At 42.6% G+C, this 63,041-nt stretch overlaps 1 pseudogene; it reads left to right on the top strand.

Moving 5' to 3' along the window:
- The first annotated feature begins 18,872 nt into the window (after window positions 1-18,872).
- LOC136499562 (7-deoxyloganetin glucosyltransferase-like) lies at window positions 18,873-53,877 on the top strand (annotated as a pseudogene).
- The last annotated feature ends 9,164 nt before the right edge of the window (window positions 53,878-63,041 follow it).

Genomic DNA, 63,041 nt, shown 5'->3' with positions numbered 1-63,041 from the left:
TTTTTTATTGAAATATGCAACAAACATTAAAAAAAGTTGTTCCTTTTCAAACATGTAGAGGAAAAACTTAATGTTCAAAACCAAGTGTACATAGAATACAAAAACTAGAGGTGTTTACTTCCTCTATCCTACATATAAGGCATAACCACTTTTACTCAAAGTCCCATAATACAAGGCATGCTCTCTCTAGACGCATGTATATCGATGCAGTAGTACTAGTGTTGAGAAAAAGAATTAAATATTTTTCTTTGTCTTTGAACTAGAAGTAGTTACACCATATATATATACATAATATATTAGGACAGAGGGGGGATTTAAGAATTCATGGGACTAGGCATTTACTTTGTATATCGTGCTTAGAAACAAATAACAGGATTTTTAAATATCTTCCAGCTGTTTTTTGTTTCTATTATCTTCCACTTTTGTATGGTGGAGATGTTTGTTAAGATTCGTGCTCAGTCAAGGCCTTGTTTAGATTAGGGTTAGGAATCAGTATTTGGTACTGTAGCACTTTCGTTTGTATTTGACAATTATTGTCCAATCATGGTCTAACTAGGCTCAAAAGATTCATCTCGTAATTTACAATCAAACTGTGTAATTAGTTATTTTTTTATCTATATTTAATACTCCATGCATGTGTCCAAAGATTTGATGTGATGGAGAGAGAGTGAAAAAACTTGCAATCTAAACAAGTTTTTTCACTCTCTCTCCATCACATCAAATCTTTGGACACATGCATGGAGTATTAAATGTAGATAAAAAAAATAACTAATTACACAGTTTGATTGTAAATTACGAGACGAATCTTTTAAGCCTAGTTAGGCCATGATTGGACAATAATTGTCAAATACAAACGGAAATGCTACAGTGTCAAATACTGATTCTTAACCCCAATCTAAACAAGGCCAAGGCCCAAGTAACATTTCCCCTTTGCTTTCTGTGCTGTGGGCCATTCTCTGTGTTTTTTTTGTAAAATTATCCCGTTGCTTTTGTATTAAAAATATTTTCCCGCTGCCTCGTTTCAATTTGGGACTGACTGTTCTCCGTGTTGTTGACGGTGGGCGTGGCCTTGCCGGCGGCGGCGGCGGCTTTGTCCGCAGTGGCGGCGACAGCGTGCAGCTGGCTGTCGCAGCTACCCGGTCCTCCCTGCTCCGCGCGCCTCGACGCACTGCTCTCGAGCTCTCCCTCCCGTGCCTCAGTTGTTCGTACTCCGCCCTAGTCTGTCGCTGTCTTTGTGTCATGCTGCGGTCACCCTCATCGCCGCCCCTCGTCCGCCCGCAGGTGAGTCTTCTTCTCTCCCTCCCTCCCCCTATCGCATCTGTCTCCCCAAACATCAGTGGGCATGGTGGGCGTCGATTGCGCGGCACCAACGGCTGTCTAGAGGCAAGCGAAAGGAGGAGGTGGGCACGGATCGGGCTGTTTAGTTTCCGCCGCCGAGGATGCCGCATAGGAATCCCAGCAGGGGGTCAAGCAGTGGAACTGGTGGTACCTGCGATAGAAGCAGGGGCTCACGGTCAGGTTCCTGTCACCACCAAGGTGATCCCCTTCCCTCTGACGCCGGTCTGGATGAAGTTTGGCAGACGCTGCTGCTGATGTTCTTTTGGATTTTTTGGCAAGTGTAGTCGTGTAGTGCCAGTTTATTGTTCGAGGTTCAGTGTTTTAGTTTACCCTGATTTGTTTGTCCCTGATGTTGATGATTGCTATCTGTGCTGAAAATCTGTCTTCTTCAGGGCAATCTAGGAGGCATCCTTCATAGTGGTTGGAGTGTTTTTGTTATTTTCCAAAAGGCTTGTTGCTGGAGACGCCTTCATTTTCCTCAGGTCTGTTGTGTTTCCTGCCTGCCCAGCATGAAAGCAATTGCCGATCTGTGGTTCAATTTTAGTTTTTTTTTTCAGTATTTGTTTTGTTCAAGTTCGCTTTGTTGTATTTTAGGTGAAATTGGGGTTTGTTGTTTGTGATTCGATTTGTTGTTGTATGTGTTAATTTTCAGATGCTGATTAGTGTCGATGGGCATTGTGATTGTGTGGATTGTGCTTCAGAAAGAATCTCCTAGTCGGTTGTTGCACTAGGTTTTGAGTTTTAGGTTTAGTGTGTTTTTGCTAGTAGCAGTCTATGGTTCATTTTTAGTATTTCTTTTTTTTTCTTTCATTTCAGTTTTTGAGCACTAGTTTTTTTTTGTAATGTAGTAATGTGATTCATCCCTTCAATGTTCATTGTTTCAGATTTCAGTTTTTTAGTTTTTCTATTTTCAGCCTAGAATATTTAATTTATTGTTTTCATGTTTTTTTTGGCTAGTAGCAGTCCGTAGTTCAGTTTTAGTATTTCTTTTTTTCTTCAGTTTCAGTCACTAAGCACTAGTTTTTTTGTAATGTAGTAATGTGATTCACGTAGCCCCATCTCACGCCTCCGTCAGCTTGTAGTGAGCGTGAGCTACTGCTAGCATCCATTCAGTCTTCATCTGTGTTTCCTTTGAATTTTTTGTCTCCACTATTTTGCTCAGTCTACAGTAATTTTCTTGCTGTCCAATCCTTCTTCCTACTGCAGTTGAAAGTTACAGGTTTCACTGGCCGTGACACACCAGCAGCAATTCACAATGGCAACTTATTGTTTGCTAGGAGATTACTTTACGAAGTTTTTTTTCTAAGAGATTACTTATTGTTTCTTTGCTTAACTACTATAATGGCAACTTAACTACTAAGAACTGAAATAGGTTCTTGGTAATGTATACAGTGAACACCCTGAATGGAATGTACCTATACTGTTGTGTTGTTTGCTTTTTTTGTTAATTATGATCAGAGGAAATCTATAGACAAGCTGACATATATTGCTGTGCTTAATCTGCTAGCAGTTTTGCAGGTAGTAAATGCTGAAGAAGTGTTGTCACTTATAAAAGCGATAATTTGTCGGCTGTCACTTAACTGAACCAAATGATGTGCCGGTTCTGGACTAGAACTAAGCTTATATTGCCAACCCAATGTACCAGTGGAGTGTTGAAATCCAGACTTTATGTGTCCTCTGCCAGCCAAGTGTTTCATGTGTCATGGTTGATTGTTTATGAATAGTGGTATGATCAACTATAGATCCCAGTTTAACCGACAGTTGGATCGAGTTCCATGGAATCTTTATAATCAATAGCATAGGTGAAATAAAATAAAGTTTGATAAATTAGTTTTACTGAACCTGCTTCACCATAGGACCTGTCTGGATTGGAGTTATTTCGCTAGGAAGTTTTAGATCTAGTTAATCTGAACTAATTACTAAAATTTTCAATGAATAATACCCTTATCCAAACATCCCCTTACTTATTTCCTTATATTGTTCTGAAGACTGCAGAATACATGCTCATAGCTTTGGCATATTGTATTTGTTCTACACCTATTGTCTGGTTAGTGAAATCTGACGGACTCATTGCATTTAATATGGTTTTCACCCACCTTATAATTCATAAGAAAGTTGTTAAATGAATTTTCATGTAAGCTAAATTTTGTTGTTGGTTTCTGCTTTCTATATTGGAAATTGTTCAATTGACCCAAAGCTTTCGCCTTTGGGTCATGAAGAATTTGCCCCTCTAGTTGTTCTCCTATTTTCTGCTCAACTGTTTAGATTAAACCTTCAACTGTATTTAGTGGCACTGATTGACCATCCATAATCTCTAGGTTGTTGAGAGTGGTGGCAAGAACATAGAGATTGCAGTGATGACACACAAGGATACGGACTCGAAGAGGCTGAGATCGACGAGTATGTTGCAGAGATTGAAGCAGAGAAGGCCACTGCCGAGGCTGCAAAGAAGGGTGCGTCAAAGGAGAACTGATTAAGCACAAGTTTAGATCATGCTCTTGTTCCACAGCATGTATTACAAGCACTTCTTTTGCTGTTTGGATACATGCTGACATATGTCTTATCTGCTAGCAACGCTTAATCTGCTAGCAGTTTTGCAACTAGTAAATGCAAACCATATATTGCTGTGCTGTACCTATACTGTCACACACACACTTTCCTATAATTCGTGATTTAGAAAGGGATAATATTTTAATGTTAATGTGAAATCACCCATAGAGCACTGTGCTGTGCCTATATTGCCTCACTTTCCTCCTCACTGAGATAGTTGTCATCAGTTATCTTCATTTTTTAATTGATCTATCTGTGTACTATTTTCTGCAGACGCATTCTTGAAGTTTGAAGATGATAAAGAGAATTTGCTTGTGCAGTATGAACTGCAGAGTTAGTAGTAGATAGCTAGTTTTCTTCAGTTTTGTTTTATGAGTTTGCTGCTCTGACATGCTGCCTTTTAATAGGGAAGGAGAAGGCTAGGCCCCGTTCGGCTTACCTAGAAAACGGCCTGTTCGGCTTGTTTTTTCAGCCGGAACAGTGTTTTTCTCTCACAACAATTCAGCCAGAACAGTGTCTTTCAGCCAGTTTCAGCCAAGTTTCAGCAAGCCGAACGGGGTATCTGAACTTGAGAAAACATTTTCAGAGAAGATAGCACTCTGATTATGTGTGCATAGCAAACTCATTATGTGTTATAATTTCTGTTCGCCTTGAATTATCCTGCATATTTCCTGATTATGTTTTCCAAATTTTGATACGAGCTGCTGCGAGATGGCTGGTGGTGGTGGAGCTGCTGTGCAGCCACAAGTACCGCAAAACCATAGAAATCCTTTTTCTGATCAGAGCTGTTGTTTTTTGAATAATACTAACTGCATGTGCAAATATTTTCTACAATAGAACTCGTTGATTAAAACATAATGTCAAAGATATTGGTTTTCTTGTTATTTCTTTGACCTGTGACTGCTTTGGCAAATTGAATGCTTGTTAGAGGTTTCAGTGAATCTACATATCTGTATATATGGCTGAGCTGGGATTTTTTGTTTACCTTGCTTTGATGATTTTTTCCTGGCTTTTGTAATGTTGATGCCTGTGTTTGGATCCCTGTTCTTGGTGACCCAATTGGATCCAGTGAACCTGCATATCTTGATGCTAGTGTTTTGAAAATTGTAATGTTGTTGGGGTGGACTGGTTTTGATGGGTTACCTGCGTTGCATGTTGCTCTTTTGCTTCTGATCTGGGTGTTAATTTCAAGTTTGGTCTTGCTTTTGCTTTGGTCCTCATCGGCTTTCTCTGTCTTCTACGATGCCGCCGCCGCGGCCATCGACGTGCGTTGCGGCGAATGTGTGGGCGCTGGTTTTCTTTCTTGTCCGTCAAGTAGATGCATGTACCTGTGTTGTTGTTTGTCTCCTGGTTATGTGCTGTCATTCGGTTGTTTTTTCTTTTTCCTGTCAATTATTTTGTGGAAGATAACAGCTGTAAAAATCTTCCAGAAGATAACAACCATAAATATCTTCCAGAAGCTTAGTCCTGTGATGTACATGTGCTGTTTTCTGTTTTTTTGGTTGTGGTGTATCATGTTACGTGGCAATTGCTCATTTGTTGAAAATGTGGAAGACAACAATCAACAAAATCTTCCAGGAGATGTGTAGTCAGGTACACCAGAAAAAACACAGGCACAAGCCTACCAGGTTTCTCTGCTCTGTTTCTCCACCCACCCACCCCCAGAAAAAACACTGGCTCGTGGCTGGCTCGACTCGGCTCAGCTTGGCTCGTTATGATAACGAGCCGAGCCGAGCCAAGATTTTAGCTCGTTAGCTATAACGAGCCAACTCGAGCCAGCTCGCGAGCTAAACGAGCCAAGCTTCCAGGAAAAAAGTATCATTTAAGGTTGTTAGATGCATGAATACTATAGTATTTTATTATACTTGTATATATATTAGCACATATTAATTTTTTATTCGATTTAAGGTTGTTAGATGTATTTCTTTTATATTATTATTATTCTCAAACTTTAGATAAATACAAATGTTATATTTTGTGTATTTTTTTATACCTGGCTCGCGAGTTTAACGAGCCAGCTTGAGCTTTTAACGAGCCGAGCCGAGCTGGCTTTCTGGCTCGTTAGGATAACGAGCCGAGCCGAGCTAGCTCGTTATTTTAACGAGCCAGAACGAGCCGAGCCGAAACGAGCCGAGCCGGCTCGTTATGCAGCCTTAGGCACCCCCATTGGACACTCCCATCGCACCACGCTTCCCGCTACATCGCGCTTCTCGCTACCAATTCCACCACCAAATGCCAAGGACGACGTTTCTTTCCTCCAGCATCCTGTTCTTCTTCTTCCTCTCCCTTTTCTTCCCTCTTCTACTTTCTCCTCCCACTTTGCTAACTCTACGGAGCTACAGCGTGTAGGGGGGCTTAAGCCCCTACGCTGGATCGGCCCCTACCCAATGCAGAACCTGGCAAAGCGCAAAGCGTGCACGAGGGTGAAGCTAGGATAAACAATCGCTGGGATCAGTAACTTATGTTGCCACAATATATATAATATCATGCATAGCATCAAATTAATAAAATAACAATGATATATTCTGCCAAAATGAGCTTCCACACCGGTAGTTACCTTCTACATTTCCCTCTATGGCCACGATCTTTTATCTTGTGAAAGCGAGAACTATCAGATCATCGATTAGAATTGTGGCTAGAAATCCTTGTTCTACAAAGCATATGATACAATTATTCGTAAATCCATCTTTAGTGTGATTTCTCAATATTGTCTTCATAAATTTTATTGCTAGAAAGCAACTCTCCATAGATGCAATGGTGATAGGAAGGACTAGTACTAGCTTAAGAATCCAATAGAGACCAAAGGAAAAGCAAAAATGTTTTTTTTAACGACCATCATTCTAGCAAGCTCAGAAATAGTGTTCAAGTTGGCAAATCTTTCATCAGCCGCTATATTATCACTGTAAATGTTAAGCTTATGATCAAGAACCTTTGGTTTATGTTGAATCGAAATCGTCAGGGTATGACTTAGCCAGTTCTATTAAACCCTCAAATATGAAGACCTCGAAAAAATTCTTGGGACCAAAGGCACGATACAAGTAAGCAATTGCGAATTTACCTCATTGAAATGATCACTAAACTTTGTAAGCTGCAAATTAACAACTGGGTTCAAGCAATCATATCTATTATGCTGATAATTGGCGCAATTGCTTTTTTTTCTTGGATTATGGCAATCAATATAGTCCTCGTATGTTTCCAACTTAGGAATGACATGTTCTTCTCAAAAGGAGTATACAATCTGCAACAGAGAATCCTAAACATTGGCCCCGTTCGCTTCGCTGAAAAAACAAGGCGAAATACTGTTCCGGTTGATTTATTGTGAGAGAACACTATTCCGGCTGAAAAAACAAGCTGAAAAAGACGGAGAAGCAAACAGGGCGAATCCCTAATTTTCTAAAATTTCTATTTGGTTAAGTTCACCTCTAACATGGCCTCCAGGATATCTTTATCTTTCCTCTTCAAGGACAATGACAAATAATTTGCATGTCCTAAGAGCAGCTCTAATGTTGATGGAAATCGAACCATGGAAGGAGAAAATCGAACCCTGAACACTAGAGGAAGCGAACCGTAGCTGTCAGACGCAAAATCGGACCTCATAGACGCGCCGAACCGAGGGAGTTAAATATTGTTTCTTGCGCGGACGTTGCCTCTACCATACGCATGCACCTGGTAGCGTGAGTGGACGGAGAGATAAATTCTCTGTGTACATGGGCCCCATAAGCCGCTGCCGAACCATATCAGCCAGTTAATAGTATTTTTCTCTTACAACAAACCATTATCAGCCGAGATTATTAGCTCAGAAACCAACCAACGAACAGACCGTTCAACCGAACCATATGGTTGGCTTCAACACTAGAGGTGCCCTAAACAACATTAAGGGTAAGTGGAACAGAAAGTCAAAATCTCCTTGTCATAGTCTAGAAGACCAAGAGCTTGGCATCTCTTTGCATCATTTATAGACATTCTTTCTGAAGATACTGGAGCACATTAATAGCTTCAGAAAACAAATTGCTTAGGCTCTTAAGAGCCAGAGGGTTGGAATTCTGCAAATGTTTGTTACACCAGGACAGGACAGACTGTTAACTAGCGTTTGCCCCACCTGATTTTGCAATGTCTGCTAGAGCTGCGGGCTGGGCCGCTGGCGGCCTGGTCCGGCAAGCTAAAGGAAAAAAAAAAGCAAAAAATATTCCATTGCCGGGATTTGAACCCAGGTATCCTAATTGGCTACAGAGCTTAAAGAAGACTAAAGCTTTTTTTTTTTAACAACTCCATTGTCGACTCTGAGGGTTTTTTTTTATTATTATTTTAGCAGAAAAAAGACTAGTATTTAAAAGAGTATTGTTCCAAACTAAAATTTTAAGAACTAGTTCTTTTAGTCACACCAATTAGATCATGGTGCAACCCGCAGCTGCAATCACGCTACGCATTGGCGTGGCTAAATTCGTCGATAGTATTTTTGACGTGTGCTACTGATATAGAGATTGAGTTACGCCATCTAATTTAGCATGACGTGAGTCATGGCATACTGGTTGACGTGGCTCATATTCTATATCATCTTTTGGTGATCCAAAAACAGAGAACATATAGAGTGTCCGGCCTAAAAAATGTTGTAGTTTTTTACATAGATGTGAAAATCAAAGACGACCCATTTTGCTTAGATTTGGTATCATAACTTTTGTAGTTTTGGAAATAAAATTCTTACCTAAATGCTATATTTGAGTTTTGTTAAGCTATTTTTTCTTGTCATTTCAAAACAAAGGACCTAGGGATCGACCTAAAAAAATTGTAGATGCTAAAAACCAAGCACCATCGATTTTTCTTGGATCTGGCATGTATCGTAGCTTTTTTTTTTAGTTTTAAAATTAAAATTCTTTCCAGAATGCTATATTTGAATTTTTGGGTAAGTTGTTTAACCCCAAAATGGTTTTAAAAATACGAGAAAAAATTATCTAACTTCTTGATTTGGACAGTAGTATTTTTGTCATGTAATTTCTTTACATACTTGCTCAAGTGAAATATAAAATTCCTTTAAAAGCACTTGCTCAAAATTAGGTTTTAATGTGAAATCAGATTTAAAAAACTTCAAAACAAGCTCAAATTTTTCATGACTACTAAAGATAATGCACATGTATGGTATATGATGCATCTAACAAATGAAATATAGAACAAATGATCATTTAAGCAGTGTTGAGAGTGTTTTAAATTAAATTATTTAAATAACCATTATAAATGATCATATATAAGTAAGTTATAGTATAATATAGAATGATCATTTCCAGGACTTGGGCTGTAGCCCCAAGACCAGGCTCTGAGCTCCCTACAGCGGTCAGACTCAAAACGCTTTGGACCCGTATGTGTATGTGCCCTTTTTCAAGTTGGTGTGGGTTTGGTGCTCTGATTTGCAAAGCAAATACACAACTGGCGCATTATTATTAATATAATAATAAAAATATATAATTTTTTTGTATGAATACACATCCCTATGAACACAAACACACATTACCCTTATGAACACCTTGAAAGGCTGAGACTAAGGTGGTAAATCTCTATGTGCCTGCTCACTCCTAGTATGTGTATGTGCCCTTTTTCAAGTTGGTGTGGGTTTGGTGCTCTGATTTGCAAAGCAAATACAAAACTGGCGCATGATTATTAATATAATAATAAAAATATAGATTTTTTTTGGGTATGAATACACATCACACAAACACACATTACCCTTAGAACACCTTGAAAGACTGAGACTAAGGTGGTAAATCTCTACGTGTCTGCTCACTCCTAGCTAATCTGCCGTCACACTAACTTTGGGGATTTATTTTCATTCTTTGCGTGAACCAACAATGGTAAGGATTGCCCTTACCACAATTTTTTTTACAAAATACCATTACTAGAATTTAATTATTTTCCTAAATCACACTGTCGAAAAACTAAACCAGAAATTACGAGTAGATCCTATCAAATCAAGGATTTGAACCGAATATGCAAATTCCACCACAAGGAACGTAATCAGGTTACGCTTAACATTTTGGCCGCCCCATCTACGGATGATTAACTTTTTGGACAAGGTACATTACAAACTTCTATAAACTCCACAATATCATGTAAAATATTTTATAGTTAAAAAGGTTGGACATCACACCATAGATTTGTGTAGATATTTTTACAAAAGCATAAATTAACATACGACTGAGAACAGATGAAGCACATGATACATGCATTTGAAATATGCGTGTATATCCATAGCAACATATGCAACATCCAGATGAAACACTTGCAGCATATGTATGAAATACCTCAAACACTTGAAACATGCGCTTGAATCATGCATGTTATGCAACATCCAGATGAAACACTTGAAATATACGTCTGGAAAAAAACTCAAACACTTGAAACATAAGCTTGCAACATGTGTATAATATCATTGCAACATATGCAACATCATAGGATCTACTTTTGCAACATCCAGATGAAACACTTGAAATATGGGTCTGAAACGACTAAAACACTTGAAACACAGTGTCGTCGGCCTACCTGGTGGGAAACTATGGTAGCCAGCAAGTTCACTGTCCCTCCTTCCCCAGCCTCCATGACCCCAAAGCCCCTCCTCCTCCTTGCTATCGTACGAGGGTGAGTACCGCGCGACGATCACGAGCCTCACCGGCGGCGCTCGCACCCATGGCCCTGGCTAGGAACCACACCAACGAGGAGGTGCCCAGGGCGTGGAAGGCGGTGCCGGGTCAGAAAGACACACGGGACACTATCGACGCGAGGGAGAAGCATGCGGCGACGCCGACCATGGCCGGTGATGGTTAGGCGTGGGAACGGCGGCAGGCCTTATCTGCTTCGAAAGGAATGAGTCAATGGGGAGTGGGGGAGATATTTTTTAGAGAGAGAGAGAGAGAGCAGGTGTTGTATGGCCGGTAGCGCGCAGGCCTAGAAAGCGCAGTGTCCGAACGGATGAACTTCCTGAGGAGAGCTACCGTAGCTCAATTGGTATGGCCGCTCGAGGTAACGTGAACATTGAGGACTCGAGTTCTGATTTTTTACCACTTATCACTCCCGATTGCCCACTACCAGATCCAAATCCGACAGTAATGGGGGTTCCGACCCAAGAGTAATTGCCTGTTCTAGTGTAATGAGATTTGTCCAAGAAACATTCAACTTGTTATTTGTGCAGCTCTTTAGCATTAGAGCTTCATTGTGCATTTTGAGGTTTATGACAGCAAGCCCTCCTTCCTCTCTTGGGATACATAACATTTCCTAAATAGTTTTTGGTGGTTTCCATGCATTTAGTATTTAGCAATCCTTTATTATTGATGATGCTGGGAGGGTGAAGGTGCTCATATAGAAAGTGGGAAGTGAAGAGCAAACTTCTTTTGTTAAAGTGGAAAGTCAATAGAAGACTACATTCGTTAATTTTATTGGGTATATTATGGGTTTGGCCCGTATAATATTTAATAAATCAAATAAAACTCTATGGTCCGTAACATTAAGCGTTGTATGGTTTAATATCATATGGGATTTTGACTGAACATTGACTCAGCTTATTTGGTTAGAAATTATCCATCTTAATTGAGAAGCTGAGAAAAGGACACAGGAGTGCCACACGCGCGCGCGCGCCGCCGCTGGCCGGGCTGGGTCGTGGGCGTGGGCGTGGCTGTGGCCATGGCAGGCAGGGGGCGAGTGAGCGGACGGGCAGGCGTGGCTAGATTTTGCCACTTAATCCACATAATTACGGGAGTTTCTCTCTTTTATGGTGGAGGCGAGATGATTGCACCAGTTACCGTCTCTTCGTGTCTCCATCTCCTGAGTTCATCCGCTGGCTTTCTCCCTCCCCGCCATAGGCATAAAAGGAAAAGTCCTCCATCAGTCCAATCCTTCCTTCGCTTTCGAGAGACCACATCTCAGCCGCCCTTTGCCTTTCCCCATCCCGTACCTCTGCGCGCACGGAGCAACGGGAGAGCAGTTGCCTTCGGAACCCTTGTGTGCCTGTGAACCTTGCACATGGTATGCGGTGATTAGGTTTTTGGGGAGCGATTCCACAACTGCTCGTCCATGTCAATGTCTTCTTCCTGGAGATCGCTCATGGAACAGCAAGGTGTCTTCTTCCTGGTGACCATTCGTGGGACTGCACTACGAACACCTTCCTGCATCGACTGTGGTCCACAACTTCAAGCAACGCATTATGTCTGGTGCGAATGGAGGCTCCAATGCCCTCGGCATGGGACCCTCCGCTGGGTACACTCTTAACTCTATGATTACCGTACTTTGCGTACTTACTGTATCTATTAGTATGTCATACTTGCATGCTGTAGCGTTTGTTAGTGATATATACATACACATATATGTCGTCACGAAGCTGTTGATGTTTTATTTCTGGATTAAATTGACTATGAAAATGCCTAATTATCTAATAATCCAAAAACCTAATGTTAGGCAATTTTCTGTCAGTGGTTTTGCTGCTGCTTTGAAGCTGAGTAACTTTGATGGTAAGAATTTCATGATATGGCGACCCAAGATGGTGTTGTGGTTGACTGCTGTGAACTGCTATCATGCCACATAGGGGAAGCCTGAACAATTTACTCCTGAGGAGGAGCAAAAGTTCTTAGCTGTCGATAACCTGTTTTAAGGCGCCGTGATTAGTGCACTTCATAGTAAGTATGAGAAAAACTACATATCTTGCACATCAGGCAATGAATTATGGGATGCTCTTGAGGCAAAGCTTGGAGTTTCTGATGCTGGTAGTGAGCTGTACCTTATGGAGCAGCTGTATGACTACAAAATGGTTAAAATTTTAACCATTCTGTAGTGGAATAGGCTCATGAGATACAGGCGCTAGCAAAGGAACTAGAATATTTTCATGTTTGTTGCCCGATAAGTTTGTGGCCAGCGGTATAATCGCTAAGCTGCCACCTTCTTGGAGGGATTTTGCTACTTCTCTAAAACACAAGAGATAAGAGTTTAGCGTGGCTGAGCTTATTGGATCTCTTGATGTTGAGGAGAGGGTGAGAGCAAAAGACAACCGTAGAAAAGAAGTTGAGTCTTCCGCTGCCAATATGGTGCAGAAAAAAAACTCATTTGTATCCTGTAATAAAAAGAATAAGAACATGCAAGAGAACAATAATACAAAGCCTAAGAAAACTACTGGGTTTAAGAAGAAAAACAACAAGAAAGGTGAAGGTTGCTTTGTTTGCGGGAGTGATGAGCATTGGGCAAGTGCGTGCCTAGACCACAAATATAAGCAAGAAAATAAATCAGTAAACGTTGTGATTAACGAGACTGGAGGAGGAACATCTGGGTATGGTAATTCTTTACCTTTTGTTCTTTCAGTTTGTCTTTCACCTGAGTGGTGGATGGATAGCGGTGCTAATATTCATGTGTGTGCTGATGTTTCTTTGTTTACTTCCTATCAGGCCGGCGGGACTGGAACCTTGTTGATGAAAAACGGTTCGCATGCGCGTGTTCTTGATGTTGGTATGGTCGTTCTAAAGTTTACTTTGGGAAAGATGGTGCTATTAAAGAACGTGCAGCATGTCCCCTCCATCAAGAAGAATCTTGTTAGCAGTTCTCAAATGTGTCGCGATGGCTTTAAAATTGTGCTTGTGTCTAATAAGTGTGTTGTGTCGAGACATGGAACATTTGTTGGAAACTGTTATGATTATGGAGGCTTGTTCCGCTTATCTTTGCTTGATGGTGTGTGTAATAAAGTAGTGAACAATGTTAATGTTTTGGATGAGTCGAATATTTGGCATTCACGACTTTGTCACATTAATTTTGGCTGTCTCACGCGGCTTGCAAATATGAATTTAATCCTGAAATTTAACTTAGTCAAAGATTCTAAGTGCCAGGTGTGTGTGCAATCGAAGCAACCGCACAAGCCTCATAAGATTGCTGAGGCGAGGAACTTGGCACCATTAGAACTCATTCATTCTAATTTATGAGAAATGAATGGCGAATTGACTAAAGGCGGTAAACAATACTTCATGACATTTATAGATGATTGTACTAGATTTTGCTACGTGTATTTGTTGAAAACTAAAGATGAAGCGTTGCATTATTTTAAAGTCTATAAAGCTGAGGTAGAAAATCAACTTGAGAAGAAAATCAAACGTTTGCGGTCCGATCATGGGGGAGAATATTTCTCAAATGAATTTTCTGAGTTTTGCGTGGTGCATGGAATTATTCATGAGAGGATGCCACCACACTCTCCATAGTCCAATAGGATTGCAGAGAGAAAGAACCGCACTCTAACTGATTTGGTTAATGTCATGTTAGAGACTGCGGGACTATCTAAGGAATGGTGGGGTGAGGCTATATTGATAGCGTGTCATGTCCTGAATAGGGTGCCCACAAAGAACAAAGAAATTACACCATTTGAGGAATAGGAGAAGAAGAGATTAAATCTCTCTTACCTACGAACTTAGGGTTGTTTGGCAAAGGTGAATGTGCCAATAAACAAAAAGCGAAAGCTTGGACCAAAGACTGTTGATTGTGTTTTTCTTGGTTATGCTATTCACAGCATGGGTTATAGATTTTTAATTATAAATTCTAGTATTCCTGAGATAGCTGTTGATACAATCATGGAATCTAGAGACACTATATTTTTTTAGAATGAATTTCCCATAAAAAATGCAACTAGCACGACTGGTCATGAATTTATAATTTCTCATAAGCATGCAAATTTTACTCTGATAGAACAAATTGAGGAACCCTATATGCAAAATCCTGAGGAGGATGACACTATAGTCACTAGAAAAAGTAAGAGATAGAGGACTGCATAGTCTTTTGGTGATGACTATATTATGTACCTTGTGGATGACACACCAACGACCATTGAAGAGGCATATTCCTCTCCTGATGCTGACTTATGGAAGGAAGCAATATGGAGTGAGATGGATTCTATTATGTCTAATGGAACTTGGAAAATAGTTGATTGTCCTTATGGGTGCAAGCCTATAGGGTGCAAATGGGTGTTCAAGAAAAAACTTAGGCCTGATGGTACTATTGAGAGGTATAAGGCAAGACTTGTGGCCAAGGGTTATACTCAAAAGGAAGGTGATGATTTCTTTGATACTTATTCACTGGTTGCCCATTTGACTATAATTCGAGTTTTGTTTTCCCTAGTAGCCTCTTATGGTCTTATCAGTGTTCGCCTAAACGGTCTAAACGGCTGATTAAACGGCCACTAAACGGTAAATGGTGGTAAACTATTTTGTTTAGGGGGTAAACGGAAATTAAACGGTTAAACGGTCAAAAAATGGTCTAAACGGAACGGACATAAACAATATTAAACGGGCTAAACAGCTATTTAAACGGCTGTTTAGGCGAACATGAGGTAAATCTAGTTTAGTTTTGTATAGATAAATTTGTATACTTAAGTTTATTATATTTATAAATGTGTACACTTGATATGTTACATGCATAAATATCTATATTTGGTTCTTTTCACATGCATAAATATATATACATACCAAAATAATTAATTTTTACTCGGATAAATATGTATAAATGCTAGAATACTTGATTTTTTACATGCACATATATAATTATATGTATTTTTTTAAAAGTACAAAACTGTTTAGACCGTTTAACTTCGTTTAAACATCGTGTAAATAGTCTAAACGCTAAACGAAGGACGACCGTGTAAAGACTGTTTACCGGTTACGAAAACATTGGGTCTTATCGTTCATCAAATGGACGTTAAGACAGTTTTCCTAAATAGAGAGTTAGAGGAGGAGATCTATATGGATCAGCCAGATGGGTTTATAGCAAATGGTCAAGAAGGCAAGGTATGTAAATTATTAAAGTCATTATATGGCCTAAAACAAGCTCCTAAGCAGTGGCATGAGAAGTTCGACAGAACTCTAACATCTGCTGGCTTTGTTGTGAATAAAGATAACAAATGTGTGTACTATTAGTATGGTGGGGGTGAAGGAGTTATTTTGTGCTTATATGTTGATGACATACTGATCTTTGGATCCATCCTCAAAGTGATTGAGGAGGTGAAGAAATTTTTATCTAATAATTTTGAAATGAAAGATTTAGGAGAGGCTGATGTTATTCTTAATATCAAGCTTCTAAGAGAAGGTGATGGTGGGGTAACTCTGTTACAATCCCACTATGTGGAAAAGGTGCTGAGTCGCTTTGGGTTTAGTGACTGTGAACCTGCTCCTACACCTTATGACCCTAGTGTGCTATTAAGAAAAAATCGGAGAATAGCAAGGGATCAATTGAGATATTCCTAGATCATTAGTTCGCTCATGTATCTTGCTAATGCAACAAGGCCTGACATCTTATTTGTTATGTGCAAGCTAAGCCGGTCTATGTCAAACCTAGGAGATGATCACTAGCATGCTCTTGAGAGAGTGATGCGCTATCTAAAAGGCACTATGAGCTATGGTATTCGTTATACCAGACACCCGAAGGTGCTGGAAGGCTATTGTGATGCCAACTGGATCTCTGATGCTGATGAGCTTTATGCCATAAGTGGATATGTGTTTTCGCTTGGAGGTGGTACTGTTTTCTAGAAGTCTTGCAAGCAGACTATCTTAATGAAGTTTATAATGGAAGCAAAACTCACAGCATTAGACACCGCTGGCTCTGAGGCTGAGTGGCTTTGTGATCTCCTTATGGATTTACCGGTTGTTGAAAAACCCATACCGGCTATTTCTATGAACTGCGATAACCAGATTGTGATTACGAAGGTTAACAGTTCTAAAGATGACATGAAGTCCACAAGGCATGTTAAGAGACGACTAAAATCTATCAGAAAATTAAGAAACTCTAGAGTAATAGCATTGGACTATGTTCACACGTCTAACAATCTAGCAGATCAATTCACTAAGGGTTTGTCACGCAATGTGATAGAAAGTGCATCGAGAAAGATGGGTTTGAGACCCACATGAATTTACTATAGTGGTAACCTGTTCTATGTGATCGGAGATCCCGTGAAGTAGGATGGTGAAACAAGCTAGTAGTAAATTGTGAGGAAAGATCCTTAGTAAGACTTATTTCTAATGGATATCTTTCCTTTCTATAAGGCAGGTTGGTTTTTATCTTAATGTGTTCCAAGTGGCTTGCTAAAGTGAAGATGTTGTCCTACAGAACATCTTTTGAGGAACACACCTATATGAGTCAGATTGCTGGTCATAGTCTTTGAGATTTGCGTGATCTCTAAATACTCATGAAAGGCACTGGAGTATGACTTATATGCTTCAAATAGAGGGGATGCCTTTTGCAGCCTAGTATCAGCTAAGGACTTTAGTGACATTCACCTCATAAAAAACTGTCAATTCAAGGCTTAGTCTATTATTCAGTTGTGACTGAGTGAAACTATTGCTCTAGATGGATGTTAAACTTAACAGTCTCCATCAAAACACTGGTATATAAAAGAAATATGATTCTGAGACTACTTTGTTATAAACCCTAGAGTTTAGTGAGGATTGTTGGGTATATTATGGGCTTGGCCCGTATAATATTTAATAAATCAAATAAAACTCTATGGTCCATAACATTAAGCGTTGTATGGTTTAATACCGTACATGATTTTGATTGAACGTTGACTCGGCTTATTTGGTTGGAAATTATCCATCTTAATGAAGAAGCTGAGAAAAGGACATAGTTTTGCCACACGCGCGCGTGCGCCACCGCCACCGGCCAGGCCGGGTCGAGCCGTGGGCATGGCAGGCAGGCGGTGAGCGAGCGGACGAGCGGGCGTGGCCAGATTTTGCTACTTAATCCACATAATTACAGGAGTTTCTCTCTTTTATGGTGGAGGCGAGATGATTGCGCCAGTTACCATCTCTTCGTGTCTCCGTCTCCTGAGTTCGTCCACTGACTTTCTCCCTCCCCGCCACAGGCATAAAAGGAAAAGTCCTCTATCAATCCAATCCTCCCTTCGCTTCCGAGAGACCACATCTTAGCCATCCTTTGGCTTTCCCCGTCCCGTACCTCTGCGTGCACGGAGCAACGGGAGAGCAGGTGCCTCTAGAACCCTCATCCGCCTGTGAACCTTGCACAGGGTGTGCAGCGATTAGGTTTTTGGGAAGCGATTCCTTGACTGCTCATCCACGTCGATGTCTTCTTCCTAGAGATCGCCCATGGAACAACAAGGTGTTTTCTTCCTGGTGACCATTCGTGGGACTGCACTGCGAACACCTTCCTGCATCAACTGTGGTCCACGACTTCGAGCAACGCACTATGTCTGGTGCGAATGGAGCCTCCGATGCCCTCGGCATGTGACCCTCCGCTGGGTACACTCTGTTAGAAATGATAGGCAATATAAACGCTGAAGAACAGTAGATCAAACATAGGGGACACGAGATTTTAATGTGGAAAACCCTTCCAAGGAAGAAGGAAAAAAAACCACAAGCACCAGCCAGCAAATCTTCACTATATCGGGTGAGGTTACAAACGTCGGGGATTTACAACCTTTCTTATCCCAAGACGACGGCTTATAGGAGGTATATTTACAACTTTTCTTATCCCAAGCCTCTCGGCGACGGGCCTCACTTCACTCCGGCAGAAGTTAGCCTTTATCTTGTACATAACTGAATATGGATCACAACTCAACACACTCTTAACTCTTTGATTACCGTACTTTGCATACTTACTGTATCGATCAATATGTCATACCTGCATGCTGTAGCGTTTGTTAGTGATATACATATACACATATATGTCATCACGAACATGCTGATGTTTTATTTCTAGATTAAATTAACCATGAAAATACCTAATTATCTAACAAATTTTGTGCGTCCTGCGGCCGGCGAAAAAGACGCGACGTTAGTTGAAACTTTTTTTCCTTATAGTATCGGCGTCGCTTGATTCGCAGGGACCTTGCCGTCCATTTCAATTCATCCTATGATTAATAAAAGCGACTAACACGCACGGTGGCACAGGGCAAGCAGCCAAGCACAGATCGAAGCCAAGCCAAGTTGCCAGTCACCAAGAGCTTGCAAGCCATAGCAGCAACACAAACCGCGATGCCGCAGCCGCAGCCGCATGTCGTGGTGGTGCCCTACCCAGGCTCCGGCAACATCAACCCAGCGCTGCAGCTGGCCTAGGTACTACGCCACCACAGCATCTTCGTCACCTTCGTCGTCACCGAGCACAACCACCGGCGTGTCCAGCAGGCCGCAGACACCGAGGGCGCTGTGAGCGGCCGCGAGGGGTTTTGTATCGAGACCATCCTGGACGGGCTGGAGGACACTGACCGTGACCAGCAGGACTACGACCTCGGCCTGTCCAAGGCCACCACCCACCGGTGCGCGGTGCCACTGAGGGAGCTCGTCGCGCGGCTCTGCGGTGACGGTGGCGGCGGCGCAACCAGTGCCGGCCCTAAGGGTAGGCCACGAGGTGCAACGGCCGAGGGCCCAAGCGGAGGAGAAGCCCAAGCCTAGGTATACAAACCCTCAGGTCCTATAGTCTATTAGACATTAGCAAACTAATAAGAAGAGAGACATAGAACTGGCTAGGCGGTCCAAAAAAACAACATTGACATTTCTTTCCTACTTTTCTTTTCTCACGGCCCTCGGGTAGAGAGGAGGCGAGGAGTCACGCTGCACACAACACACTCTGATCGTGAGTTCGGGACGTGCGCCTTACACGCGCGGAGCTCGTGAGCCGCGCCGCCGCGAAGAGCTAGACTGCCGGAGATATGGACACGGCGCACGAGAACGGCGACCAGGCAGGGGTCCACGACGACGACATCTTGATTCTTTTCTTCTTATGAATTGCGATCACCGATTAGTTGTTTAGGTCCAAGGTATTTTTTTTCCTTTTTATTTTTAATTCAAATTAATTATTTGTATAGTATTCCAGACTTCTAGTACTTTGTACCCATATAGTCATATTTTTCTTCTAATTTACATGTTAGAATTTTATAATGGTACTTAAGAAACATTTGTCATGGGTGAGAAAAAAAACGAATATATTATTTTTTTAATCTACATTATTCCTCGATAATTATCATACATCTACAAATATATTCCTTAATCTATATTGTTCCTCGATAATTATCAGACATGTTAAATTAAAAATATGTTATTGAATTTGCTTTCGTTTTACAAGTAAAATTAACGCCTATATATTATAAGATTTTATACATGATTAAGTGGGGCCGTTACGACAAGATCGCCGGAGGGCCCTTATAATCTTAGGACCGGCACTGGGCGCAACACCCGACGTGCCTCACGTCATGTGTGTGCTGCCCACGGCGCTCATGAGCTTCACGCTGGAGGTGGCCCGGGAGCTCGGCGTCCCCAGAATGGTGCTCTGGACCAGCAGCGCGGCGGCACTCATGGTCCACATGAGGCTCTGGGAGCTCTGGGAAAGAGGCTACCTATCACTCAAAGGTACTGACAACTGGATTCGGGTTTTTTGCCGAGTGCTTGAGGCACTCGGCAAGGGCCAAATTGCACTCGGCAAAGCCTTTGTCGAGTGCGGCACTCGGTAAAGAAGACACGACAAAAAATTGATCGACAAAGCCCTCTTTGCCGAGTGTCTTTTATCGGGCACTCGGCAAAAGGCTTTGCCGAGAGCCCCGGGGGCACTCGGTAAAGAAAAGCGACCGTCACGGTGCTGGCCCCGTTGCGGTCGCTTTGCCGAGTGCCAACCCTGTAGGCACTCGGCAAAGTTTTTTTTATTTTTTTTTAAAAATTATTTGCCGAGTGCCCTCTATCCGGCCCTCGACAAAGATGTTTTATTTTTTTTTAAAAATTCTTTGCCGAGTGCCCCCTGGCCGGCGCTCGGCAAAGTTTGAATTTTTTTAAAAAATTTTCTTTGCCGAGTGCCCTCTGACCGGCACTCGGCAAAGTTTGATTTTTTTTTTAAAAAAAATCTTTGCCGAGTGCCATGGTAATGGCACTCGGCAAAGCTAGAAAAATGGTTTTCCAAGCACCCATTTTTCCAGCTTTGCCAAGTGCTGTGACCATGGCACTCAGCAACGGGGTCCTTTGCCGAGTGCAACACTCGGCAAAGTGTCCCAAAACGGTAATTTTTAATTTTTTTTACATTCCATCATGACAAATAAATTCATACAAACATATATCACATATATATATATCTCATCCATCACATATATATCTCATTCATCACATATATATCTCATCCATCCACACATCCATCCGCACATATCACATCCATCACAATATATATCACATATATAATAATAAGTGCTCAAATCTATCTAAATAAATCCACAAGTCCATCACAAGCCATCAAAGTCCATAAGTGCATCACAAGTATATCACAAGTCCATCACCAAGTGAACAACAAATGAAAAAAATACAACGTGCACTCATCTCGGCCACTATGACTGTGGTGAAGGCCTAGCTCCATCATTCGAGGTGCATGAGGTGGATTATTCGAACCACCATCAGATGAAGACTACACAAAGGAGAAAAGATTACATATGAGACAAGATTATTTGGATAGCTAATCTAGGAAGGTAGAGGCCATACAAGCAAAGCACAAGCGAAAGTAAAAAACTTTCATACTCATAGGAGTAGTTGCAGCTACAGGACGTGGACGTAGAGGTGGAACCAACAGCCCAGCTGGCAGAGAGAAGCCCACACGTGACACATGTAGAGATGTCCTGGTTTGTAAATATCGTAATTGACAACTTGCATTAGGTTCGTAATTTCATAATCTACATGTTCATACTACTATTAAGTAGGTTTTCAACTTTTAAATTTCGAGGTTAGATTTAATCCATTATTTTAGTAAAGGAAATTTTGTTTATTCCATATCTTTTGCGTTTTAGATCCATTTTAGCCCATTCAAGTTGCGTTAGATTCATAGCGATGAGATCTACGCGTTAATAACAATATTTATCGTGTCACTAATACTGGAATTTTATGGTTTAAATCACATATTGAATAATAGTTATGCAACTGGATTTTATAAACAAAATATGATTTGTTTCACTTTAGTTTTATAATTTAAATCTAAATTTGACTTAATTCAATTTATAGTATCTATAAAATATCTTATATATGTTTTTATATAATTAAAACACATGAAGCTAATAGTTTTATAAGTAGATCTCTCGGTAGTTGTATCTTTTCAACCGTAGCTCTGATTAGTGTGCTTCTCATGACCGAGTGTTCATAGCGATGTGTAGAATCGTGTTTCAAACTCTTTCACTTATTTTTCTATGATTGGTGTACTGTTCTAATTTAGATCTATTGTTTGCTTCATGTATGATTGTACGGATGTTTGTATGATGCTTTATGAAAGTTCAGTTGGTGAGATATACGTGGTGATCAAGAAGAAGAGGAAGAAGAACATTGAAGATTAAAGCTTACCGAAGGATCGGTGTTTAAGGCAAGTATAGCATGAGATCTTCCTTGTTGTCCTATACACCATTAATCACTTAATTCATACTGCATGTGTCTACCTTGGCAACCCTAGTAATTTTCCTAGCTATTTGATATCCTAGATTCCTTGATACCTTTGGGGTATTGCATTGGGTAGTATGATGCTAGTGCTCAACTACAACCATGATCTTATAACTTGACTAATGTAATATGCAATAAACATTAAAAGATGCTTTTTAGCAACATGGAACAAGGGGGCTAGAGCATTGGGCTGTTTTTATGGAGCTCTAGATTACTCTCTCTAAGGACTTATCTATAAGTGATCATCCGGGACTTATAGTACAGCTATGAGGGCAGCATGGCTCTGGCTTTAGCTCAGTATGAAGAACTTTTCTAGCTTGTTAGAGGTTACCTTTATGGCACAAGAGGGGTGTGTTCCGGGTTGGATATAGTGCGACCTCTGTCCATCAGTGTATAGGATGCGCGTCATTATGCTTGTCGGAAGGGGAGCCCTACATTCGCAGGCCGCAGAAACCTAGCGGCCCTAACTTGTTAGACGAACCTTTGAAAGGCTTCATAGTGAACCCTGCCGACCTTCCTTGGTAGTGGGTCAAGAGGCTGATCACCTCGAGCGAAAGGGTAAATCACCACTCACAGTGAAAGTGTACAACCTCTACAGAGTGTAAAACTAGTATATCAGCCGTGCTCACGGTCATGAGCAGCCTTGGAATCCTTACAAAATAGATGATAGACACTAATGATATGGATGATGAAGATTGTCACTAATGGTTAATTGTTTATGCTATTCATTATTCATGTTTACCTGATCATGTGTTTATGGGCTTGAGATAAACTTGTTGCTACTCCTATGCTAAAATCATGACTCATTAAAAGCTAATCACAGTTAAACCAGTGTCAACCTTTTGAGCCTCATAAACCCCATGTTATATTTGTTGAGTACGACATGTACTTATGCTTACTTTATTTTCAATTATTTGGATAAAAATCCCGGATGGGTACTGTCGACGAAATATGGTTGACAGTCCACCGAGGGGGGTGTCCGTGGTGGTAGATTATCGGTAGACGGTGCGTGTAATCAGGAACCAGATGGTTACAAAGGCACAAGACACAAGATTTATATAGGTTCAGGCCGCCAGTGTGGCGTAAAACCCTACGTCCTGTGCTCTGTTATTTGTATTGATCTGGGGTGAGATCTGTTGTCCTCCCTGAGGGGGACCCCTGCCTCTCCTTATATAGTCTAGAGGAGGAGGGTTACAAGTAAAGTATCCTATTTGGTACTATTATAATATCTAATACAACTTGTAATCTTGCTGTGCACGCCTCGATCTTACGGGCCGGGTCACCTCGGATGGTGCGGCCCATGTACCATCTTGTGGTACCCGAGGGTATATCCCCCACAGGTACCAGATTACTAGAGTACGGAGGAATTAGGCTTGTGATCAACCAGTCAGTTGTCCCTATGGATTTGGAGTCTTTGCCTAAAGATTAGAGTTATCTTTACGCTCTCTATACTCTGAGGTTATAATCTTTATACTATTACGCTATGTATTTAAGCATTGTTTTTGATATTACCTTTATTTGTAGGTATATGTGAGATTTGACTTCCTGGGCTCACATATGGTGTGTATCTGGTTTTATTCTTAAAACCGGGTGTTACAAAGTGGTATCAGAGCAATGCTGACTGTAGGACGCAAGCTTAGATAGAACTGGATGTTTTAGCATTCTTTTATCTTTGCTTACTTCTTGTTTTCCCTCCAACCTTGTTATTTTCTAAAAGGTTATGCTCACTTCAGCCTCTATTCTGTTATGAAAACCTTGCCTCTATTCTGAACCTTCTCTCTTCATCCATATAGATGGGTCATAATGAGGAGACCACCGGTATCAAAGGTTAGGGGGATCAAGCTACGTTGTCCTTAACTGCCTTCGACAAGAAGAAATAGGAGCAAGGAAGTAAAGTAAAGAGAAACTACATCCAAGGAAGATTGAATAATGTGGATATGACTACTACTCATGGAGCTAAGGAGGTTGTGTAGGTTTCATTCTAGTAAACTCAGCTCCTGCCACAGTGATGTTTGATCCCAGAGCTTCACATTCGTTTATCTCAAGACAATATGCAGAAGACCATAAGATAACTATGCTTTCGATAAGGAAACCGATGATGATTAACTCTCTAGGAGGTGAAGTGAAGGCAGACCACATATGCCCGAAAGTTAGTCTTGACATAAAGGGGGTGAACTTCATGGCAAACATTATCATTTTGGAGTCAATGAAAATTGATGTTATCTTAGGACAGGGATGGTTGTCTGCCTGTAAAGGAGTGATTAAGCGCGCCCAACGTTTGGTTCTTCTAACAACACCATCAGGAGAAAGAATTGAGTATGAAGGTATTCAGCTTGTACCTGAGGACAATGTGGATAAGAAGAGGAAGGTAGTCTCGCCAGAGCTAGAATTGGGAAGCAATCAATATTCGAGTTCTACTACATTGTCACATCCAGCTTCAATCCCTAGTCAGATAAACTCCGACTCTAAAGAGTCAGAAGTTTCTTAAGCTAAGATTACTCCACTCTTTCCACCGGAGGTATGCATAGATGGGTGGACGATCACCTATAACGAGTTTCAACCCCGAAAGATCAAACGAGCTAAAAAGCGGTCAAATCTAACAAAGATGAATCTTCGGAGTCAGCAAGTTGGTAACACACCTAGCAATAATTCTATGGAATTTTATACCGCAAAAGATACAGCTAAGATCATGTGTTATCGTTGCCAACAAGAAGGATGTTATGCTAAATTTGGCCAATGGAATAATCAATAATTACACCATGGAAGTAGCCAGAGTCAGATCACTACCGGACTACCACCAGCAAGTGATAAGTGACAGGCAACACGAAGGAAGCCATGATGAAATTGATGAAGTGGATGATGTGTCACTCTCACTCCCATGCAAGAGATGCTACCCTAGATGCTCATGTAACCACACCGTGTTTAAGGAATAGGAGTTGGTGCCCTTTATGTAATAAAAACGACAGTATCACAAGTTGAGTCAATGATTGAATTGTGCATCTTTATTGTTTGTTGAATTGTCATTATCCTTACGATTGTTTAGAATCTTTGTAATGATTGCAATGATCTTGTTGGGTGTTCCCACAATTTTATTTAGCTTATAGGCCTAAGGTATAAGGATCAGTGTAATAAATAGTTGGGTTATGGTATTCTTCTGTTTCCTCTATCCTGTCTTTTCGGAGTAGTCTGCACTCTTCAGCTTATATCTCTAATCTTAGATGACTAAAAATCATGAGAAAATTCTGGACAATAGTAGACATCAGTATCTTTCTCTGAGCACAAGAATCATCCTGATAGCTATTTTGGTTATGAAGATACGAAAATCACAAGCCGATGCATCTGTGCTGTTTGGAACCTGGAACAGTTTCTCTTGTGCACTGTTTTTGACCAAGTTAACTGCAAAATTTAGAAAAGTGTTCTATAAGGAACTTGTGGATAATTTGATAAGCTTTCCAACGATATAAGCTACAACTTCATTGGATTAACAGAATGAGAGTTACAGCCATTTTACGACGCTGCTGTTTTTTTTTGCTCGCGAGGAATTTCAGATTTCTTGTTCTTGCCCATATACGAGAGTATCATTGGGATGTCAGAACTTCTTGATACTAGTTAGCTCATACGGAAGGAAGATGCAAGCTACCTTTTTTGTGTCTCCTAGTTTATCTTTTCTTAAGGGGGTAGCCAAGTTGAAGAATTTGCAAGGTGAAGTATCCTACGTTCTAGTTTGCGTAGCGGAAGCGTGGTGGTACCCAAAGATGTGTGAGAAGGAAAAGTAGAGGCTTGTTAATTAAGTCAATTAAAGAAGTGTGAGTTGAACTACCTAACATGTTATCTGGAGTTATCCATTTTGAAGCATGGAAGTTCTATCTTTTTGGAAGTAAAAGTGACATATAGGAGGATCACAAGAATCTACAGGACATTTTCACTAAGTTGGTCTTGAGCTTGTGATAATCTCGTTGGAATGAGATTGATTATGCCTTAGAAAAGTGCTATCACTTGGAGAAGCAAAAGTCATGGCCGATGCCCTTAGCAATAGAGAGTTGTGCTAAGAAGGTTCGGGTGACACCAAGGACTAAGGATTGTATTCCAAGTTTGAGCAACTTGAACGGAATCATTAATGTTTTGAAGATTGGTAGTAGAATTTTCCTCTGACCAAGAGATTCGTCAGGCTTCATTGGAGAAGGTGGATATTTTAAGGAAGAGAATTGGTACTAAAGGAAAGGTGGCCTAGTAATTAGAGATATCTGGAAATTTCTCAAGGTACCTATCATAATCTTGGAGTTAGTTAGGCAAATTACTTCGAGTAAGGTCAACATGTATGCAAAGTAAAGTGGGATCCTTATCAAGACGATGGAACTACACGATGAAGTAAAGAAGAATTCAAAGACAAAGTATCCCTATCTCCTAGTCGATGTCTTCCGAATCTCGGGGACAAGATTCATCTGAAGGGGGTAGAATTGTAACACCCTAAAATTTGTCTCTTTTGAAAATAGAGCTAAAATGATTAAATTTGTAATTTTGTGTTCGTTAAAACATAGGAAATAAAAATTTTCAAGAAATTAAAATTTAATATAAGGTTTAGAACATGGATGTGCATACATGCCGGTGCATTTGATTTAATTGATTGAGTGGTTTTGGTTAAAATTCAAATTGGTTTAAATTGCTTTTGAAAATGAATTTGGAAATGGCTTTGAAATAAAAGAAAAGAAAAATAAAAAGAAATTGGAATATAAAAGAGTTTAAAAAGGCTGTGTAATTTATTTAAAACTTAACAAAAGTCCTTATCCTATTTTTGAATCGAAAGTATATATTTGAAATAATGTTTGAATTAGATTTGATTCATATCTGAAATTGGTTTTGAAATAGAAAAGAAAATTTGAAGGTGGAAAATCCTTTCCCTCTCTCATTTTGGCCCGAGCAGCCGCGTAGTCCAGCTCCAAGCCAGCCGGCCTTCCTCTGTTCCCGAGCCCAGCACCCCAGCCCTCTCCCTGTTTCCCTCTTCCCCTCACCGCGTGGGCCGAGGTTGGCGTGCATGCCCACTGCTCCTCCTCTTCCGTTTTTTTTCCGTGGCCCGTTTTCTTCCACCGGCCCGTTTTCTTCCTTCCATGCCAGCCCAGCGTCCCGGCCAGCAAGACCCGCAACGCGCACTCCTCCACCCTCTCCCGCTGACAGGTCTGGCCCACTGGTCAGTCACGTCTCCCACCTCCAGCTCGCACCCGAGACGGACTCCGTGTCGTAGTCCGTGTCTGCCCCGTCTCCCTCCATTTTGCGTGCGCCCCAAGCCACACCAGCCCTTAAATATCGGATGCCTGTGCCTGCCGCTACCTACCCCATGCCCTATCTCGCTCTACCCTTGCCCCGAGCCAGCCTTGCACCGTCGACAGATCTCGCCGAGGAGCCAGTCACCCGCCGCCGCAGTCCTTTGCCGTCGTTGCTTTCCCGACGCTCTTGTACTCCTACCGAGTTCCGTGTCGAGGGTATGAAGCTTCCTACGCTTTCCCCTCTATCTCTACTACACGCTGTTGTTCACCAGACGTTGCCGAAAGCCTGAATGTGGTCACCGTCCGCCCTGTCTGGCCTCGTGCCTTCACCAAGCCATACCCATCGACGATAACCTTCTAGGTGTGTTCTCCATCTCCTTCTCCTTCTCCCCGTGTTCCTAGTTCGTTCTCCTGTGGCCCGTAGGCTCCTCCCCAGGAACGCCACCATGCCAGCCATGGCGCTGCCACGGACACCTCGTTGGAGGCCCTGTTCCGGCCACTTCCTCTTCTTGTTTCGATTGTGGCCGTCCAGATCTAGATCAAGGGCTAGGAATAGAACTTACCCTTTCACGTGGCTGTTTTACTAAAGAGTCCCCGCCCTTTTCAATAATTGAACCGGCAGTCCAAAATGTTTTCCCGGAGTCCGTTTTCTTTTTTGGAAAGCGTATTTTGTTTCGGTTAAGTCTAAAATATGTTTTCAACTATTTATAGTTTTGCCACTCAACTTGTTTTAGCCATAACTTCTCCGTTTTAACTCCGATTTGATCCGTTCAACTTGCGTTAGGTTCGTAATGTCATAATCTACATGTTCATACAACTGTTAAGTAGGTTTTCAACTTTTAAATTTCGAGGATAGATTTAATCCATTATTTTAGTAAAGGAAATTTTGTTTATTTCATATCTTTTGCGTTTTAGATCTGTTTTAGCCCATTCAAGTTGTGTTGGATTTATAGCAACGAGATCTACGTGTTAGTAACAATGTTTATCATGTCACTAATACTAGAATTTCATGGTTTAAATCACATCTTGAATAACAATTATGCAACTGGATTTTATAAACAAAATATGATTTGTTTCACTTTAGTTTTATAATTTAAATCTAAATTTGACTTAATTCAATTTATAGTATCTATAAAATATCTTATATATGTTTTTATATAATTAAAACACATGAAGCTAATAGTTTTATAAGTAGATCTCTCGGTAGTTGTATCTTTTCAACCGTAGCTCTGATTAGTGTGCTTCTCACGACCGAGTGTTCATAGCGATGTGTAGAATCGTGTTTCAAACTCTTTCACTTATTTTTCTATGATTGGTGTACTGTTCTAATTTAGATCTATTGTTTGCTTCATGTATGATTGTACGGATGTTTGTATGATGCTTTATGAAAGTTCAGTTGGTGAGATATACGTGGTGATCAAGAAGAAGAGAAAGAAGAACATTGAAGATTAAAGCTTACCGAAGGATCGGTGTTTAAGGCAAGTATAGCATGAGATCTTCCTTGTTGTCCTATACACCATTAATCACTTAATTCATACTGCATGTGTCTACCTTGGCAACCCTAGTAATTTTCTTAGCTATTTGATATCCTGGATTCCTTGATACCTTTGGGGTATTGCATTAGGTAGTATGATGCTAGTGCTCAACTACAACCATGATATTGTAACTTGACTAATGTAATATGCAATAAACATTAAAAGATGTTTTTAGCAACATGAAACAAGGGGCCTAGAGCATTGGGCTATTTTTATGGTGCTCTAGATTCCTCTCTCTAAGGACTTATCTGTAAGTGATCATCCAGGACTTACAGTACAGCTGTGAGGGCTACATGGCTCTGGCTTTAGCTCAGTATGGGGACCTTTTCTAGCTTGTTAGAGGTTACCTTTATGGCACAAGAGGGGTGTGTTCCGGGTTGGATATAGTGCGGCCTCTGTCCGTCAGTGTATAGGTTGCGCATCATTGTGCCTGTCGGAAGGGGAGCCATACATTCGTTGGCCACAGAAACCTAGCGGCCCTAACTTGTTAGACGAACCTTTGAAAGGCTTCATAGTGAACCCTGCCGACCTTCCTTGGTAGTGGGTCAAGAGGCTGATCACCTCGGGCGAAAGGGTAAATCACGACTCACAGTGAGAGTGTACAACCTCTGCAGAGTGTAAAACTGGTATATCAGCCGTGCTCACGGTCACGAGCGGCCTTGGAACCCTTACGGAATAGATGATGGACACTAATGATATGGATGACGAAGATGCTCACTAATGGTTAATTATTTATGCTATTCATTATTCATGTTTACCTGATCATGTATTTATGGGCTTGAGATAAACTTGTTGCTACTCCTATGCTAAAATCATGACTCATTAAAAGCTAATCGTAGTTAAACCAGTGTCAGCCTTTTGAGCCTTATGAACCCCATGTTATATTTGTTGAGTACGACATGTACTTACGCTTGCTTTATTTTCAATTATTTGGATAAAAATCCCGGATGGGTACCAGATTGCTAGAGTATGGAGGAATTAGGCTTGTGATCAACCAGTCAGTTGTCCCTGTGGATTTAGAGTCTTCACCTAAAGATCAGAGTTGTCTTTACACTATCTATACTCTGAGGTTATAATCTTTATACTATTATGCTATGTATTTAAGCATTGTCTTTTGATATTACCTTTATTTGTAGCTATATGTGAGATTTGACTTCCTAGGCTCACATATGGTGTGTATCTGGTTTTATTCTTAAAACTGGGTGTTACAAGTGTCGCGATTTTGCCAAGAGCCTAGCACTCGGCAAATAAGTCCTTTGCCGAGTGCCCTTTTTTGCCGAGTGCCCGGCACTCGGCAAAGAACTCTTTGTCGAGTGCAATTCTTTGCCGAGTTCGGCACTCGGCAAAGAAGGTCTTTGCCGAGTGCCCGATTTTTGACACTTGACAAAGGCCCTGTTTCCAGTAGTGACTCTCGATGCCCCTTGTATATACAAGTAAATAAGTTAAATGTTACCATTGTCTAATCTTTGCCTAAACATCTTCTAATGATCTAATCTAATCTATTAGGCTTGAAATGAAAATTAGAAGGTGAGGGAAAAATTTCGCTGGGACATTACGAATTTAGTTTACATTTTTGAATTTTTGCACACTAACGCAATGGCATAAACCTAGTTTGGCAAATTTATGATTGAGGCCTCGTTTATGTTCAAACTCAAACTTCAAATAAAATAAAATTCCTGTTCATGCATTTTGCTATTGTTGTGCTAGATCTTGACGTGGAACGTAACCTAATACATAACTAGTTACAAAACATACTAACTAAAGCACTCCCTCCATCCCAAAATTCTTATCCCAAGTCCGATCCCGATCTTTCCACACTTGCAAAAATCGATCGATACATCATTGGGTGGCGACATCCAATCCACGTTGGTGGGACTTCTCTTAACATTCCTTCCTTTCTCGGGCTAAGAAAGCTAAGAAAGAATTAAGTTGCCACCCCTATCTATTGCTGCTGCCCCTATAAGCCAATCGCCGCCTCCATCGCCCTAGGAAACAGGTAAAACCAATCTTTGTCGCTCTTCTCTTTGCCTTAGCCTCTATCGGTGGTGGCCTGGCTAGCTGTGGGCAGCGTGCATGATCTAGGTGCAAGAAGATCTGAGTTACTGCCAATAAACCTTCATGTGGGACCATTTTTTTACTTTTTTAAAGAAGATTTTGAAATTAATTGGAGAACCCAACCAATGTCCAACGAACTTTTTTTAAGACTTGAAAACTCTATAATCTACCAATTCTTTTTTCTTAAATTATAGGAGATGTCGTTTGTGCAACTGCAAGATGATATATAACTATTCTTCGTTGACAAATATATATATATATATATATATATATATATAAGAACTACTGTTCTACAGCTGGCCATAGAATAACTTATTCTGTGGCCACTTTGAGTTATGATAGTTACTATGCTAATTTACAAGACTACAATAACTCCTTACTAAGTGATTTACTATAACATTATGGTAAATATCACCGTGAGTTGTAGTAACACGAGTATCGTAAATGCATATTCATGTTATAGTAAATTGGTACAAACATTATCGTAAATCAAGGTGACTATAGAATAAGTTATTCTATGGCTAGCTACAGAATATTCCGTGGATCAAGTTGTTTTTTGTATTGTGTTAATTATATATTAGCCAGTTGCGTTTACTTCACATTTTTCATTGCAAGTAGCTTCGCATAAAGTGTGAATCCTGGCTGGAGTACAGCCGGCCGCACCAGTTTTCAAATTCTGCGAATCTCAACGCATAGTAATGCTCCGAGGTCCGAGCTTTAGACAGAGGGAGTAGATCCCAAGATTATTTGCTTGTAGAGGCCATTATTGGTTGATCCGTTAGCTCCGTCTCTGAACTTCTACTCGCCTAGAAAAAATGATCATTTCTACGCTCATCTAAACTTTTGATATGTATTTATTTACCATTTATTTTATAAGTATTTAAACTTTATATAGGCATATATATAAAAATAATAATTTATATATATTCAGGTTATGACATATGATGCATGCTTATGTTCAAGTAAAACGCATGGTCAAATATACATTTTATTTACCATACAATATGCATGTCAGAAGAACATGCCACGTACCGCTGCTATAGCATAGGTTAACATAGATAGATAGGCAAAAACAATTTTTGAGAGGTGGATGTGTCAAGACCGCCATTGGCAAAATGCCTGTGTAAATCCAGATTTACGTAGACAGATGTACATGCCTACATCTGCAAATAAAATAGGAAAAAAAGAAAACAGCCTCGAGGCCCACAGAGCCCTCCCTAAGCTTTAAGATCACTGCAATGCGGAGACTTGTTGACGCTCCTGTTGCCTTCCAGTTGTACGTGCCACTCTCATTTCCGAGTCTGCTGCCAACAACTTCAATCCTTCTTAAGACAGCGAGACCGAATCAAATCCATGAATTTCATCCAAAGGGAAAGAGAGACATAGAGAGATCCAACGGATTGAACTCAGCATTTGTCACTGAATCCGAGCACCGCCCCTGCCCGATCCGCTCGATTTGAGGCCCGGCGATTGTTGCGACGGATCCGTTCTGCCGTCTGTATGGAGGGTGTAAGGACCGTGATGTGTCGAGAAGGTGGTGAATCAGGTAACTTAAAATCTATTTCTAATTATGGTCTCTAATTTTTATCTTAGAAAAACTCTATACAAATAAATAAACTATTTAAAAGTGTAACTACAATTTTGCTAGTGTGTTGCTATCTCTATCGCAAAAGAGTTATGCAACCAAGGTTCTAATCCTATCAACTAGCCTATCATTAAGCTAGAAAAGTAAAGCACACAACCAATATTACAATATAGATCCGGAAGCTAAAGAGTAAGTAGAGATATGCAAACTCCTGTCGACGGCTTCGGTATTTTTATCGAGGTATCGAAAAGCTCTCAAGCTTCCCCTAGTCCTTATTGTAGCCTCTCGCAAGGGTCAAGCTCCTGGTCGGGTAACTCCGTGGATAGCCTCGGGCCTTCCCCACACACAAGTGGGTCTCCGCTGTGTCTTTCGGCAAGCCTCTCCCAGACCGCTCCTTGCCGTCTTCACTATCAAGCTTTGGGCTGAAACTCCGTGGGCCTTATTCCTTCCGGTACATGGTGGCGGCCACACCACAAACGCGGTTGGTGTGGTCTCATAAGATTACAAGCCCATCTGATGTAAAACAATGGTGCGCGAAAGTACCGAGTGGTAAGAGGTGTGCAAACCTCACTAAACACTGGGCCTAACACCTAAAGGAAGCGCAAAGCGGTGGTCTAACTAACCTAAGCACTTCGCAAAACACCTACGCTAATCACCGAATATTTCACTAAGCACTATACATATGGAAATCATTAAAATGGAGTATCACCTCGCTTGGTATTTTTCCCAGCCTCTCCACGTCACAAATGTACGGTTTAGGGTCCCTTTTATAGCCCCAAGGGATGGAGTAGCCTCTCATGTACCGCTCCCAGGAACCGTCGGACCGTAAAGTATATGGTCCGACGCTACCATGTAGGCAGGGTCCAACCCTCACATTTCTGGTGCCTGATGAACAATGAATGCTTATAGTCCGATGCCCTCCTTCTTCGTGGTCCGACGCCCTGACACTGCTGCCTGTACTGCTGCTTCAACCGTCGACTGTACATGTGCTGGTCCGATGCCTAGGCGATGATAGGGTCGGACGCCCAGCATTTCTCTTTTTCACCCCATTTCTTCGACATCTCGTGTCCGGGCTTATTTCCAACTTGCGTCTTGGATCTTCTAGGTCGTCAACACCTCTTCTAATGTGCTACTCTCGGTGTTGATCAAAGTCTTCTTGCTCCAAACAAATCCAAGTTCGCTACACAACCTATTGGACTAAAAAAAACATTTACAAACACATTAGTCCAATTTGATCTTGTTAATCATCAAACAAACTAAATGGGCCGATAGTCCTTTTCCTTATAGAGGGCATGGACTGTGCATCACCGCGGAAAGGGAGATGAGGGCCCGCACGCCGCCAATAGGAGGACGCGGGATGACTGCCAGGGAGGTACATAGGGTCAGACGAAAAACTTGCGGCTTGCTAGCTCACTCGGCTCGGCTCGGATTGTTTACTTTTCTAATAAGCCAATCTAGTTTTTTCTAAAAAAAAAATGAGCCAGTCTAGTGTTTTACCTCGTTAAGTTAATGAGTTAGCTCGAGCCAGCTCACAGTCCAACTCACGAGTCAAATGAGCTAAGTACTTCATAGTCCAACAAGCTAAACTATTGGAGGCTTGATTTTCAAAATTGACGATCGGTGCCGTAGATGTTATTGTTTTTCCTCTAAATTTGGTGGAATTTAGAAAAAAACTGAGTAAAAATAACTTAAACTTGTGAATGGATCACAATTATTATTCAAAAAACAGTAGCTGGGAACCAAAAGTTAACATATGTATATGTGTGGATTTGCTCGCTTTTATCTCATCTTTGCAGATGACAGCTGCTTAACGAACGGCTACCTAGAGACAACGATCGTCGACTGGATCCCCGGCATGCTGCCGATCAGCCTCGGCGACATCTCCAGCTTCGTCCGCACCACTGACCCGGACGATTTCGGCCTGTGGTTCAACGACACCGAGGCCAACAACTGCACCAAGGTCGGCACGCTCATCATCAACACGTTCGACACCCTTGAGCTGGACGTCCTCGCTGCACTCCGTACGGAGTACCCGTGCATCTACACCGACGGGCCGCTGGGCGCCCTTCTCCGCCACCGGCACCACGAAGATGAAGCCGCCGGCGGCTTGCTTGACCTCAACCTGTGGAAGCACGACACCGAGTGCTTGGCCTGGCTGGACGCGCACACAACTACAATAAGTATTTGTAGGGGCGGCTGGCGATGGTTTGTAGAGGCAGCTCGGCCAGCCGCCCCTACCATACAATCTCTATAAATCATGCATTTGTAGGGACGGTTACTAGACTGCCCCTACAAATTGATTTATAGAGACGGCCGGTGTTATCAGCCGGCCCTATAAATCGATTTGTAGGGGCGGCCGTAGTACCAGCCGCCCCTATAATACATGTTTGTAGGGGCGGTTCAGTCTAGAACCGCCCCTACAGTACATTTTCCATAAAAAAATTCAAATTTATAATTTAAATTCGACCGGAACATATATATATATATATATATATATATATATATATATATATATATAATTCAAATATGACTACAAGCACAAGAGCATTATATAAACTACCATTACAAGTCCAATTTACAAGAATATATACAATCCATCATTAATAGATATAATTCACAAGTCAAATTCGTTCCATAAGTCCAAACCGTCCCACAAGGTAAGACCAATGTCAAATTCTATACAAATTATTATCTACGGCCTAGAGCTAGCCTTTCAGTCTCATGAAGATGTTGGTACTGAGGATTTCTACCTAAGTCAGAATCTCGGTCATGGTAGGTGCCTTTGACGTGTACAATCTGGTCCAATATGAAGTTGTAAAGGTCGTAGATGAGCTATAAGAGTTGGTCATCCTTGTATGGGTCTCTTTTCATTTCTTTCTCTTCTTTCCACTACAAGAGAACAAGTTTCGGTTTAGTATTTCATATCATGTGTGAAGTTTTTATACTACGGGTAAAGATGTTCAAACTTACCCTTAAGGGGTGTCTCCTATAGGCACCGGTGTTACTCATCATAGAACATACATAGTATCCATAATGTACACTCATAGGTTTCTGCTTGGGGCACTGTGTGTTTGCATATGAAAATGTTAAGTAATGCTTTTGACAGCCATGTAATGGAGTACTAAAGTAAGTTACACTTACCACACATAGTGTTTTTATAGCTAGCCTTTCCTTCCTTACTGGATCATGCCTTCCGTGATGTTGATTGACATAGAACCTAAATGCCCTGCTCGAATTATTTTAGCAAATACAACTTATTAGTATCCAAAAGTGAACGCTACAAGTATATATACAAACATATAAGCTAATGAGGATTGTCGATATGTATACATCTCGAGAATCGATATGAAGTCTTTGTATGTCACCAGGTCCCTATCTATTGAATCAAAGACCCATGCCATGCCCCCCCGACATCGATGCCTATACAAATCCAGTGGTTGCTGTATGGATTTAATCATAGAACTAGATAAGCTCTTTTGCATCGAATAAAATATATCAAACAAAGCTTTAAGTATAGAGTTTAACTTACTCGAAGTTGTATGGTAGCCATATAGTAGAGTGCTGTTGGAGATTTTTAAAAGCCAGGGCAATGTATGCCGAAACTTTAAGGGACACTTGTCTTAGTTTCTTCGCACGGATGTCCTCTTTCTCCCGTAGGGTCTTTCCAGCAGCTAGCTCTTTGGCATCCAGTTTGCACTGTCTAGGGTAATTAAAATTTGTTTGTGCTATAGCTTGAGGGTCTATATACCTGGCTTTCACACTTGGCATTTGTTTTACAATGTGCACTTGCATTCTACAAATCACGGTGTGGGTTAGTTACAACAAAATCCAAAGATTACATTCATATCATATTGGAAGGACAAGGACTTACAGGCACCACATACGAATTAGATTCATTTCCATTGCTCTGAGGTGAAAGCATGTCTGCATATCATTGAAGTCAAATATAATTTTCCCGGCTGGGCTTCCAAATGTGCCGGTGGGGAAGCATGCTTGTACGAGGTCTATACTCGTTAGGAGAACACGCAAGTACCAATCTTGGAACCTTCTCATTCCAAGTGGTAGGCGCTGAATGTCCCGGTTTGATAGAAAGGGCTTGCCTCTTTCATATGTTTTTGGGCAATCCTTTGACCATTTGATGGCATCAACATTTGGATATTGCTTTGCTGTTTGGTGGAGTTTGCTAGTGACAGCCTCCTCAGAAGCTTGTGATGGGACTTTTTTAACTTGGTTCTCAGGCTTGAACTGGTCATGGGCATACCACTTGTGCACTGACGAGACGTCTTTCATCAGAACATAAATTGGCCTTATGGTGATTGGATGCTTCTTTCAAAGTTCCCATTTAGGCATGTCCTCATCTTCTTGTGCATCACCTTCTTCAGGAGGCACTCGTTGTTCATGTATCAGCTGCGCTTGTTGAGAAGACTGTGGCATCTCATCATGCACTTGCTCGGTATGAGCTGGAGAAGGATGTGGCTTATTAGGCACATGCTCGCTAGGAGGCGGGGAAGAATGTGGCATCTCAGGAATGTGGTGGCCATGAGACGGTGAAAATATCTCCTTGTCCTCAACAACTCGCTCCAAATTTGAGAGAGGGGGAGGCGACAAAGAAGCAGTCAATATAATATCCCGTTTGTGCCAGAGGGTGAACTGCCCCATTACGTCTCCGAGTAACACCAGCCTCTCGGGAGTTGCGTAGTCTATCCTCCACTACATGAACTCAAGCTTCATGGTATGCACCTCGACCCTAGTGTAGTATGGTGGTATCTTATTATTCTGGTGTAAGCCACCGGGAGGATGTGCCACACCCATTGCCACCTCCATCACAATGTTTTGTCGGCCGCTGAGAAACACCAAGGTGCAACTAGTTGGTTCCCGGATGTGATCGACAGGGGTTGTGGCTGTAGTGGAACCTTGGCCGCTAGGAACTTCCGGAGTGCTGCCAACTAATGCCAGTTCTCCTGGCAGCGCCATTACTGTCCGTGGCTCCGTAGACAGTCCTTGCTCCTCCAGCGCCTTCGCAACTAGAGACTTCACTTGGAGCTCAAGATTAGCCTCCCAATCTCTGCCATGTTTCTTGTACATGTGCCTGTCCTCTTCAAATCTGTGCTTCTAAGTCATCTTTTTCCCTAGCCCCCTGGTGCGGCCTGTGTGCTCATTGTTTCCCAAGCCAAGGCTAAGCTTGTCCCTCTCTCTAGAAGGATTGAATGGGCCTTTCTCCTTGTCTTCAGCATATTTCAGTATCCTTGATACTGCCTCTTGGTCCTCCGGCTTATTAAACTTAAGATTACCACCAGATGATTCTGTACTCCTCATATATATCCAATTCCTTGAGCGTACCTTCAAATTCTTCACATCGATATTCCCAGAAGCTATGGCCTCTTCGTCCATCTTCCTAAACTGCTCTTCCTTGGCATAGTAGCCACCGGGGCCTAGAAGATGATGGTGTTTGTTCCTCTTCGCGGGTGTTATGGGCACTGAGCTCCAATGCCTCAGGTGAAGCCTTCTGAGCCATGAGCTCTTCCCATTGACTAGGTGTTATGTTGCCAAACTTGTTGAAGGGAGTTAACCCCTTTTGGATATACTTCTTGTTGAGCTTCGACCTCCAACGTCGGAATGACTTTCCCATGATCTTGAAAGCATTTTTTTTACCAATTCGTGCTTACCCTCTAGAAATCTAAAATTGAGCTTCAGCTACTTATCCCATAGTTCATCCTTTTTCTTCTCTGATACCTCTTTCTAGTTAGGGATTGCTAGGTTCAATTTATCTCTTACTAGGGCTCCGATCGCATTACGGAATCATCCTCTGAATTCTTTTGGCTCAAGGATCTCCCCTGCCAGTCTGACCTCTGTTATCACATATCATGCCTTATCTGGATATTGGTTTGCTTTTCTATCCCCTTGTTTCCTCTTTGGCTTGGTAGTCGTGTTTGTGGTTGTGTCTAGAGGTTGTGGAGCAAAGGCCTCAATGTCCGTCTCAGTGGCTATTGCCTCTGCTCTCCTTTCCTCTACTCCGTCTTGTTCGGCGAGATGTTGCGGATGTCGACGTTGTCTTTTCTGAGTTTTAGGAGAGACCTATATATACGATAGGTCAAAGTGTTAGCAGAGATAACACAGCTAAAGCTTTAGCAAAATTTACAAGCTAAGGCTTTATCCCTACCTCCTTGTTTGGGTCAAAATCCTTATCCAAATGTTCCTCCGTTGACCTCCTTCTGGCTTCACGTGAGAAAGGATCCTTGGGACTTACATATCCCTCTTCTAAGTCCTCCTCCTCATCATCATCCTTTTCTTCTTCGCCTTCAGCAGCCTCTCCTCCTCTTCCTTCTGCTCCCCCTTCCTCCTCGTCACACTGCTCCTGAGTAAGCATCACTTCTAGATCCTTTTCTAACTCGTTATCAAACTGCTCCTGAGTAAGCTGGTCCTCTAGTGCTTGCTCCTCATAGGTTGGCTACTCATCTTGCTTGGGGCATCGGGCTACACTGTCTAGTGTCCGCGACATTATTTCGCGCTTTGTTCTAATAGATGCAAGAAAGTGTGCTTTAGGTACATGAGAAGGTATAAGAAATAAAAAAGGTCTATAAACCAAAGTAGTCCTATAAAATAACACTATATCAAAAAACGAGTAGTAGCAGTAGTAGAGGCCTCAGAAACATGTCATTCATCATTTGATCATGAACTTGGAGCATTAAGGCATCATAATAGAGAAGATATGAGAAGGTAATGTAGGGGCGGCTGGTAATGATTCTAAGTTCCTCACAAGTTCTTGATTATCAGCTCATATTCCATATAATGTATGGACTTGGACAATTTCATCATCAGCAAAACAAAGGAGAGGGGAGATTTGGCAAAAAAAAGCCTGCAGTTCCCAAAAGAAAGGAGAGGGGAGAACTTTTAGGCTTCTTGCTGCAAAAAAACAAAAAAAATCAACGGGGCACAGGATCAGTCAGAGCTCTCAGAGTTCCCAAAAGAAAGCAAGCACCATGGGGTTGAAATTGAAATGATTAAACCAACAAAACAAGGGTTGGGCCTATGGGGTCTCTGCAAAAAACACAACCCAAATGGTTACTTACAAGTGCAAATGCCAAGGCTCAAAACTACTATGGTGCCATGATTTGGAGTGGTGCTATGGCTAGCCACCATTCGACAAACACAATGCTAAAGATTATCACTAACAAGCAGGTGAGACCTATCACCTAGACCTACAAGTAAATTGAAATTCCTACCATAGTTGAAACATAAAACAATTGGTTTCAGAGCAAAATGGTGGACGTCCCGCTGCAACATTGTGTACTAATAATAGCCTATAGAACAATGGACCAAGTCTACTTCTATCAAGTATTGTTTTTACTCAAAATATAGTTTATGTAGTAACCTATCGCTTGTAGGTATTACGCAGGTCTATACATAAAAATGTATTGCTTTACTACATAAATTAATGTATTACAATTCATTTGATAGTAAATTCCGACACAGAGATTGCCAAAGTCCATGGTGATCTTAATCCTGTGGAAGAAAATTAAAGGCTGATAATGAGGACATTCCTAGCATTCACTCATCTCCAAATGAAACTACATTTGATATAGCTGGTCCGATTACAAGGAGTAGAGCAAACCAATTGGAGAAGGAAATTCATTCTTAGGTGAACGCTAACCTTATGCTTAATAATCAGATTATGTTGAATGGGCCTATGCTTCTGAGTACTTGTTTCAATGTTCTTAGGAATGATGGAGTGCACGAACAAGCGTGGGATGATGATGGATTCTGCCCGCCAAATATAAGCAAGGAACCTGGACGTGCAAGAGAGAGAGAAAAGAACATTCAGCTACCATGAATAACAGTCGTTGGAGTGCAAGCAAATATTTCAGAAGTTAGGAATGCATGCAGCCAACAACCGGGTTGCTATCCACACACGTTCCAGCATGCATGCAGAAGAATGCCAACCATCCATGCGTCCCACTAGGCCTGGCTATTAATAAAAGTAGTGTTACAACTTTCCACTACATGTTCTCATTTATTTCTTCCAAACTAAAACTCAACTAGTATTATATATCCCTGTAATGGATGACGTGAACAGTAACTTGGAGATTGCAAATTCAGAAATACAAACTTTTTGAGTTCTTGTTCTAGCGTGAGTCTTGAGAGGCTTGCCAACTTGTTCTTTCGATTCCTGAGGGAGTTGTAGAACGCCGAACTATGGTTCACCTAGTTTGTGCCTTCACATCTATACGGTGTGATTGCGTGGGCTATTTCGTCGGTACGTGGAAGGGTGATTGTCTCGGTAGTTCATCGTGTGGGCAGCCTCGCGGTGCATTGCCTCTTCACCAGGTGACGCAGCGACAAGTTATCAAGTTTGTGGATCCTTTGAGAAGATCGTGACACAACTACTCGTCACACGTGATCCATAGACGTGTGCCCATCATCTGGTACCAGAGCCTCCGTTTACTCGTTAGGATCATTCTTATTTTGGTAGGATAGTTTTTTATATACCTACAGTCCACACATAGACAAATAGAAAACCTGCAGCCTCTCATTTGTGCCTAATTTGTAGTTTGCATTATCGAGTTTTCAATCCTTTGAGACTTGTCTAGTTGCTGAAATTTTTCTTTTCCACATCGTTCTAACTTTCATCCTTGATCAGCTTCACCCGTCCCACCCTTGATTGCTTTTTTAACCGCCACAAATTCCCACCCTTTCCACCCGAGTTTTCTTGTTCTTTGGGATGCGCCACCCCTCTATGTTGTCTTTGTTGCGCCCCCTTAGTTGAAAGTTATGCTGCGTTTGTCTCAAAAGATATCAAAAAAAAGAAAAAAAAGCAAGAGTATATATATATATAAAAAGAAGAAACAAAAGAGACTTGTGATCAGCACGCCAAAAGGGGCTTGAGTAGCACTTTGGTTGGTGCGAGTTGTTTCCACTTCTTCCATATTGTTCCTTTCTTTTGCATCTTTTTCTTTCTATTTAGCAACTTAGACTTGTGTTATTTCTCTTTTGGATTATTATTCGGTTTTGCATCACTACATTTCAGCGCACTACTTATACATTTTATCACCACCAAGCTCCACTAAAAAGCACCGTGAGCTGTTGCACCATAGTCTCTGGTACAATCACTCTTCCACTACAGATTGCAGCCCCAGTTCTTGCCCTTTCTAGGAAGAGAAAGAACTTGTTCAGCAAGTGGTGAGGGAGTGATTCCACATATATTCCACATATATATTGTCCTATTTTTCCCCTCTACTAATATGGCAGGACGTGGCGATGGTGCCACTATTTCGGTGGAGGAATTCCAGGAGCTGCGTACACAAATGAATGATTTGATGCAACAACTACAAACTCTCCAATTGAACATGCCTCATAGAGAACCACCACCAAATGAGGATGATGACAATGAGGATAACGAGGCACCACGTCATGCCGCTGGTCATGGACATGGACGTAGTGGGTTTGGCCATGGTTTTGGTCGTGCTCGGCGCATTCTAGTTGGAGGTGGAGATTATGATGGTGATGATGATATGTTGTCCGACATGGATGATCATCGGCATGGTGTCCATCATGGTTATCGTGACCGCCATCGTCGTCGTGATGATGATGGTTTAAGTAAAGTGAAAGTGTCTATTCCAAAATTTAATGGAAAGGAAAGTGCTGATGATTATTTTGAGTGGGAGACCAAGGTTGATCAGATCTTTGATTTCTAAACTTACCCTCCTGTCAAGAAAGCAAAGCTTGCTGCAATTGAGTTCACAGGTTATGCAATCACTTGGTGGAATCAAGTGTGTGCTGATTTCCACCGTGTTGGACATGATCATATTACTTGGGATGACATGAAATGAGAAATGAGGCGGAGATTTGTTCCTGCCCATTATTCTCGTGAGCTACATTTGAGGCTAAAGCGTCTTGTCCAAGGTCATCGTAGTGTGGATGAATATTTTTAGGAAATGGAAATGTGTCTACTTTGTACCAGTATCACTGAAGATGAGGAATCAACGATGGCTCGATTTCTGGTTGGTCTTAATAAACCAATCGCAGACAAGGTGGACATGACTAATTACAACACTACGGATGAATTGCTACATTTTGCAAAAAGGGCAGAACGACAGCTTGCTGAATCTTATAAGAACCGTGCTTCATTTTTAGCTCCTCATAGTTCTACTCCATGGCGCCATTCACAGCAGCACGGGTCAGGGGTGCACACACCTTCATCTCGTGCAACTTCTCGTTCAATTTCAACGTCTGCCAAACATTTTGATTCAAGAGGCAAAGCTGAAAATTCCGATCAGTCTAGCTCCTCTGTTACAGTAGCCCAACGGAAGACAAGCAAGATTGAGTGTTTTAAGTGTGGTGGTCATGGACATAAGCAAGCTGAATGTCCCAATAGATGCACTATTATTGCACTTGCAGATGGTTCTTATGATTCTCGAAGTGAAGAGGAGGATGAGCCTATTACCCAAGCATTAGCAGACCTTTCTCTTGACACTTGTGAGTATTCAGCAGAGGATGGTACTTTTGAGCTAGGTCTGAATTGTTTAGCCATTCAATCTCTTCCAGATTTTGCTCAAGATGACTTATCCCAAGATGATGTTCTTCAGCATCCAGCCGAGATTACTTGTGTTGATTTTGATAAGTTGCTTGCTGATTTTCCTGATTTGGCGCCTTCTACTCTGAATACACCAGCTCCTTCTTTGGTGGTTCGGCGGGTTCTTTCAATAGAATTTGTTGCTGCTGAGCAAGGCCAGCGCCACAATTTGTTTCAATCACGATGCAAAGTGAAAGGATAGGTGTGCCGCTTCATCATTGATGGTGGGAGCTGCAACAATATTGTTAGTGCTTTGCTTGTTGAGAAGCTTGGTTTGCAGACACGTCGCCATCCACATCCGTATCACATGCAATGGCTGAATAATTCTAGGACAGTGAAGGTTTCAACTATGGTCCGCTTGTCATTCTCCATTGGTGACTATCATGGAGAGGTTGATTGTGATATTGTACCCATGCAAGCATGCCATTTACTGTTGGGTCGTCCATGGCAATTTGATGTGGATTCGGTGCACTTTGGATGGTCTAACAAATATACTTTCATTCACAAAGACAAGAAGGTGGTTCTTGTTCCATTATCTCTAGAAGAGATCTATGCTTCAGATGTGGCTCGCATGAAAAGAGAAGAATCTGAGAAAAGAAAATTGAGTGAGCCCCCCAACACTAGTAAGGGAGAGACTCCTAACCCATCCAGCCACATAAAGCCTCATTCCACTTCAAAACAGCTATGCCAAAATGAGTGCTTATTTGTGAGCAGGAGTGATTTGAGAGAAGTGAAGAACACCACAACCCCATTCTTTGTGCTCTTGCACAAGGAGGTCCTACTTTCAACTACCGATTTACCTTCATCGCTGCCTAGTGTTGTTCTTGATCTCTTATAGGACTTCAAAGATGTTTTCCCGATGAGGTGCCAGCTGGACTTCCTCCACTCCGCAGAATTGAGCATCAAATTGATTTGGTACCAGGTGCTTCTCTTCCAAATCGTCTAGCCTACCACACCAATCCCGAAGAGACAAAGGAAATTCAGCGACAGGTAAAAGAGCTTTTGGACAAAGGGTATATTCGTGGATCCTTATCACCATGTGTGGTTCCCGTTCTTTTAGTCCCAAAGAAAGATGGCTCTTAGCGCATGTGTGTTGATTGTCGTGCTATCAATGCTATAACTATTAGATATTGCCATCCCATTCCACGGCTTGATGACATGTTAGATGAATTGAGTGGCTCAACTATTTTCACCAAGATTGATTTACGCAGCAGCTATCACCAAATTCACATGAAAATTGGTGATGAATGGAAGACAACATTTAAGACTAAATTTGGCTTATATGAATGGCTTGTGATGCCATTTGGTTTGATGAATGCTCCTTCAACTTTTATGCGTTTAATGAATCATGTTTTAAGAGCTTTCATTGGCAAATTCGTGGTTGTATATTTTGATGATATCTTGATCTATAGTAAATCATTTGATGAGCATCTTGATCATATCCATGCAGTCCTTGCTGTTTTGAGAGTCGAGAAATTGTATGGAAATATTTCTAAGTGCACCTTTTGCACAGATCGTGTTGTTTTCCTTGGTTTTGTTGTGACTGTAGATGGCATCCAGGTTGATGAAGAGAAGATTAAAGCGATAAAGGATTGGCCTACTCCTAAAAATGTGAGCCAAGTTCGAAGTTTCCATGGTCTTGTAGGTTTCTACCGGCGCTTTGTTAAAGATTTCAGTGCAATCGCTGCACCCCTTAACAATTTGACAAAGAAGGATGTTCCATTCAAGTGGGGAGATGAATAGGACCAAGCCTCTGAAGAGTTGAAAAGAAAGCTTTGTGAAGCACCACTGCTACAACTACCAGACTTTGGTAAGACCTTTGAGATCGAATGTGATGCAAGTGGTATTGGCATTGGAGGTGTGCTACTTCAAGAACATAAACCTGTTGCCTACTTTTCTGAAAAGTTAAATGGTCCACATCTGAATTACTCTGTCTATGATAAAGAGCTTTATGCCTTAGTTCGAGTTTTGGCAGTTTGGCAACATTATTTGTTACCTAAAGAATTTGTCATCCACTCTGATCATGAAGCTTTAAAATATCTCAAAAGCCAAGGCAAGCTGAACCGTCGACATGCTAAATGGATTGAGTTCATTGAAACATTTCCCTATGTCGTAAAACATAAGCATGGGAAAGATAACATTGTTGCTGATGCTTTATCATGGAGATGTGGCTTGGTTACACAATTAGATACAAAAGTGCTTGGTTTGGAATCCATTAAAACACTTTATACTGATGACTTTGATTTTAAAGAACCTTTCTCTCATTGCATTGCTGGAAAAGGTTGGGACAAGTATTATGTGCATGATGGTTTCTTATTTCGGACTAACAAACTATGTATTCCAGCCTATTCGATTCATCAAGTTCTTTTGCAGGAAGCACATGCTGGTGGCTTAGCTAGTCATTTTGGCATCAAAAAGACATTGGACATGCTCTCTGATCATTTCTTTTGGCCACATATGCGACGTGATGTCCAGCGACATGTTGAGTGCTGCATAATCTGCTTGAAAGCTAAGTCCTGCCTTAATCCCCATGGTCTTTATACTCCATTACCAATCCCAACTGTACCTTGGGAAGATATATCCATGGATTTTATTTTAGGGTTACCTAGGTCTCAGAGGGGGAGGGATTCTATCTTTGTTGTTGTTGATCGCTTCTCTAAAATGGCACATTTTATTCCATGTCATAAGAGTGATGATGCTTCACACGTTGTTGATTTGTTTTTTAGGGAGATCGTTCGTCTACATGGAGGGCCAAAGACTATTGTTTCAGACCGAGATACAAAATTTCTAAGCTATTTTTGGAAGACCTTATGGGCTAAACTTGGCACGAAGTTGTTATTTTCCACCACTTGTCATCCACAAACGGATGGGCAAACTGAAGTTGTCAACCGTACCCTATCCACCATGCTGTGTGCCGTGCTGAAAAAGAATTTGAAGCTATGGGAAGACTGCCTTCCACATGTTGAATTTGCTTATAACCAGGCAGTCCATTCCACAACAAATTTTTGTCCATTTGAAATTGTTTATGGTTTTAAGCCGCATACTCCCATGGATGTTTTGCCTTTACCATTACAGGAACAAGTTAACTTGGATGCAGCAAAGAGATCGGATTTTCTCAAGAAGCTACATGATGAGACAAGAAGGAATATCGAGAAGAAATCAGCACAATATGCAAAGGAAGCGAACAAAGGTAAGAAGAAGGTTACATTCCAGCTCGGAGACCTCATGTGGTTGCATCTACGCAAGGATCGATTTCCCCAACAGCGCAAGAGTAAGTTATCTCCTAGGGGTGATGGTCTGTTCAAGGTTTTACACAAAATAAATGATAATGCTTACAAAATTGAGCTACCACCTGAATATTCCAATGTGAGTACAACATTCAATGTCAAAGACTTGCTTCCATTTGTTGGTGAACCTGAGTCGAGGACGACTCCTCAAGAGGGGGAGGCTAATGTGGACATTCCTAGCATTCACTCATCTCCAAATGAAACCACATTTGATATAGCTGGTCCGATTACAAGGAGTAGATCAAAACAATTGGAGAAGGAAATTCATTCTCAGGTGAACGCTAACCTTATGCTTAATAATCAGATTATGTTGAATGGGCCTATGCTTTTGAGTACTTGTTTCAATGTTTTTAGGAATGATGGAGTGCACGAACAAGCATGGGAGGATGATGGATTCTGCCCGCCAAATATAAGCAAGGAACCTGGACATGCAAGAGAGAGAGAGAGAAAAGAACATTCAGCTACCATGAATAACAGTCGTTGGAGTGCAAGCAAATATTTTGGAAGTTAGGAATGCATGCAGCCAGCAACCGAGTTTCTATCCACACACGTTCCAGCATGCATGTAGAAGAATGCCAACCATCCATGCATCACACTAGGCCTGGCTATTAATAAAAGTAGTGTTACAACTTTCCACTACATGTTCTCATTTATTTCTTCCAAACTGAAACTCAACTAGTATTATATATCCCTGTAATGGATGACATGAACAGTAACTTGGAGATTGCAAATTTAGAAATACAAACTTTTTGAGATCTTGTTCCAGCGTGAGTCTTGAGAGGCTTGCCAACTTGTTCTTTCGATTCCTGAGGGAGTTGTAGAACGCCGAACTGCAGTTCACCCAGTTTGTGCCTTCACATCTATACGGCGTGATTGTGTGGGCTGTTTCGTCGGTACGTGGAAGGGTGATTGTCTCAGTAGTTCATTGCGTGGGCAGCCTCGCGGTGCATTGCCTTTTCACCAGGTAACGCAGCGACAAGTTATCAAGTTCGCGGATCCTTTGAGAAGATCGGGACACAACTACTCATCACACGTGATCCATAGACGTGTGCCCATCAGCTAACAAAGCCATTTTAGAGATGCTACGGCAGTCTGATGCAAGTGAAGAATCAGAAGTTGAGATAATTGTACTAGCTGCTTGCTTAAAAGACATGTAATCAAGAAACCACTTAGCAAGCTTAGCCCATCATTAAGTATTATTGAAAACACATCAGACCAAACTCTAATGAATGGAGTGAGACTTATGTTGCAATTGCTAACTAAAACTAAAAACTAAAATTAAAAAAATGAAATTACTAACTGCAATTGCTAACTGAAACTAAAAACTGAAAGTAGCACTACCTGAAATTAGAAACTAAAAATACAAAATGAAATTACTAACTCCAATTGCTAACTGAAATTGATAACTGCAGTTACAATACAAAACACCAAGCAGCTGCAAAGAAGCTAGGAGAACATGGCATAAAGCTAGCTTCCATGGATTATGTCTCAACTAGCTTGCAGTATCAGTTGAACCTAAGCATCACAAGGGATACATCCAAGCACCAGCAAAACAATTATCTAACAGAAATATATATATTCGACATCCCAGCTCCTCCCTATATTACATCTGAACATTACGTATGCCAAAACTAAATAGCTAGCTAGCTAGGGTAACTAGCAAGCTAATAGTAAGTACTGTGCTAACTGTATGTATGCTGCTGCTTTCGTTTTCTCCCATCATTTTCTCGTGCCATACTCTTTGGTTTAAATACATGTATAGCTATACTAGGTATGTTTTCAAAATATAATACACAATCAAGTAATAAAGTATACAAACCAACAAGATCTGCATGCCTCATGACTTACTAATGATAGGGACATATATATTTGCATATGGTTTTGTATTATCACTTATATATATAACCTTTAAAGCGAACAACATTGTTGACTTGTTTTGCTAGGAGAAATTCAAGTTAATAAGCTCGATATGAAAAGGCCTACTGAATCTTATATACAAAGTACATGAAAAAGGACCAGAGCAGACATAATGAATTCCTAAAATACATCCTAAAAAGTCAAAGCATGCAGTAACTCATAAACAAAAATCTGTGGAGCAAACCATGCATCAATCAAACAAAAAGAACAAGGTAAATGTGATGTTTGCTAATGCATGCGCAATCCAGAAAGTGCACTGCTGTCACACCCAATTTTAAGGATAAAATTGAATGCACGAAACTCGTGTGTACCCAGGAATCAATCACACACACAAGCTGACAAATTACAATAGTATCATCACGGTGTCACATACATTAGAGTTATAATAAAACTTAGTCTTATACATCACAGCGGAATAATAAAAAGATATTAAACTCTCATGGCCGTCATCACAGGGAAGGTCAACTGGTTGACCACAAGCCTAATAATCCTCCGGGAAATCCTTATACCCGTTGTCATCTGTTACCCATCCGGGATTTTTATCCAAGTAAAGAAAATAAACAAGTATAAGTACGTTCCGTACTTAGCAAGCTAACATGGGGTTATGAAGCTCAAAAAGGATAGACTCTGGTTTACTGCAGTTAGCATTTTTAATAGGTCAAACTTTTATTCTCAAGTATTATCAAGTTATGCTTAAGCTCCCATTTAATTCCCATAAAAAAACATATATCAAGGTCAGGTTTACCATTTTTCATCATAGAACAACTTAAATGATCATCATCAAGTAACCAGTTATTCTGTGAGTTTTCCGGGCCACTCGTATCTGTGAGCACGGCTGTTATAACAGTTTGTTACCCTCTGCAGAGGTGGTGCACATTCACCGCGAGTCGTGATCCCCTTATGCCCGGGTTAATTACTCCCATGTCACTTCCAAGGTGAGCGGACAGGGTACACTATGAAGCCATTTCATAGGTTTCCCTAACAGGTTAGGGCCGCTAGGTTTCCTTGGCAGGCAGATGTAGGGACCCCCCTTTCCTATGGCACAAATCCATCGCGGCTATACTCATAGGAACAGAGGCAGCCCTATACCCAAAGTGGCAAGCCCCATTTGCACCAAAAAGGTAACCTCTAACCAGCTAGGAAAGGTCCTATTACTGAGCTAAAGTCAGAGCCATATGACTCCCGGTTGCACTATCAGTCCCAGCTTTTGCCGACAGATAAGTCCTTATGGAGGGCCGGGAGCAACATGAACAAAGGTCATTTGCACTTTCGCCCTATGGAACAGTTGTTTTAATTCATGTTACTCACTTTGTTCCATAGTATCATTCATCAATATGTATATCAAGTTCAGTTAGAGCACTAGCAATCTACCCATATGCATTTAACCCATAGGAGACAAGAAACAGGATAACAATCACTAGGATGTCCTTACGGGTATCAAAATTAGACACATGCAAATGAGTAATTGATTAGAGTGAAATAGGACATCAAGGAAGGCCCATGTTATACTTGCCTTGGTTCACAAACTCGTGCTGGTCCTGCTGGTTGTCGAAGAGTTCTTGGTCTCCAACGTTTTCCTCACCGTCTGAACGCGACCAACACGGCAACATACAACATTCCAGTAGCATTCATACAAAGCAAACATTCCTATCATTAGAACAGTACACCAACAGTATTGAAATCAAGATAAAATGTTTGTAAAACTAACCTACATTTCGCTACGATCACGTCAACGCGAAGTTCACGAAAAACGGAGCTAAAATGCGAAAGTTATGATTAAACGGGTTTTCCTATCGCCCTATATTTAATTAATTCTAATCATGAAATTAAAAAGTTCCAAACTTGACTAACAGTAGCTCCAACATGTAGCTTATGAAATTACAAAGCTAACATGATTTGAATGGATCAATTCGGAGTTAAAACGACAATTCTATAAGCGAAACAGTTCGAATGGCATTTCTGTAAATACTGAAAACGTACTTTTGACTTAAACAGTGAACTTTACGCTTTCAAAACGAGAATGCGCACTCGAGGAAATACGCTAAGGACGGCGGGTTCTATTACGCGAAAACAGGAGGGCTCTTTAGCAATTTGACCCACGAAGGGGTATCGGCCAACGATGGCCGTTGGATTAGAAATGGACGGTCAGCAATCGATCCGGGGAGAGAGAAGAAGAGATGGCCGGCCGGAACAGTGACTTCGGCGAGGCTAGCCATGGCCGGCGGCAAAGAGCACGCCGGCGAGCTCGGTTAGGGGGGCTAGGGTCTGCCAAACGGGGAACCGAGGGCACCCGAGAGCTCGGGGGGAGAAGGGGGTCGCGCACAGGTCGAGAAGACGGCCGGAGGGGAAGGCCGGGGCGGCGGCGCCATGGCCGGCGGCCAAAGCTCGCGGATGCTTGCGAATAGGGCCCCAAACAGCCACGAAATACCAAATCGAAAGCATAGGGGGAAGGAGGGAAGCATGGCGGAGCTCACCGCGACTTCAAACGGGGACAAGCGCGACTCGGGGACGGCGTTCCATGGACGGCGAGGATGGTGGTCGGCGGGGCTCCTCCATGCGGCAGTTGCGGCCGAGCAAGGCGAAAATGGAGCGGGGAGCGAGAGAGGGACGCGCGGGAGGGGCTCGGCTCTTAAAAAGAGGCCGAGGAGCGGGCGACACACCCACGATGCGTGAGGAGCGGGCGCGGTTGCGGCTCGACCGCCGCTGCGGTTGCGGGTCGCGCGGGAGGAAGGAGGGGGGAAGAGCTGACCAGCGGGCCCGGCTGGCAGCGGCTGTGAGCGAAGGAGGTGCGCTGGTTGGGCTGGTGCGGCTCGCTAGGCCGGGCGGCCGAGGCGCGCGGCGGTTGCGCCAGGGAGAAGGGGAGCTGGGCCGGTGGGGCTTGCTGGGCCGGGCAACGCGCGTGGCTGGGCCAACGGTGCCGGGTCGAGCGGGGAAAGGGGAGAGAGGAGGGTGAACGGGCCGTGGGAAAAAGGCCATGCAGGCCGAAACCGAGGGGGGGAAGGAGATATTCATTTTCCTTTTTATTTTCCAACAAATTTTCCCAAAAGCATTTTCAAATTATTTTTGAACTCATTTGAATACTAATTTAAGAACAATCATCACATAAGTAAATAATGCAGCAGCATGTATGCATCCACAAGTTTCAAATCTTATAATTGATTTTAATTCGCCAAAAATTATTAATTTCCTATAATTGAATGCACACTTAATATCATAATAAATCAAATTTTAATTATTTTTAAAAAAATGAAAAAGTTTGGGTGTTACAAATCTACCCCCCTTAAGATGAATCTCGTCCTCGAGATTCGTGTGATTGCTTACTCAAACAGTTGGGGATAAATCTTTCTCAGATCCTCTTCTCTTTCCCAAGTAGCCTCATCCTCTGTATAACGATTCCACTGTACCTTGCACATCTTTACTGTTCGGCTTCTCGTAACTCTTTCGGTAGTTTTCAAAATCTTTATCGGGTACTCTTCATAAGTAAGATCTTCCTTGACAACAAGTTCTTCCAAAGGAATTTGTTCTTCAGGTACCCTTAGACACTTTTTCAACTGGGAGACATGGAACACGTCGTGCACACCGGACAAGCTCTCAGGCAATTCCAACTGATAAGCTACTTCTCCACGTCTCTCTAGGATCTTAAAAGGTCCTATATACCTTGGTGCTAATTTTCCCTTCATATTGAATCTTCTCACACTTCTCATTGGTGACACTTTCAGGTACACATAATCACCAATCTCGAAAGCCAGCTCTCTTCTGCAAGTATCAGCATAACTCTTCTGTCGAGACTGAGCTACTCTCAAATTGTCTCTAATCATTCTCACTTGTTCTTTCGCGTCTCTAAGGACATCGGGACCAAACACTTGGGTTTCTCCAGTCTGATTCCAGAACAAGGGCGTTCTACACTTACGTCCATACAACGCCTCGAAAGGTGCCATCTTGAGGCTCTTTTGATAACTGTTGTTGTACGAGAACTCTACGTAAGGTAGACTCTTATCCCAACTATCACCATACTGGAGTGCACAGGCTCTCAACATATCTTCCAAAATCTGGTTGATCCTTTCAGTCTGTCCATCGGTTTGCGGGTGGTAAGCAGAACTGAAATTCAACTTTGTTCCCAAAGATCTATGTACTTTATGCCAGAATTGCGATGTAAATTGGGTGCCTCTATCCGACACAATTTTCTTGGGAACACCATGTAAGCACACTATTCGTTCCATGTATAACTCTGCTAACCTTGCACCATTATAAGTAGTCTTGACTGGTAAAAAGTGAGCGACCTTGGTGAGTCGATCCACTATTACCCATATTGAATCATAACCTCTTTGAGTGCGGGGTAATCCTACGATAAAATCCATGCCAACTTCTTCCCATTTCCATTCAGGGATCTTCATTGGTTGTAGTAACCTTGCAAAACTCTAATTACTCACTAACCAACCTTTAAAACTTGAAAAAAAGTATGGAATAACATTTTCTTACCTTCTACAACCTCTCCACCAAAGGATTTGAGATCAAAACCTCCCACCCTTAGTAGAGCAATTTTTGGGAGGTGCCCAAGGCCTCCCTACCTTTTTTCACGGGTTGGAGTGAGTGACCCGAGGAGGAAGAAGGGGCGGCAGGGTTTTATACGTGGACCATTTATAGGGACGGGTGGTGATTGAGACGCCCCTACAAATTGCAACACCGGGGACGGCTGGTGGGTGAGCCACCCCTACAAATCGACCCATTTGTAGGGGCGGCTCGTATCACTAGCCGCCCCTACTGTGCCATTTATAGGGGCGGCTAGTCTCGTGGGTCCCGAGCACGCCCACTGTAGGGGCGGCTCCATCCCCAGCCGCCCTTACAAATAAATTGAGCCATTGCTACAAACCTTTTTTGTAGTAGTGGTAGGCGCTGGGCTCTGTCGTGTATGCCAACTTTGGTAGCCTCACGGTGGTCACCACCGCGCAGCTAGCGGAGTTCGCATGGGGCCTCGTGGCGATGGGCCACCCGTTCACGGTGGAGACAGCGGCGTGGGGCCACATGGCCGCATGGTGCCCGTAGGAGCGGGTGCTACGACACCGCGCCGTTGGGTGCTTCCTGATGCACAATGGGTGGAACTCCACGTGTGAGAGCCTTGCCATCGGCGTGCCGCTGGTGTGCTGGCCAGTGTTCCTAGACCAGTTCACCATCTACAAGTACATGTGTGAGGTGTGGGGCGTGGGGTGCCGCCTGGACGCCAAGGTGAGGAGGGAGCAAGTGGCTACGTGTGTCGGTGAGGTGATGGAGGTGTGGAGGTCCGGAGGAGCATGGCAAGGTGGAAGGTGGTGGCAGAGGAAGCTGCTGGTGCCGGTGGGTCATCGCATGAGAACCTGCTGTCGATGTTTTACCACCGATAGCCTACCACGGGGATACCCGAGGTAGTATGTTCGGGCTTCAGCGTATGCTGAACTCGATGGTGAACGCAAGAGACAGTCGATTTATCCTGGTTTAGGCCCTCGATCGTAGATCGAGTAATAACCCTACGTCCAGTCGACGTTAGCCTTTGCGTTGGATTGATTGTGAAGTGTTGTGTTATACAATTGCTGTCCCCTTCTCCTAGGAACCCTGCCCTCCTTTATGTAGTCAGGAGGCTAGAGTCCTAGTCGGTTTACAATGAGATTTCCTAGTAGGATTATTGAATAGTACTACTACTAAGATTACATGGGAAGAATCCTAGTTGGACTAGATCTTCTCTCTCCCTTGCGGGGTATCCTATGGGTCCTGCATCGACAAGCCCCCAAGCACTTCATGGTTGAGCTCTGAAAGTCTCGTTTTGCTCCTTCAAGTCTTGTTGAGTAGGAACAAATGTCATCCGAGTGCTTTCTGGAGTGAAACCTTGTAGCGCTTCTTGGGACCTTCGAGTGGTGAGTGCTTTTTTGAAGAAAAAGTACATCCATCTGGTTGTAGCCCCCGAGCCTCTTGCTATTTGGAACAAGGAGCTGGAGGATCTTGTCTTGAAGTTGCTCTATTTGTTCGTTGAAGTTTTATCAAAAAGAACTCGAATATGGCTCGTTCTAGGTTCTTTTTGTCGTAATGTCTTGAAGTGGTCTGCGTTGAGGAAGTCTTTTGGTGACGTGTGCTTTTTCGAAGAAAAAGTGCACTCACTAAGTGTAGCCCTTGAGCCTCTTGCTATTTGGAACAAAAAGTTTGAGGGTCTTGAATCTTTATGTTGTTTGAAAATTTGTGTTCTGAAGTAGTCCCTGAGAGTTGGATTATGTCATCATCTGAGTAGTTTTGCGGCATCTTTCCGAATCAGCCCTTTAGTCTTGGATTAAACCATCATCCGAGTAGTTTCACGACATGCAGCCTCCGAGCATATATCCTTGTTGTTTTGTTCAGGAAGAACTCGGATGCGAGGTCTTGGCGTATTCTTTGATAGTCTGCTGTTGTCAGATGTAGTTGTATGGTGGTGGTTGAGTGTAAATGCCTTTTGTTCACGGGTTGTACTGTGCTGGTATATTCTTCTGAATATGCCCGTCTTCGAGTACTGTTTCCTCTCGCCTGAGTCATCCATTATTGAGTCCTGTCTTTTCATTGTGTCCTTTGTTTGGCTTATTTTGTTGGTACTCCTAGTCCATGTGCGCCGCTCCTTTGATCTATAAATACTGTCCCGGAGTGCTTGTTTTCATCCATTGGACATTCTGTTGAAACCTTCATGGTCATGAACATGGTAGTTTGTGAAGTAGAGCAGCCCCCGGGCACATTTTGTAGTTCCTGTGTGTCTTGTTATAGCTGGAGGAAGTCTTGTCATAGGGATTAGAGGTAGGCTAATCCCACGACAGCATTGTGCCAGGATGTACGTGGCGGTAGTTGGAGGAAGTCTTGTGATGTGGGCTTTGTTCCTTCATCTGGCAGTTCTGGGTTGATCCTCATCGCCTGTCCTAAGACTGTCCGGTGCTGATCAACACCATATCCAGCATCACATCGGTCTTGGGTAGACAGATGCCCACCGGCCTTCTCTGCTCTATGTTGTCTTGCCGTGCTGCCGATTTCTACCTTGGATGCACTGCGTCCGTCCTTTGAAGAAAACAGTGTAGCTAATGGTGGTTTGTCCTTCTGAGTAGCAATTTGGGACACGTAGTCCTTCCAGAGCCTAGCCGTGTCCGTGTTCCTCTTTGCTACTTTGCTTTTCGTGGTGCCGAGTTCGTTGGGTCTTGTAAGATTTGTAATCTTCTATTTTTGAAGTCGCTTGTAATGGAACGAATCTTGTCTTCTGAGTTGTCCTTTACTTTTCTACTGTGATCCCTATCATTCATGAGATTATCGAGTTCTTTCTTAAATGACCGGTTTCTTTTGTTCCTTGCGAGGTAGCCCTTCGTTTATTCCTATTTGATGAGTTGTTCTTGTAGTGATCTGATAACCCTGCCGTGGTGCTGGACGGATAAGTCTGAAATCTGCCCATTGGATTGTACCGTTGTGTGGATTTGTGCCCTCCGTCATTTTAGCTGCGTCGGTAAATGGACCGTTGCGTTCTCACATGGTGTTTTAACGGGCCTGGTGGGCCGTTTCTAATGCTGTAAAATTTATTTATAGACCCTTCGTCCTCTTTTTCTTTACTGCCTTTCTTTTGCCTTCAAACCCTAGCTCTTAATCATCCGCCGTCGCCATTGCTGCCGCTGTTCTTAGCGCCGCCATCTAGCTTCATCTTCCCCAGTACCTTTTTGCTTCTGCTAGTTCATGGGTAGGAAGAAAACCGCGAGCAAGTCCCAGGCGACCTTCGTGGACGAGGAGTCATCCCTTTCTTTGATCGAGAACCAAGAGTTCGTGGCAATGAGGGCTGCTCAGAAAGTTTGGCCAGCTCCAACAACAAGCGAAGATCAGCTGCGTGAGCTCGTCAGCGACGGCTTGATCCAAAGCAAAGTCATCACTGAATGGAGAGTTCCGGGCGAGCATCGGGTTCCTGCTCCGGGTCCTGGTGAGATTGTCCTCTTCATTTCCTTTGTCCGCGCTGGACTTTGCCTTCCTGCTTCCTCCTTCCTTCATCAGTTTCTTGGTTATTTCGGGGTTAGACTGAACCATCTAACCCCTAATGCCATTCTCCATCTTTCCGTTTTCGTTCATCTCTGTGAAGCTTTCCTCGGAATCCCTCCTTCTCTATCTCTTTTTCGCTATTTCTTTCGTCTGAAACCTTAACCCCGCCACAAAGAAACCAGCGTTCTTGGTGGTTGCAGGATTCAGTTTCGCCATGGTCTTAAGATTAAGTTTTTTGACTATGACCTAGTCGATTCTATAAAAGATTGGCGTGCCGACTGGTTTTACGCTGCCAATTTGATCCCTTCCCTTGTCGTCCACTCTGGATCTGGTCCTATGGTGAATGACCGATGGGACAAGAAACTTGATTCACCTGCTGAGATTCAAGTGATCCAGCCACTCCTTGATAGGATTAGCATGCTGAAATAGTAGGGTTTAACCGGTTTCGGCATTGTTTTGAGTTTTCTTCGTCGCTGAGTTCAGCCCTTGAAAGAGCGAGAGCACCTTGGCTTCGAGTATTCTGGGGCCGAGGATCCTTCATGCAGGGTCCCAGCCCTTGAGCTGACCGATGAGGAGGTACTCGAGCGTCTCTAGAAGATGCTGAAAGGAGTGAGCGTTATTCCTCCTGCTGTCTCCGAGTTCTCTGTCAACAATCCGCCCCCAGCGGTGAGTTGTTTATCTCTTTGTTTGGATACTTTATGTACTCTTGATGCATCCATTTTTGCTTAGCTTTTCCTTGTCTTGCTATTTTATCCTTTTTTGTAGGAGCTTGGGCGAAACTTTGTTGACCCGATCCCTCTTGATGTTCTCCCTGCCGTGGTGGAGACTGGGGATAAACTTGCTGGAACTTCTGCAACTAGTAAGTCCCCACCCTCCACAGCGCTTCCTGGAGTTTCTTCCGGATTTGTTGATGTATATGAAGAATATGTTCCTCGTCTAGTCCCTCGCGGTCCTCGTAGTGTCCCGAAGAGGAGGCGAACGGATGGGTCTTCATCTGGCCTGCCTGTCTCCAAGAAGCCTTGCAAACCAAGTACTCTCTCAGGTACTCCAGTTGTTGCTAGCATGCTCTTAGGTGAGCACATTTAATACTCTTTGTTCCTTTGTTTTCCTGTTTCTCTCTTAAATCGAGTACTTTTTATTCTTTTTTCAGCGGGTGCTCTGGTTTCCTTGGCTGAGGGAGAGGAGGATGATGAAGTACCCCTCATCATGCGGTGGTGAGTTGTTTTCATATTCCTGTTGCATTGAATTTCTCTTCTTTGTCTTGACTTTTAGTCTTGAACTTTTTGAAGTAACCGGACGTCGAGTATGAGTTCTTCTAAGGCTCCCGCGCCGACTTCTTCTGAAGCTCCGGTGTTGAGTTCTTTGGTAGCCTTGGCACCGAGCTCTACCGCCCCTCTAGTGCAGAGTTCTTCTACGGCTCCAGCCCTGGCTTCTTCCATGTCTCCGTTATCTGCTATCCCGCTCCCGTCATCGGGTGGCGGGGAAATTTTCGCCGTCGTAGTCCCCCCTGCGAGGCCTTCTTTTGGCTTCGCGAGGAAGAAAGTGGTTGGGTGAGTAGATTCTGGCTTCATCTTTTTGCTTCTATCTTCCTTCTTCTGGTTCTCATCGGTGCTTTCTTTTATCAATTTTCAGTGTTTCATCTTCTCTCGTTTCTTCATCGACTTCTTCTCAGCCTTCCGCCGTGCCCTCGAGTTTCGAGCCTCAGGACTCGCAACATACTGATGGTGAAGTTGCTGTGGGGGCTTCGGAGCTACCTAGCGAAGTTGCGGACTTGGCCACCCTAGAGGTGACTGTGGCCGTCGCGTTGGGTCCTTCTGAGGGATTAGCTTCGGCTTCCCTGGAAGTTGCTTTGGTCGCTCCTTCTTCGCCCCAGCTGGCCTCTCCTTCCCCTTCTCTTGCTTCCGGCGGTCCCTCTTTTACAGGTGACGTGGTGCAACAGTTCGATGCCACCCATCGGCTATCGGAGCTGACCGCAGCCTGGGGGAGCTTGGCGTCCTCTGTGACTTCTTTCGGGGAGAAGCTTCACGTAAGTTTTTCTGAGATTCTTTCTTAGGCCATTTGTTTTGCCTTTGTCCTTATGCCTTATTTTTCTCTTTCTTTAATTGTTTAGACTTTCTCTCGTGACCATACTGGCTTCTTCTTTTCGTCTAAAACCGAGAAGAAGTTGTCCTCCGAGGTAAGCTCTCTGAAGACTGACCTTGACCTCCTTCGGGCCAAGTTGGAGACTAAGCGTAAGTCGCATCAAAAAGAGGAAAAAGCTCTCCGTGCCCGGGTGGTAGAGGCAGAAAAACAGAGAGATACTGCTGCCCAGGAGTTGGAGAAATAGAAAGATGCTGCTATCCGGGAGGCTTCAAAGAACTCGGAGGCCATGAAGAGCTTGGAAGCCATGAAGAAAGAATGTAAAGGTATTCCAGGTTCTTTTTGTTTCTTTCAGTATTCAAACCTTTCCCTTCTACTGACTTGTTGTTTGGTGTTTTGTCCAGCTCTCCGAGTTGAAGGAAAAAAGCTCTCGGAGGGCATTGATGAAATGAAGACTCTTGTTCGTACCAGCCATAACAAGGCTGAGGAGGTAACTACTCGTGCTGAAGAAGAACTTGCACTTGCTAAGTTGATCAGGCATGGAGCTGATAAAGATCTTGTGCAGGCCCAAAAAACTATTGAAGACTTGTCTGGGAAGCTGGCGACGGCTACTGAAAATTGGAACGTTTTATGGAAATCCTTTCATTCAGTAGCTGATGTTCTCCGGACTCCAGTGGATGACGGGCAATCTTGGGCTCAGTTCATTCCTCGGATTCTGACTCGTTTCCAAGAGTTCGCGAAGAAGTGCGCTCAAGTATGTACTAAGAATGTGCTAGCCCAGGTCTGGGTCCTTGCTCCAGAGGCGCCTCTGTCCAAGATAGCGGAGGAAGCTGATAGTCAAGAATACCTTGATGTCGTTGAGAGGATGGAGCCCGAGGTCGAAGATTTAGCCAGTAGGGTTGTAGACAGTCTTAATATTGATATTTCCCTTCCCGATGACAATGCCTGATCCTATTGACCAGCCTCTTGTAATATTATACTCCTCTTCAAATGAAGATTCTTTATTTTCGTTGATGTATTCTTTGCACGGGTGTGGTCGAAGTTACTTGACTTGCTAAGTACTTTGTCCCGTTTTTGTCTCTGCTCTGTAAACAACTCTGTGCGTTATCCTGACAAAATCCCTCAATTTGTCGAGTACTTTTCTTTTCTTCCTCTTTTGTGACCCATCGAGTGCTTTGTCCGCGCTATGACTTGTTAGATGTAGATCTTTGTGTTGACAACCTTTCGTCTGTGCTATGTAAAACGACTCGGCATGGAATGTTGCTTTGACAAACTTCGGCATCCGAGTGCTTTTTTGAGTGGCGCTTGTGCTTTTCTAAGGAAAAAGTATTCCTATCTGGATGTAGCCCTCGAGCCTCTTGCTTTTCGGAACGAAGAGCTGGAGGGTCTTTTGAAGCTCAATTTCGGTCGACTAGTTTTAGGTGTTAGCTTTTAGCTACCCTCATCGGTGTGCTCAAGCGTCTTTTCAGCTATTTTGCTCTCGGCTGGGATGCTCAGGCATGTTTTCCGCCATTTTGCTTTTTGTTTCGGGTGTTAGCTTTTAGCTACCCTCATCGGCGGGCTCAAGCGTGTTTTCAGCTATTTTGCTCTCAGTCGGGATGCTCAGGCATGTTTTCAGCCATTTTGCTTTTTGTTTCGGGTGTTAGCTTTTAGCTACCCTCATCGGTGGGCTCAAGCATCTTTTCAGCTATTTTGCTCTCGGCCAGGATGCTCAGGCATGTTTTCAGCCATTTTGCTTTTTGTTTCAGGTGTTAGCTTTTAGCTACCCTCATCGGCGGGCTCAAGCGTGTTTTCAGCTATTTTGCTCTCGGCCGGGATGCTCAGGCATGTTTTCAGCCATTTTGCTTTTTGTTTCGTGAAAACAACTCGTTGAAAGTCATGACAAGACATGCTGTGGATGAATATCATCTTTATTGATCATGAATATAAACTAATACATATGTTGTCGAAGAATATTGTCCTTCATCGATTGTGAACGTTGGTCCCTTGTGGCTTGCATATCTGTTTTTTCTTGAGTTGTTTTTACGCGTAGAATCTTCTTAGCTGGCTGATGTGCCATGTATTGCTGACTTCTCTTCCATCTTCGGTTATTAACTTGTATGTGCCTGGTCCAGTGACTTTTGTGACAATGAATGGACCTTCCCATGGACTGAGTAGCTTATGTCGTCCGTCAGTCTTTTGTATCCTTCTTAGCACTAAGTCTCTGACTTGTAATAATCGAGGATGGGTACTCTTGTTGTAGTGTCATCTTAAACCTTGTAGGTATCTGGCTAATTGGAGGGTAGCGTTTACTCTGACTTCTTCTGAGCTGTCGAGTTCTAATCTTCTTGTGTGTTCTGCTTCTCCTTCATCGTATTGTTCTATCTTTGGTGATGTCCAGATCAAGTCGGCAGGTAGTACGGCCTCTGACCCGTAAACTAGGAAGAAGGGTGAGTAGCCTATTGCTCTGCTTATTTGAGTTCATAGCCCCCATACTACTTTTGGTAATTCTTCAATCCATTTGGACCCATAGTCCACTAGTTCTTCGTATAACCTTGGTTTTAATCCGGCTAGTATGAGTCTATTAGCCCTTTCTACTTGTCCGTTGGCTTCTGGATGTGCAACAAACGCATAGTCTATACTGAAACCACAGTCTTGTGCCTAGCTTTTGAATTCTATAGCTGTGAAGGGGGAGCCTAGATCTGTGATGATTCGATTGGGCATGCCGAAGCGGTGCGTAATGTCTTGGATGAACTCGACTGCTTTGGTTGCGCTGTATTTCACGAGTGGTTTGTATTCAATCCACTTGGTGAACTTGTCGATTGCTACAAAGATGTACTCGAAGCTGCCTTTTGCTTTCTTTAGGGGTCCTACTTGATCCAGCCCCCAGCAGGAAAAAGGCCAAGCAGGTGGGATGCAGATAAGATTGTGAGCTGGTACATGGGCTTGTCTTGCAAACATTTGGCAACCTTTGCATTTTCTGACAAGTTCTTCTACGTCTTTCAAAGCGGTTGGCCAGTAGAATCCGGTGCGAAATGCTTTGCCAACTAGTGTTCTTGAAGCGGCATGATTTCCATAGCAACCTGAGTGTATTTCGTCTAGGATCTCTTTGCCTTCTTCAAATGAGACACATTTTAGGAGTACTCCTGATGATGCTGCTCTTCTGTAAAGTCTATCTCCTACTAGAACGTAGTTTTTGCTTCTGCGAACAACTTGGGTGGCTTCTGCTTTATCTGTTGGCAATTTATTTTCTTTGATATAGTCGATGAAAACTTGGCTCCATGAAGTGTTGATTACCAAGATCTGAACGCCTTTAGCCTGAATTTCATGGGTTGTTTCATCGGGTTGTTTGATAGAGGGAACTGATAGCTCTTCTATGAATACGCCGGGTGGAACCTTCGCTCTGTCTGATCCGAGCTTGGCAAGGACATCTGCTGCAATGTTGGAATCGCGCAGGACGTGTAAAATTTCTAATCCTTGGAAATGTTTTTCAAGTTTCCGTATTTCAACATAGTAAGCACCCATGTTTTCTTTTGTGCAATCCCAATCTTTGTTTACTTGGTTGATGACTACTGCTGAATCGCCATATACGAGTAATCTCTTTATTCCGAGGGTAATTGCCACTCGTAGCCCATGGATGAGGGCTCCATATTCTGCTTCGTTATTTGTAGCTTGCCATAATATCTGAAGGACATACTTGAGTTGTTTTCCTTCTGGAGAAATGAGGAGAATGCCTGCACCGGCTCTGCCTAGTTTGAGTGACCCATCAAAGTACATCTTCCAGTGGTCAAGGATTGTATCTGATAAAGGCTGTTGAATCTCTGTCCACTTAGCCACAAAATCGGCAAGGGCTTGAGATTTGATTGCTTTCCGTGGGGTGAAATCGATGTTAAGAGCTCCGAGTTCAACTGCCCATTTTGATATGCGTCCCGTCGCATCTCTGTTGTGTAAGATATCTCCGAGCGGGAAGTCTGTCACTACTGTGATCTGGTGGCTTTCAAAATAGTGGCAAAGCTTGCGCGAAGTGATCAATAGGGCGTAGAGTAGTTTTTGCACATGCGGGTACCATATTTTTGATTCAGATAATACTTCGCTGATGTAGTATATGGGTCACTGTACTTTATACACGCATCCTTCTTCTTCTCTTTCCACGACTATTGCCGTGCTGACTACAACAGTGGTCGCCGCAATGTATAGCATCATATCTTCGTCTTTCCTTGGGGGTGTGAGAATTGGTGAGGATGTGAGGTATGCCTTAAGTTTCTTGAAAGCTTCATTGACTTCTTCTGTCCATTCGAACTTATCTGTCTTCTTTAGTAGTTTAAAGAAAAGTAGTCCTTTTTCACCGAGCCTTGAAATGAAGCGATTGAGTGCCGCCATGCAGCCCGTTAGCTTTTGCACATCTTTGATGTTTTTGGGTGGGCCCATTTCTATTATAGCTCGAATTTGCTTGGTGCTGGCTTCAATCCCGCGCTGATTGACCAAAAATCTG

Source organism: Miscanthus floridulus, chromosome 13 (genome assembly GCF_019320115.1).
Source record: "Miscanthus floridulus cultivar M001 chromosome 13, ASM1932011v1, whole genome shotgun sequence".
NCBI lineage: Eukaryota > Viridiplantae > Streptophyta > Magnoliopsida > Poales > Poaceae > Miscanthus > Miscanthus floridulus.
This window is presented reverse-complemented; position numbering and strand designations above follow the sequence as displayed.